This window comes from Tachysurus vachellii, chromosome 10 (assembly GCF_030014155.1).
Source record: "Tachysurus vachellii isolate PV-2020 chromosome 10, HZAU_Pvac_v1, whole genome shotgun sequence".
Taxonomy (NCBI): Eukaryota; Metazoa; Chordata; class Actinopteri; order Siluriformes; family Bagridae; genus Tachysurus; species Tachysurus vachellii.
Window position 1 is genome coordinate 5,023,214 of NC_083469.1, and position 70,339 is coordinate 5,093,552.

Genomic DNA, 70,339 nt, shown 5'->3' on the forward strand with positions numbered 1-70,339 from the left:
GACATTTAAAGCAATAAAACCGGGATTGTCTGCGTATGCCGATGAACCAGAAAAGGTAGGTTCACAAGCAGAAAAACCCTCGGGTGAGCTTGGACTTAACGATAATTAACAAATAATTTGTTAATTAACAACTAGTTCTGAATTAGGACTTCATACTGTACATTCTTACTGTACATTCCTAAACCTTACTTCATCTTCTTATGACACCATAATCAACCACCATAGAAATCCCTGCAAACAAGTGGTTACTATGGCAACAATCACGTTTGATTCATGCACAGTCTCGGAAGGGTTGTTATGGAAATTGAATAATGAACTAACTAATAAATGAATAAACTAAAGAACGAAGTAACAGCACACCGCTGTGACTGTTGTGTTGCAGTGTAAAGCAGGGCTGTTGGAGCTGCTGGAGGCGGCCAAGCAGACCGTGCCTCCTGCTCAGTGGTCCTACACCCCTCTGGCCCTTCGAGCCACTGCAGGACTCAGGCTGCTGCCGGGCGAGAAAGCAACACACCTCCTCGACAAGGTTGGATAGTCACTGCCATATTATATTATATTATATATAAAATATAATATGGCAGTGTCTATATATATATATATATATATATATATATATATATATATATATATATATATATATATCTATATATATATATTTCTATATATATTTATTATTATTATTATTATTATTATATTATTATTATTATTATTATTAAATATATATTATACTATTTAAGCAGAGCAGTGCTTAAAACCATGTAGAACTTCATCCTGAGTATTTTAGAAAGTCTTTTGGAACACACACACACACTGTTTCCATGTGACTAAAAACCTGACTGGCACCGTTTTACCAGTCTAACAGGAAGTTTGCTTAATTGACGCATGTTCATACTGGCGTGAAAAGCAGACTGTTCACTTTTTCTAACCGAGTTAAACAGAACACCTCAGAACACAACCTTAATATAGACGATGAGCTACAACGTCGATTTTAACTCTCCTGTAAACATGTACCGAATGTAGTGTCAGATTCTCATGACATATTTTCTAACAATTTTTTCTGTGTGCGTCTTAATGAGGTTGAGTTTGAAGTGAAGTAGCAGCGAAGATCCTGTTTAAGTCCACGTCCTGGTTTTTAATAACAACTGAAGCTCTTCTTGGCCAGTTACACAGAGGTCTGTGTACTCAGTTAATAACTGAAAGGGATTTGTTTGGTTTACCATCCCATAATAATCTAGGACTTAGACTAGAGCTCTGTTTGATTTTTTTTTTTTTTTTTTTATTTATTTATTTTTTACAGGTAGCATTAAGGCAGAAGTTACTTAAGGGTTAGGTTAACGGTTAATACACTCAACCCCCCAACCCCCCAGTTGTGAAAGTTATTTTTTTTATTTTATTTTATTTTTTTTTGTGTAAACTTTATAAACACAGCAGTTTTGTCAGCGTTTAACGTTTTGGCTATACTGTGTAACGGAGAACTGTAAATGTTGTACAACTGATATAATGAGAAAGTTAACCAAGATAACTGAAAAATAAAACTATGCTTAGCTGAGAAAAACTGAAGTAAGTAACCAAGGAATGTTTTTCTTAGCTTGTAGTTAGTTCCTTTCCCTATACCTTTGGTTTAGATAAAAAAAACGCTTATCCTCTCGAGCTGTAGGTTCTGTCGCTCAGCAGTACAATAATTCGGAATCATTTCCGAGTCCTGTCAGACCGTGGCTAAGGGAAAATCACACAAACTCCATAATATTCGTAATATTTTTTATAATAATAGTCCATCATTTTTAAAAATGGCAGCAGCTTTTCTGCAGATTTGGACCGAAACATGTACAAAGAAAGCCCTGTTCTCTGTGTGTGTGTGGAACATGAGCACAGCTGTTATAGAAAGACATTACATCTGTGTTTTACTGGTAGGTGTTTAGAAGAAAAACACACAAAAAATAATCTGAGACCTGACACTTTTGTCTAATTGATCAATTCGAATAGTAGTTGTTAAGCTGAGGTTCATTATTTTTATTAAATCTTTCATGATTTTATCGTATTGTGTGTATATATAGTATATATACACAAACCTTTTTATTTTATTTTGATTTATTTATTCCTTTTCTCCCCTCATTGTTTTTCATTTTTTTGTCTTATGCTTTTTTTTGTTTTCTTCTTTTATCTTCTGTATGTTGTCTTTTTTTATTCCTTTATCTCTTTTTTCCATCTTCTTTGTTGTCGTCTTTTTCCCCTGCCTTGTACTTTCTTCTCCCCTGTTCTTTTATTTTCATTACTTTTTGTGACGTTCTTCCTCTTTATTATCTGTTGAGTTTTTACTTTTTTTTTCCTCTTATACAGTAACTGCTATATTGCTTTCTCTCTCTCTCTCTCTCTCTCTCTCTCTCTCTCTCTCTCTCTCTCTCTCTCTCTCTCTCTCTCTCTCTCTCTCTCTTTCTCTTTCTCTTTCTCTTCTAGGTGAAAGAGGTGTTTGCTGCATCTTCATTTCTTTATCGCCCCGACAGCGTGTCCATCATGGATGGTACAGATGAAGGTGTGTATATGTGTCACATTTTTCCTCCAGCCACAGAAAATGATTGCGTGAAGGGTGACTGTGTATAAGTGAGTTTCTTCTTTATGACGGGGCTATAAAAACGTATCAAGATTTTACTTCCCAACACACCACGAGACTACACACTGCTGAACAGATCTATTGAGACACTGCAGAATATTTTGAATAATTTAGAAGAGTGGGCTACAACCTGACAGGAACGATGTTAAGACGCTACAAAATTGTAATTCGTTTGATTTTCTGTTCCGTGGCTTTCGTGTCGTATCCACCATCATCACACCATCTAGCATTTCACAGCCCAACAACAAAAAACAAGTTACAGATTGAAGTTTTGTTGTGTAACGTATCCAACGGCATCTAATGCATATATGATGCTTTAATCCAATCCTCTAAAGTAGTTCCTCTGAGCAGTAACGAGTGCAGTGCAGAGGATAATGTCCCCACTTAATCTGCACAAACGGATTATCTTCCATTAATTCACTCAGCATCAAATGTCATTTTCTTTCTTTTTTTAAACACTGGCACCCCTGTGTCTTCTCCATGTGTGTGTCTGTCTGTGTGTGTCTCTGTCTGTCTGTCTGTCTGTCTGTGTGCGCGTGTGTCTGTGTGCGCGTGTGTCTGTGTGCGCGTGTGTCTGTGTGCGCGTGTGTCTGTGTGCGCGTGTGTCTGTGTGCGCGTGTGTCTGTGTGCGCGTGTGTCTGTGTGCGCGTGTGTCTGTGTGCGCGTGTGTCTGTGTGCGCGTGTGTCTGTGTGCGCGTGTGTCTGTGTGCGCGTGTGTCTGTGTGCGCGTGTGTCTGTGTGCGCGTGTGTCTGTGTGCGCGTGTGTCTGTGTGCGCGTGTGTCTGTGTGCGCGTGTGTCTGTGTGCGCGTGTGTCTGTGTGCGCGTGTGTCTGTGTGCGCGTGTGTCTGTGTGCGCGTGTGTCTGTGTGCGCGTGTGTCTGTGTCTGTTTCTATGCGTGTCTGTCTGTCTATGCGTGTCTGTGTGTGTGTGTGTGTCTGTCTGTGCGTGTCTGTGTATGCGTCTCTGTGTGTGTGTCACTGTGTGTGTGTCACTGTGTGTGTGTCACTGTGTGTGTGTCACTGCGTGTGTGTCACTGCGTGTGTGTCACTGCGTGTGTGTCACTGCGTGTCACTGCGTGTCTCTGTGTGTCTCTGTGTGTCTCTGTGTGTCACTGTGTGTCACTGTGTGTCACTGTGTGTCACTGTGTGTCACTGTGTGTCACTGTGTGTCACTGTGTCACTGTGTGTCACTGTGTGTCACTGTGTGTCTCTATGTCTGTCTGAATGCAATGATGCAAAGAATGCAATGGTTATAAAGTTTCTATTATTAACAAACATCACATTTTATATTTTAATGCTTTATTGTAAAGATTTCATGTTTTGAGTTTATAGCAATGACGCTCAGTAAACCTAAATAAGTAAAACTATAAAATAAATATAACGTCAGATTTCACTAAATCATCTATTATCTATTTTTGATTTGTTAAACAACAAATTATTTTATTAGTTCATAAGTCTTAGATAATGTGGAGATGTTGTTTGCTGTACTAGTCCCTGTGTTACTGGCTGTTACCATAGCAACAGTAAGGCATTAGAAACAGGGTTCACTTTCCGACCAATCAGCTTAGAGAATTCGGTCTTGCTCTGGTGTAATAGTTTATATGAAAGTATTCAGTGAGACTCTGTAATTCTGTACAATGACACAAGCATATTGATGTGGTTTTCTCCATACAGGAGTCTCTGCTTGGATCACCATTAACTTTTTATTAGGTAAGAGACTGTGATTTTAACGTCGACCATCCATCATACGAGTCATTCACATTTACATGTTTACAATAGTTTTTTTGGGATATTTTTTCTGTCCGTCTGCACTGAAGATTTATTTATTTATTTTCTCGCCTGGTTTCTCTTTTTTCTTTATTTTCTCTGATTTTTCTGGCCTCTTCTTTTGTCTTCTTGTTTTCTCTTTTTTCTTTATTTTTTGTTACTTTTTGTCATTTTTTTTTATTTATCTTTTAACTTATTCCTCTTTTTATCTGTTGTGTTTTGACCTGCCATTGTGGTCTCACGCTCTCTCGCTCTCTCTCTCTCTCTCTCTCTCAGGTGGTCTTCATGGGCCTGAAGTTCCCACAGTGGGGATGCTGGACTTGGGAGGTGGCTCGACCCAGATCACTTTCTCGCCACAGGATGAGGTTAGACACACACAAACACACTGACACAGTAGTACACCACAGGGCGCGGACAGGCAGAGGGTGAGAGACGGGCGCGGACAGGCAGAGGGTGAGAGACGGGCGCGGACAGGCAGAGGGTGAGAGACGGGCGCGGACAGGCAGAGGGTGAGAGACAGAAATACAGAGTGTAAAGACAGACATACAGACTTCCTCGTCTTTTTTTCCCCACTACAGGGTCACAGCATGTATTGAGCATTAGATGAGCCTTAGCTGAATAACAGCTTTTGTCAAAAATTGGTTTCGTAGTTTATACATTTTGTGTGACTTTAATGTAATTCTTATGAAATGTTATTTTGATAATTTTCTTGTATCAGCAGGAAGTACGATAGAAGCAGTAGCTAGACACAATAAAACTAAACTCACACACCTCTTACACAACTTCTTATATCTTTGTGCATTTGTTTAATTTGTTTTATATTACATTCGTGTATTCATATGTTCTTATAATCTCTATCTTGTCACTGGAATTTCCCACATGGGATTAAAAATATATTATCTAGATTAAACTTGGCTGACTTTTTTGTTTTGAATTCCTCGCAGAAAACCATCCAGACCTCCCCTATCGATTTTGTGACATCGTTTCGGATGTTCACCACCAGCCATACTCTCTATTCACACAGGTAAGGTGGGCGGGGCCTGGAGCCGGGTGCGTGGTGCAGGTTTATTTTTCTTCTTTTTTTAAACTTTGCATGTAAGCTGTAGTGTTGCATAATAATATTAATAGCACCTGTCTTCTGTCTGCAAACATTTCAGCCTTAAAGTCTCAATATTAGACACCTGAAGAAGATATTTAGGATTTGAATTTAGGGAGTGGTAGAGAGAGAGTGAGACAGGGAATGGGAGAGAGGGAGAAAGGGGGGAGAGGGAGTGGGAGAGAGGGGTAGAGGGAGGGAAAAGTGTACGAGCTAGAGAGGGAGGGGGAGAGAGAGAGAAAGAGAGGGAGGAGTGACAAGTACAAGGACAGGTAGGGTAGAATGACAGAGGGAGGGGGACAGAGGGGGAGGGACAGAGGGAGAGAGAGAGAGAGAATCACATTTCTCACACTCACGATTAGATTGTAAGCACTAAAGCCCTTTAATTCAGAAAGTTTAAGCAGAACCTTAGATTGCTAGATTACTAGTTTAATTAATGCTCTCCAATTAACCCCAAGGATTGGGACATGGGACCGATGACTTTAGCTTCAACGTAATACACAAAATAATGTGTTCAGCTTTGTATACTGTTGTAAACATAATATCTGATAGTATTTTTCAAAATTTCTTTGCTGGACCTTTTGAGAAACTCGGCTCTGGTTAGATTAGTCAGTGACTAATCAGTGACTACATTAAAATACTTTAAATGAGAATATTTGCTCCTTCTGTCTCTCTCTTCAGCTACCTGGGACTTGGTTTGATGTCTGCCAGACTGGCTGTGTTGGGAGGGGTTGAAGGACAGCTTGGTATGTGCTCTTTCAATCTCTACTCATCTTTGGCATTTAAAGACCTCATCCTCTGCTCCAATAAATAAGCCATTATCAAATCTCTTAACACCAAAGATTAATTTCTTGGAGGCCAGCTGTTGCACCGATTTAGCACGAGCTCTGGTTCAACGCGATGCTGCAGTTCACCACTGGGATTAGCGCTTTAAACACTTGAAATTTTAATCTGATTTTTTTATTTGTTGTTATATAAGCCCATCCTGGCTCTAAAATGTGCTTTATTTTCTCTTAACTGTATGTGTTTCCACGTCACTGGATAGCACTAATGTCCACTTTGTCTATGTTGGAGAAAGACATTTATATATCTGGCCACAACTCATGATCAAATTTGAGCTATAAAGGAAAACTGTGTACAAGGCATGTAAGCATTTACTCTCCAAATGGTGATTGATGCTGTTATACCTTCTTCCAGTAGGGGGCGGTCAGGAGCTCGTGAGTCCGTGTCTGGCTCCGGACTATACTGGAGAGTGGGAGCATGCAGACGTCACCTACACTTTAAAGGGCCAGAAAGCAGGTATGCCATGGTGGCTCTGTCTCACTTCATGCCTGACACACTTTCCACAGGAGCCTGAATGAAATTCATCCTGCCTTTACTGTAATTACAATTTAACCCTATTGATCCAGTCTCAATACATACTTCACTTAATAATACAGCCCAGATTTTACTAGAGTTTACCTTTACTTACCTAGTGGCACCTAATCCCAAATTCATTCTACTTTACTCCAATATTGGACCTGTCCCACATCATGTGGACCCACTCCATTAGTAGCCCTGTCCCAAATCCAGCATTTTTAATTTATATAATCTCAATTTACCTTATGACAAAACCCCATTGGCCCAGTCTCTATTCATACTACCTCGCTTATTCAGTGACCTAGTCTCAATTCACACTACCTCTGATTCTGATTCAGTACACCAGTCCCACTTTACTCTACCTCTCTGATTCAGTACACCAGTCCCACTTTACTCTACCTCTCTGATTCAGTACACCAGTCCCACTTTACTCTACCTCGATGATTCAGTACACCAGTCCCACTTTACTCTACCTCTCTGATTCAGTACACCAGTCCCACTTTACTCTACCTCGATGATTCAGTACACCAGTCCCACTTTACTCTACCTCGATGATTCAGTACACCAGTCCCACTTTGCTCTACCTCGCTGATTCAGTACACCAGTCCCACTTTACTCTACCTCTCTGATTCTGTACACCAGTCCCACTTTACTCTACCTCGATGATTCAGTACACCAGTCCCACTTTACTCTACCTCGATGATTCAGTACACCAGTCCCACTTTACTCTACCTCGATGATTCAGTACACCAGTCCCACTTTACTCTACCTCGATGATTCAGTACACCAGTCCCACTTTGCTCTACCTCGCTGATTCAGTACACCAGTCCCACTTTGCTCTACCTCGCTGATTCAGTACACCAGTCCCACTTTACTCTACCTCGCTGATTCAGTACACCAGTCCCACTTTACTCTACCTCGCTGATTCAGTACACCAGTCCCACTTTACTCTACCTCGCTGATTCAGTACACCAGTCCCACTTTACTCTACCTCGCTGATTCAGTACACCAGTCCCACTTTACTCTACCTCGCTGATTCAGTACACCAGTCCCACTTTACTCTACCTCTCTGATTCAGTACACCAGTCCCACTTTACTCTACCTCTCTGATTCAGTACACCAGTCCCACTTTACTCTACCTCTCTGATTCAGTACACCAGTCCCACTTTACTCTACCTCTCTGATTCAGTACACCAGTCCCACTTTACTCTACCTCTCTGATTCAGTACACCAGTCCCACTTTACTCTACCTCGCTGATTCAGTACACCAGTCCCACTTTACTCTACCTCGCTGATTCAGTACACCAGTCCCACTTTACTCTACCTCGCTGATTCAGTACACCAGTCCCACTTTGCTCTATCTCATTGATTCAGTTCACTGCTTGCGTTTCAGGAGAGCCCATCTACGAGTCATGCTTGAGCAAAGTGGAGAAGATGATCTATAAACGAGTGCAGAGAGCAGACGAGGTGAAACACATGGAGTTCTATGCGTTCTCTTATTACTACGACCGTGCTGTGGACCTGGGACTCGTCGGTATGATGGCTTATATAATAATATAATATTATTTCTCACCTAGCCCTCTGTGTGCCATCATAAACACTGTGATTGTATCACATTTGTCTCTGACTCAGATGAGAAGAAAGGAGGCTCCCTAAGAGTAAGCAACTACATAGATGGGGCCAAAACAGGTAAGATAAACTGTTTACACTGTGAGTGTGTAATTGGATAGTTGGCTGTTTAGTGGTGCGCTCAGGAAAATAATGACTTCTTATACAATATTAATTTGCTTTTTTTATTTGGAAAGACATAGAATTCCTGCAAAGATGTCTGATTATATATTCTTTTAGCTTAAAGTAATGCTTATAGTCTGTAGTTCAGAACTACTCAGAAAGAAAAAAAATGTTTTGAATTCAGAATATGCCAAAAAGCCCCTGCACTTTTACCATAAAAATCCCAGAATTTATAAACATACAGTGCAGAAAAAAACATAAAAAACAACAACAGTAAATTGGTGCTGTATGGTATTCATTTGCATATCGGAACCTGATTGGCTTTTATATTTTATGATGTAACATGGAGGCATGGTGGTTTAGTGGTTAGCACGTTCGCCTCACACCTCCAGGGTTATGGGTTCGATTCCCGCCTCCACCTTGTGTGTGTGGAGTTTGCATGTTCTCCCCGTGCCTCGGGGGTTTCCTCCGGGTACTCTGGTTTCCTCCCCCGGTCCAAAGACATGCATGGTAGGTTGATTGGCATCTCTGGAAAATTGTCCGTAGTGTGTGAGTGCGTGAGTGAATGAGAGTGTGTGTGTGTGCCCTGCGATGGGTTGGCACTCCGTCCAGGGTGTATCCTGCCTTGATGCCCGATGACGCCTGAGATAGGCACAGGCTCCCCGTGACCCGAGAATAGTTTGGATAAGCGGTAGAAGATGAATGAGTGAATGAATGATGTAACATGTATTGTTTAGTTGAGTTTTATGTGTACGATTTACGATGTGCACAAGTGGCCTAGTCCCAATTCACTGTACCTTTCTGATTCAGTGGCCAGTGGTGTGATGTGTGCCTGAAAGGTAGAAGGTAAAGTGTGTGTTTATGGATGAACTCTTCATGTTCAATGTGCAGTGTGTAAAAACATGGAGGCTAATGCAGGAGAAAACCCTTTCCTCTGTCTGGACCTCACCTACATCTCGGTGCTGCTGCAGGAGCTCGGCTTCCCCCTGGACAAGGAGCTGAAGGTATACGCACATGCAAACACACGCACGCACGCACACACACACAAATACCCAAATACAGACAGACATATCAAGACATAGAGTGTGTGTGTGTGGCGTACTGAACCTGCTCAGTAGATGATGTTTTTCTGCCTCGTCATTCTTTTCCATTCATCTAAACATTAACATGTCTGTCTGTTTCAGCTGGCCAGGAAAATCAACGGCGTGGAGACGAGCTGGGCTTTAGGAGCCACGTTCTATTACATGGAATCTCTTCACAAACATTAACCAGGTCCAGCTTTCACGTTTGTGTGCAAAAGACTTCACTGACTTTTTTTTTCTTCCTTTTTTCTGGATAAAAATAATAAGGTACGGTAATAAGGTAAAAATCCTGATGACTCGAGAACGAATCGCGTGCCTGACGAGGGCAGCGCCGATGTAGGATCAGCTCGTTGCTTTCTGTTAAACTGTTCAGGATGATAAACCGCTAAAGGGAAAATCTGATCCCAAGATAAGCCGAGAAGACGAAGAACTAGTGTTGATCTAAACGCATCTCACATGGACCTAAATTTGTTATATTTAGACCTTTCTTTATTCTCTGCACTAATGCAGCTGCAAAGCTTTTCTCCACAAGCCACCACGACCCTGACCAGGATAATGTATAATTACTAGTGTCCTGAGCACTTGTTTTATGTCTGTGCACAAACGTAGCAGATGATTCACGTTTACAAAAGCCATCTTCATTATTAAATGCAATGAAATTCCATAAAAAGCATTATGAGAATCAGAGTAATGGTCTAAAATTGCATTCACACAGGCAAAAGGAAAAACGAATGAGTTTTTTTTATTTTTTTTTTATATAAAACGTTTGCATCTGAGCCACGATTCTGCTGACATTCATCATTTCTTCCTTTTTTTTTCGCAAATCAGTTGTGTGAAAAAGACAAATCTCTTGATAATCTTCAAATTAATTTGTCATTTATTCAGCCTGATTTCAAGCTTTAATCGTTCTTTTCATCTTGGATAATTGCGTACCGCTTCTAATTCTTCCTTCTTGAAATGAAAGCTTGAAATGTCGAGGAAGAGGTTTAATCATCTTTTGTTGGATTTATTAAAATGGAATAATATGGAATTCAAGCTATAACAATGTATCCTGTATATTTTCTCTAGTTTTAATGGGGTTTTTTTTTTTCCAGTGCTTGCTTCAGTCCTATAATAAATTTTTTGTTTTCTACACTACACCACAAAAATGGACAGAAAAGACGTTTCATGTTTTTAAAGAGTCACACAAGATAAAAAATACATTTTGATCGAATGTAACATGGTGACTTAAAGTAGGCTTTGTACACCTAGCGTGACTTTTGTTAAAAGCTGGACAAGGCATCTCCGGCCGGACCTTGTTCATGTCTGAGCCTGGATTTAAAACCTTTGGTTTTAATTAAACTATGTTGAACAAATAAGCCTGTTAAACAGTTCATCATGCTCTGGGCTAAGGTAAACATCTCTGCTGCGAAAATGCAACCTGATCCGTGGTTTTTGATCGGATTGCTTGCTACATTACCGATATGACCCGAGACATTAACTAGACTGTGCTGCTTAAAGGATCATATTTTGAAACAGACTCTCAGACTAACGTCAGATCTTTCGTGTGCATATAAACATAGTTACTGGTGAAAGTGCTTCAAATACCTATACAGTCAGAGACAAGGGAAAAGCTTAAAGTTTGGATGCAAGGAAGCTAATAAAAATGCATAGGATACACAATCCTTTTCTCTCACACACACACAACTTGGGACTACTACAGAAATGTGACTCAGTGAAACAGTTCTATTTGGTTTACTGGTAATTTGCTCTCTGGGAAAAAGGTGTTTCTGGATCTTGATTGTATTTGATCTTGATTTTTCTACAGAATGTGAGATGATATACCTCTTGTGTTGAATGTTATTGATTTAAACATGTACGAAATGTGCCGACCAGTGAAACATGAGCCGCTTTGCATTTGTACCATGACAAAGCAATGCCATAATGTACTATTGAGGTCTTTAATTATATATTTTTTTTAAATATAAAATTTGAAAAAACCTGAACTACCTGTTTGTTTGTTTTTTTTTCCTCACTGATTAACTATATATTGTGTGCAGATAGTGATGTTTATGTCCTTTTTTTTCCCTTGAGGTCCTCACTAGACTTTACAATTTCCTGAAGTGAAACCTCACAATTTTATTAAAACACTAGATATTGGGTTACAAAAAATTAAATATATTTTTTAAATAAAAGACTTAACTGTGACCGGGTGCTGTGGCTGGTGTAGAGTGGATATTTGGACACTAGAGGGAGGTGTTCAGTTAAAACGTTCTGAACCAAATCTCCACTTTACCACAAGACAAAACTCTATTTTACTTACATTTAAATTATATTTAAAGACTTGTATTTAAATGTTTGTTTTTGTCCAAAATAAACATGTCTGATGTGACTGAGGTGACAAAAAACTCCCTTAACCTTGAGAGGAACCAGACTCAAAAGTGAACCTCATCCTCATTTAGGTGACACTGGAGGGTGTGATTATAAACACCACAGGGTATTATTATGAATAATGTCCTTAGGAGGTTGTTGTCCTCAAACACTACATGGAGTTGGAATCTTCTCACTGAACGTCTGAAATCTTCAAGAGGTGGAAGACATCTGGAGCTGTTACAGTCTTTAGATGCCTCGGGACGGGCAGAACGAGAGAAGCAAGTGCAGAGGAAGTAAAGTAGCTGCTGTTCATAATATTAACCAACACTAGATGATAATGTAGATGTGCTCAGATGTACTGGAGCAGAAGGTTATGTATGATGTGTTATGTACGCCTGGCTGAAGAGATATGAATTAAGAAAATAAGTAAAAAAAAACTGGGGTTTCTGTAACTTCTAAACAGTGACTTGGCTAAAAAGGGAAGTCAATTAAATGAATAAATAGTGAACATACCATAGTATCCCTATAGAAATCATTTAAGGTACATGTTGGATCTAAGTAGCCAAAACTGTGGTACAAAAGCCTTCTAAAAAGGTTCCCAGGTAAGAGTTACACACTAACAATATAACAGATTATAAAGAACACATACATAACTCATTATTTGCTATTTTAATAACCAAATAGAAGCTCAACACAAAAGCATATAAAAGGACTCTATACACTTCATAGTATGTTACACTTCATTTGTGGGATTAAATCTCTGAATTTTGCTAAAAAATCTCCAAACTTTATTCTTTTAAAGTATTGTCATATTCTATTAAGAACATTCAATGATTTTACACAGCAACATCAACTATAGAATTATTAATGAATAGCAAAATCACAGAAGACAAAAATAGACGACATTTGTTCAAAAGGTATAAACTGTTCAGTACTGAATTTACTGAAAGGAAGGAAAAGGCCAACGAATTCAGAGAAAGGCATCACACCATTCGGCCAGACACTGTGAACAGGAGGACGCTTGCCTCGAATTTGCCCCGCTGGTGTCCTTAAGCCACTCGGAGAACAGTTCACAGTCCTTCCTCAGCAAAAGGAACTGACCCAACACTACAAATGCCTGAAACACAGAGGAGTGCCACTGATTAGTATCAAGTGTCCGAGGTTTAGCCCGTCTATTGGATTTATAAGTGAAGAGTTTGTTATTTAAAAGTGACGTGACATACGGCTAAGTACGGTGACCCATACTCAGAAATCGTTTTCTGCATTTAACCCATCCAAAGTGCACACACCGCAGCAGTGCACACACACAGCAGCAGTGCACACACACACACACCCGGAGTAGACTCTCTAACCATTAGGCCACGACTTCCCCAAGACATTCTTGAGGTCATCTCTCCTTAATGCTACCTAGAAACCTTAACCTTGCGAGATCATTCTTGTTCCTGTTATATGAGCCCTCATCATTCATCACAGTTCAGTGCCACTGGAGATGAATTTCATTCCCTAACTTGCATTCAACACGTTTTATGTTCTGGTTTTAAGTCACATTAAGCATAAGCTCATGAGTAAAGCAAATCTTTTAGATTGAGCTGTTCTAAAGATTTTTACAGCTTTGATGTTACATCTCTGTCGGGGTCCTTAAAAGGAGTGTCCCTGTAGGACGTTAGAAAGAATGCTGAAATATCCAAAGAACCTTTGAGGAAGCCACAGAGACAGGAACAAGAAAGGAGAAGACTAAAAGCCTACATCGTCTTTACCCAACACCGTTGTATGTCGAGTCATTTAACTCACTTTGTCAAAGCCCTGCTCTGCCAGCTTCTTCCCCAGGACGTCTCCGATGCCTGACAGAGCAGTGACCGGTTTATCCCCCATGGGTTCGGCCACGAAGTCCCTGTGCTTCTGAGAGGTGGTGGACATCCCTGGACCGTTCGCTGTACAAGTGCTGCTCTGACTGCTTTGTCTGCTCTCAGAAGATGAAGCAAAATTGAAGATCTATACTGAAAGCATCAAAGACACATCTGGGAGGAAAATAATACAAAGGATTGGTCACTTCAGACACAAATTTGGCTCATTTAGAAGGTATTTTATGGCACTTTGTGTGTTTACTTTAGATAGTGTGTACATTGAAGCTTCATCAACAGATCCCAAATTATCACTCACTGTTTAACCCAAGTGATAAATTAGTTATGGGATTAAAACATGGTATCAGACACCAGATGCGGTGCTGGTTCTACGTCCTATAGTTGACCAGATTGCACAGGATGTGGTGAGAATTCTGAGGATACAGTAAAATAAGAAAACCAAGCCCAAGTATCAGAAAATAAGATTTGATCACAGAAGCAAACCATGTAGTACAGAATGCATGCAGTGATTTGAATTAAAATTCTACATTTCTGATGAATAAACTTGCATCTCATTGCAACAGAAAACCAAACCATGACAACAGGAAACTAAAAAACAAACATCAACATGGCTATGAAATATAAGACGCTGTTTGCTGAGGGTTGTGTTTGGGACCATGTTTCAAGACTCTTTGCAACAATTTTGATGGTAAGACAAAGCAAAAAGCTCTCAGCTCCAAATATGTTTGATATTAAAACACCTAAACTTTTCAGTTCTTGCTCACCACATTCTACTGAATACAAACCAAGCTACATGAGCACAAACTCCCTGGACAAACACTCTCGTCCACACACGTAAAAACTCAAGTGTGAGCTAAATTATTTAACAGCAAAGAACTAATCATCAGTGTTACACGCACAACACAAGCAAACTGTAAATATTTATTAAAAAAAATATATATATATTTTTTTAAACTTACTTTTATAGCAAACTGTATGTGAGACTTAATTCCCATTTGCCTCAGAGTTTCAATCACTGCTCACCAGTTTACCTTCTAATAATAAGTCTCACCCTCATCCTCGTCCTCGTCCTCATCCTCACCTGCACAGGTGAATCAGATCAGGAGAAAGTCACGTGACTCATTTCTCTGCGCGTAAAAGTGAATCCTTATCAAACGGTGAAACCGGAAGCTAGTTTGTTTGTTTGTTTATTTATTTGTTATTATTATTATTATTATTATTATTAACTTGAAAAGGTCTTTAGTGTATGATTTATACAGAAATACCTGAGATGTGCTGAACACTATCATCATCCACACTGAACTGGGATTGTGTATTTATTTATTTATTTATTTAATGATTTTTTAATAAACAACCATAAATAAAGGGCCTGTTCCATGGGTATAAGTGACACTAATTAAATAAAGATTTGTTTAGGAGATTAAACTAGTTAATTAATGTTTTTGTAATTTTACCATTTTTTGTGTTTTGTAATTAAAAACCTAGATCTTTTTGGAACCAAGACAGATTTTTTTTTTTTTATGTTAGCATCAGATTAAAGTGAACTTTGTGGGATGATAAGAGATCTCTCTGTGCATCCTGGGGGCCGTTTCAGAAAGGAGGTTCAACCAACTCTGAGTTTAAACTTGAACTCTGAGTTGACAAACCCTGAGTTGGGAAACTCTGAGTTTTCGGTTACAGAACAGCTGAACAAAGTTAGTTTTATCAACTCTAAGTTGACCGACTCTGAGTTAAGCTCGTGCACTACAACTAAAAAAAGCCATTATCAATGGAGCGCAGATATAACGAGTCACCATGGCAACAGCGTCAGACAAAAGAAAAGTCTGCATATTTCTCGTCAGCAGAACCGGAAGTGCTTATGCAAGTGTATGGAGAATATGAACACGTATTTAAAAAAAAAAAGCAACACTGCTGTATAAAGCTATAGTGGATTTAACATCAAATTTTAAAAGGTGTATTTTAAAAATGTATTCTAATATATATATTTATAAAACTTATAAAGTTTTATAAATATATATATTATATATATAAAATATATAAAATTTGATGTTAAATCCACTGTTGTGTGTGTGTGTAGATATATATATATATATATATATATATATATATATATATATATATATATATATATATATATATATATATATCTTTAAAAGTTATATTTTTAATGTAAACTTCTCCCTCTGGTTACACACTTTGTTCAATTCAAGGATAATTCATGCAGTTGTATATTGTTTATTTCTTGTCTCCTTATTGTTCAAGTGGTTGATGTTGATTTGGGATTTAGAAAGTAATTAATAAGTAAATAGACCAAATTAGTAAGTAGACCAATACTTTCTAGAGATAGTAATTATTACATTAATCTAATTAGACTGGTTGAAGATGTAATTTGTAGTTAGTAATTAAGAACTATTCAGTAATTAAGAGTAAATTCCCAACTGTTATAATATCAGAGGTGAAACCGGAAGAACAGAATTTTATTTTATCAGGAAACAACACAAAAATTGTAAAAAAAATTACGATATATCTTTTTTGCTTTATTTTACAGCTTATTTTTTTAATCCTTCAGAAAGTATCTAAAACTAAAAGTGATTGAAAAGCAACAGCGTGTTTTATTCTCCGTTATTTTCCTTATTATAGCTGATGGAGTGATTGGCGTGTCGATTAGCCTATGAAAAAACAGCTCGTCTATCAAATCAGCGCTCGGCCACGGACGCTAAGCCCCGCCCATCACGATCGTTAGTTGACATTAGGGGCGTGTTTCGTGTTGCTCTGCTTCTCACTGCAGGGTGAAGTTCTCTCTCAGCTGGACTTCCTCTACATTGTTTCAGCGCTCCTGTCCTGTCCTATACATTGTTTCAGCGCTCCTGTCCTGTTCTGTCCTCTCCTCTCCTGTCCGCTCCTCTCCTGTCCTCTCCAACATGGCCAAGCCGTTGAGCGACCAAGAGAAGCGCAAGCAGATCAGCGTGCGCGGTATCGCGGGGCTTGGAGACGTGGCCGAGATCAAGAAGAGCTTCAACCGGCACCTGCACTTCACGCTGGTGAAGGACCGGAACGTGGCCACGCCGCGTGATTACTACTTCGCCCTGGCGCACACCGTGCGTGATCACCTGGTGGGCCGCTGGATCCGCACGCAGCAGCACTACTACGAGAAAGACCCCAAGGTGCGACAAAGTTTCTCTTCCTTCCTTTGCAGGAAGTCTAAAGTCTTTGAACTCTGTTCTTAATGCAGCAGGCCGGGTTTTTAAAGCGCATTAATACGCAACAATAGTTCGAAATGTCATTTGATCCCACTAGGGACATGTCTGTAGTGACAATGTGTCCATTATATAATATATAATAATAATAATAGTGACATGGTGATTTATTATTATTATTATTATTATTATTATTATTATTATCAGCATCAATACATTTTCCTCCAACAGTTCATAAGTGTCACCTTGAGCACCTTTTTTGTTTAAATGTGTTTTATTGTTGCACTAATTTAATCCTAGGTGTGTTTTATGACCTCCCATTAAAAACCAAAGGGTTCTCATGATGACAGACTGACTGACTTTGTTTGTTTATTTGCTTGTTTAGGGCTGTTTGTAGATTTTGTTTTCTTTTTAAATGCATAATTTCTTTTGCATATTACTCTTTAGTCTTACATTTAAAGAAAGTCCTCTGTACCGGTTAATGCTGCTGGGATGGTTCCTTCATTTGTTGTACACCTTTATGGGGGTATAGTGGGCTCGTTATTATCTTTTAGTTTTAGGGGGTTTATTCTGAGGGTATATAGATAGATGTCATAGATGGAAATCCTTCTTTCTCACAACTATTTGATTCTGCAACGAGTGAATGATGAGGTTGGGAAACTATGGGGACATTGGAGGTGATGGACAGGCCTACTGATTTTGCATACACATCTACTGCGTTGGATATTACACAACACATTTTTACGTAATCACACTGCACACACTTATGACTGTTGTACACTTGTTTTGTACAAAAACTACCACACAGTCCTCCTACGGATATCTACAAAAGTATTCATTCCCACTGAACTTTTTTACATTTTGACACATTACAACCACAAGCAAAAATGTATTTTATTAGGATTTTATGTGATAGACCAACACAAAGTGGCACATAATTGTGAAGTGGAAGGAAAATGATAAATGGTGTCAATTTTATTTACAAATAAATATCTGAAAAGTGTGGTGTGCGTTTGTATTCAGTAACACTGTGTCAATACTTTTGTATAACCACCTTTCGCTGCAATTACAGCTTCAAGTCTTTTGGGGTATGTCTCTACCAGCTTTGTACATCTATAGAGTGAAATTTTTGCCCATTTCTCTTTGTAAAATAGCTCAAGCTCAGGTCAGATTAGATGGCGAGCATCTGTGAACAGCGATTTTCAAGTCTAGCCAAAGATTCTCAGTTGGATTTAGGTCTGGACTTTGACTGGGCTGTTCTAACACATGCATATGCTTTGATCTAAACCACTCCATTGTAGCTCTGGCTGTATGTTTAGGGTCTTTGCAGGGATGGGGGACTCGAGTCATGACGACTTGACTCGAGTAAGACTTCATTCATTCATTTTCTACTGCTTTATCCGAACTATCTCGGGTCACGGGGAGCCTGTGCCTATCTCAGGCGTCATCGGGCATCAAGGCAGGATGCACCCTGGACGGAGTGCCAACCCATCACAGGGCACACACACACTCTCATTCACTCACGCAATCACACACTACGGACAATTTTCCAGAGATGCCAATCAACCTACCATGCATGTCTTTGGACCGGGGAAGGAAACCGGAGTACCTGGAGGAAACCCCCAAGGCACGGGGAGAACATGCAAACTCCACACACACAAGGTGGAGGCGGGAATCGAACCCCCAAGCCTGGAGGTGTGAGGCGAACGTGCTAACCACTAAGCCACCGTGCCGCCCTCGAGTAAGACTTAAGTCGCAAATTTGAGACTTGAGACTTGCTTGACAAATATTTAAAAAAAAAAAAACTCTACTTGACTTTGACTTGACATTCATGACTTGAGACTTACTTGTGACTTGCACGTGTGACTTACTCCCACCTCTGGGTCATTGTCTTGCTGGAAGGTGAACCTCCGCCCCAGTCTCAAGTCTTTTGCAGACTCTAACAGGTTTTCATCTAAGATTGCCCTGTATTTGGCTCCATCCAGTATCATGTATCATGTATCATGTATCAATATCAGTATCATGTCCACATCTGATCTTTCCCTGTCAGTAACTTCATGTCTGCTCTTGCTGATGGAAAAGGGAAGCAAAGTAAAGGATCTTGCATTTGATCTACTGGTCTTTTGCCACAACAACATAAGAGCTAATGTTTAAAAGAGGAAACAAACTGTTTCTCAATATATTTACAAAGGGAAGGTCAATATGAGTCAATGTTGTTACGCGAGCTCTCTCAGGATTTCGGTTATCAGTAACCATCAGAAATCTTTCACAAGTGGTGGCTGATATTAGAATGTAATGTTCACTGCTCATGTTATGTTTATCATAGTAAATCTTTTGGAAAAAACCCAAACATGTTCCTACTTGTACATTAATATGCTAGAAATTTCACTCCCTTCACATCCTGCAAGTGTTTCGTCATCAAACTTCTCACCATGTTCTTGTTCGATATCGATTTCGTCACACTGCCAATCCTACCCATTTCACCGTAACCCGATTCCTTCAGTTTGACTCCTGCACCGAGTCGTCACATGTCCTCCGTCTCACATCAGTTGTACAATGACTCAGCTCCGAAACTCTAGCGTGGTCGGGCTGGACCGAAGCCAGACACATAATCCATTCAGCTGAGCCAGGACAGTATAAACACATGGAGTGAGAAGACAACAGTGCCTGCCTTAAGCTCATGGTGACACAAACATTCTAAAGGTTTGTTTGGGATTTACGTGCCAAAAAAAGGGGGCGGGGCAAATAACAGGAACATGTTGTGACTACCAGTAAGAATGAGAGTTGGTTGTATGCTTGCTGTAAAATATTTCTGGGTGTTTTTGGTTGCAGATGGTTGTCTTTAAGTTTTTTTGACAAACATGTATAATACAGTGCTAGTAATTCTGCTAGAAATGTTTGAATAGCGAGGATTTTTATTGATTTTATTTTTAGTAATGCATGTTGTTTGTGGCTAAGTTGGTTGACACGTCTGATTTTGTTTTGAGCTGGATTTTTAAATCTGGTTAATATAGTCAGATGGGTGGCTTGACCTGATCTCTGTAGCTGTGTTGTTTGTACATCTTTAATGCACCACATCTGAGCTAGAGTGGAAAGCATGGCAGCTGGTGGTACGTCAGGACATTAGATCAACACGGATTTACTTTCTTTGTGTCTCGTAAAATCATCCAAACTCATAATTTTAATAAAGCTTTAAAGTCAAATTATTGTAGCTAACAGTGAATTCATGTACTGCAAGATTGTAGGCTAGTTAAGTGTGTTGTCCATTTCTAAGAGCTTATTTGTTTTTTTTAAACATAGCGATGTTTTTACATAGTTGACCAAAAGGCAGCAAGACATTGGCTAAGGTTTTAGCTATGAGTTGTGGCATTGTCTCGCATTCGAATTAAAATATTTTATTGAGGTCTTACTAGCATCTTAAATTTTAATCAACCGACTCTGAGTTTAAGGCTCCAGAAGTTTAGGCCCACAGATTTATGTGAGTGACATGTAGAGTTATGTAACAGTTATGTTTGTGCAGTCAGAAGATAGGTTTCTTTTCATAGATGTTAAACTTGCTAAAAAGCTGATAGCTGAGATCTTGTTGTTCTCCTGATTTGTCCATTCCTGCTATTTCATTGATAATTAAATGGTAAAGAAAACCAATTCCAAGCTCCAGCTCTTGCTTGTATTATATTTGTACTGATGGATGGCTGGAGCTGTTGTACTTCGTCACACTCTTGTTGCTTTAGTATTTACATATCAGTCTTATGCAAATAATCCACAATAATACACACATCTGTACGTCATGGTGCGACTTCCAAATTGCCGTCCAGGATCAGTTCTTGCATTGTAATACTTCTAGGGAAAAGCAGTGTATGCTTGTTTTTAATTAATGATCTGGAATGTAGTTGAGCTCTGAGGTGTGTTCAGATGTTGTAGTGCATTAGAAAAAGCTTCTTGTGTTTCTCCTGATACGAGTTGTGCTGTATGATGGGATGGGCAGTAGAGCGTGCGACCAGGCCTCAGTGGGTTATAGTGCATCCTGGACCCCCTTAAGGCTGTTTACAGAGCGTCATGTCCATGACGTTTGTGTCCAGATTCTTGTAAATGCACATTTCTCACCATTACTATTGATAATTCAGTCTTTTCTGAAACATACCTGCATTCAAAGGTGTGTGTGTGTGTCTGTCTGCGTGTGGTTTCAATATTTGAGGCTCATTTTGACTTCCCGTTTGAAGGAATTAACCTGAAAGTCAAAGTGCAGAGTCACTGCAAGGCCTGAGAACTTTATCAAGGAAGCCAGAAAGTAAACTGTTTCCTGGACCACAGCCAAGAGGCAGAGCTTTATTCGTGACTGGGTTCTCTGTGCTCCGACAGCTGTTGATTTTATTTTTCCGATGTTGTTTTCGGCTGCAGTTCAAATCCGCTTTTTTATTTCACTGCGCTAGGTTTAATTTATCGTTTCTATAGTAACAGCTTGATATGACATCAGGAATTGTACGGATCATGTGACTCTATTTTGCAGTTGCGTTGCGGTACGTAGGTTTCCGAACAGAATCGATAGTGTCGCATTTTAAAACAAAATCAGTTTGATCAATTTATTTTCACCACCCTAAACATGACACTGAACAAAACGAACTGTGATTGGTTGCTTTACATGTCAGTCAGATGCCATTTTTGGGTTGTCTTTAGCCAATACAAGCTCCTTCTGCTGTCTGTCTGATGCTCTGGCTACATGGGAAGAAAAGGGAACAAGGGATAATTTAACAAGCTGCAAGGTCATTTATTTTCTTTTTAACTTCAAGAAAGATATAAAAAGAGGTTGCTATTGAGGTTGTGAGGTTGTTCTTTACATTACAGCTGCTCTAGTGTGTGCAATAACGAACGCTGGTGGCTGTAGACGAGAGATCTGATGTGATAAGTGTGTACGCATTCTCTACTTTCACTAAAGGATCTGTTGCTATGTTTCAGGTTACACTTTTCTGTTACTTGCTAATTACTTGAATTACACATGTACGGTTTAATGTTTCTCCCGTTTCTGTCTCTCTCAGAGGATCCACTACCTCTCTCTGGAGTTCTACATGGGCAGAACCCTGCAGAACACGATGATTAACCTCGGCTTGCAGAACGCCTGTGATGAAGCCATTTACCAGGTGAATCCTACAGCCAGTGCAGAGAACATCACATCACACATCACACAATGAAAAGGAAATTTGAACTGGATGGCGATTTGAAACGAGCTCTTCACTCTTGTCTTGTGCTACAAGTTACTATCTCATCAATGTTTAGTGTGACCTGCTAACACAGTAGACCGTTATAAGTGAGAGCGAGAGAGAGTGTGAGTGTGAATAGTAAACACAGATCTTTTGTAGAACGTCAGTGAGTATTGTACACTGTCAGCTGTACTAATGGTGTGTATGCCGTCGTGGTGTTTGTGTGTGTTTTAGCTTGGATTGGACCTGGAAGAACTGGAAGAGATCGAGGAAGATGCTGGACTGGGGAATGGTGGATTGGGCCGGCTTGCAGGTACCAGATCACTTTCTTTCTTTCTCTCTTTCTCTCTTTCTTTCTTTCTCTCTCTCTCTCTTCTGCGCGCACACACTACTTTTTTCTGTTTTGCAATGAGGACTGTAATTTCCCTTTCTGCAAGAGTGGAGGTTTATAATGCAATTGTCTCTCTCTCTTTCTGTCTCTCTCTCGATGTCTGTTTCTGTTTTAATTTCTGCCCATCTATCTTTTTTCGGTCTGTCCCTGTTTTTCTTTCTTTCTTTCTTTCTTTCTTTCTTGCAGCTTGTTTTCTGGACTCTTTGGCGACTCTCGGTCTGGCAGCGTACGGTTACGGGATTCGGTACGAGTTTGGAATCTTCAACCAGAAAATCTCTAACGGTTGGCAGGTACGGCAGAAACGGTTTCCTCACCACTAGACCTTGATTAGGTAGAAAGTAAACTACATATTGAGGATCACTTGCCGTATTTTACCCATAAGTAACGTTTGCTTAGAAAACAAGCCGCAGTTTTTAGCTAGCTTATTCTCCTAGCTTGTGTGTCCAGTCAGTAATAACCAGCTGATATATAATGTGTTCTCCGGTTGTCTCTCAGGTGGAGGAGGCTGATGATTGGCTACGCTATGGTAACCCCTGGGAGAAGGCCCGTCCTGAGTACATGCTCCCAGTGCATTTTTATGGCCGGGTGGAGAACACAGAGGAGGGGCCTAAGTGGGTGGATACTCAGGTGAGCAAATTCTGATCTCACCAGTACTTCTGTTTTGATATTTTTTTTTTGTAGATGGAGGGAAAAACCTTCAAGAAAGGAAAACTAGGAACTTTTTTTAAAGTATGAAACACGTGCGCTGTGTCCAGTTATCAGTGAAAAGGTACTGAACGTAGCGCCCCTGGGCACTGAACGGACTGCCTCTGGTACTGAATCGAGCAGCTCAGCTTCCGTCACAGTACAATTTTGAGTGTCTGTGACTAGTATTAATTTTACCCACTTCCTGATTTCACTTTTAAAATTGACTTCAGAAAGAGGAAACATATCATTTGAAATGTTTCACAATATCGGGCATTATATTGTTGGTCCATCTTGACTCTGTTGTATTTAAACTCTATTGAAGTTCTTTTCTCTTGTTTATATGGCTTTAATCTCGGAGTTGTGTTGCAGGTGATCCTGGCGATGCCATACGACACGCCTGTCCCTGGCTACAAGAACAACACCGTTAACACCATGAGACTTTGGTCTGCTAAAGCACCTAATGACTTCAATCTTCAAGAATGTACGGTGTCTCTCTCTCTCTCACACACACACACACACACACACACACACACACACACACACACACACACACACACACACACACACACACACACACACACACACACACACGGTCATACAAGCACATTATTTTTAATTAAACTGCTAATAATTCATTCATTCATTCATCTTCTACCGCTTATCCGAACTACTCGGGTCACGGGGAGCCTGTGCCTATCTCAGGCGTCATTGGGCATCAAGGCAGGATACACCCTGGACGGAGTGCCAACCCATCGCAGGGCACACACACACTCTCATTCACTCACGCAATCACACACTAGGGACAATTTTCCAGAGATGCCAATCAACCTACCATGCATGTCTTTGGACCGGGGGAGGAAACCGGAGTACCTGGAGGAAACCCCCGAGGCACGGGGAGAACATGCAAACTCCACACACACAAGGTGGAGGCGGGAATCGAACCCCCAACCCTGGAGGTGTGAGGCGAACGTGCTAACCACTAAGCCACCATGCCCCCCTGCTAATAATTACTAAGGTTAATTATCATTTTAATAGCCTCTATTCTGGAAAATTTCTGATCTAAATTGTTTAAAACAGTCATTAAATAAATATGTAGGTGGTATTGATGTATATCTATCTATCTATAATAAATATATATGTATATATGTATATATGTATATATATATATATATATATATATATATATATATATATATATATACATATATACACAATCACATTTTAAAAAGATATGTGATTTATATAGCTATGAATATTTTGAGTCTTGATTTGACAGAAGACAGATTTGAGATTTATTTTTCTCATTAAACTGTCTGAATATTTGTGATTCATAGACATAGTTTCAGTGTTAATTATAATAATTTTCATAATTTTAGCTTTAGTTTAGCATAAAACCATTATCACAGAGCATAGTGCTCATATTTGGCATGCTATATTTGAAATGCAGGCACTTTTAAAATGATTTTTATTTATCAAGAAGAAATAAACATGAAAAACAATGAATAATGAATGGAAATACATGAAGTCGAAAATGTTCTCACATTTTGTGGCCAGAGACATCGAGATCTCTGTAGAATACTAACTGCCACTAGAAAAAAGGCTAATGAGGATCTGGCAACCTGCCAGTGTGTAACCCATTGAACAGTCCATTCAGGATTGTTGGGGCAGAGAATCTCTGGTTTAGCTGTGGTGAAATCGCAAGCGCATGATTCCTCTTTCAATTTCCTAGCAGTGAAGACACACTTTTTGTTTTACAGCTGTACTTATGTTAAATGCATATACATTTGAAGAGTGTTTGATGTGTGTTTTGATGATTTCACATGATGCGTCTCATCCAGATATTGCAGTGTTTGATTTTTGTGAGAAATTGGGAACTCCTGGAGGTTCTAAGATGATATGACTCAGAAGGGAACCTCATACTCATTTGGGTGACACTGGACTGAAAATAATGTAATTTTAATTGTAAATTGTACCCCCGGTTACTAATGAGCAAGGCCCTTAACCCCCGGTTACTAAAGAGCAAGGCCCTTAACCCCCGGTTACTAAAGAGCAAGGCCCTTAACCCCCGGTTACTAAAGAGCAAGGCCCTTAACCCCCGGTTACTAAAGAGCAAGGCCCTTAACCCCCGGTTACTAAAGAGCAAGGCCCTTAACCCCCGGTTACTAATGAGCAAGGCCCTTAACCCCCGGTTACTAATGAGCAAGGCCCTTAACCCCCGGTTACTAATGAGCAAGGCCCTTAACCCCCGGTTACTAATGAGCAAGGCCCTTAACCCCCGGTTACTACTGAGCAAGGCCCTTAACCCCCGGTTACTAATGAGCAAGGCCCTTAACCCCCGGTTACTAATGAGCAAGGCCCTTAACCCCCGGTTACTAATGAGCAAGGCCCTTAACCCCCGGTTACTAAAGAGCAAGGCCCTTAGCCCCTCGGTTACTAAAGAGCAAGGCCCTTAGCCCCTCGGTTACTAAAGAGCAAGGCCCTTAGCCCCTCGGTTACTAAAGAGCAAGGCCCTTAGCCCCTCGGTTACTAAAGAGCAAGGCCCTTAGCCCCTCGGTTACTAAAGAGCAAGGCCCTTAGCCCCTCGGTTACTAAAGAGCAAGGCCCTTAGCCCCTCGGTTACTAAAGAGCAAGGCCCTTAGCCCCTCGGTTACTAAAGAGCAAGGCCCTTAGCCCCTCGGTTACTAAAGAGCAAGGCCCTTAGCCCCTCGGTTACTAAAGAGCAAGGCCCTTAGCCCCTCGGTTACTAAAGAGCAAGGCCCTTAGCCCCTCGGTTACTAAAGAGCAAGGCCCTTAGCCCCTCGGTTACTAAAGAGCAAGGCCCTTAGCCCCTCGGTTACTAAAGAGCAAGGCCCTTAGCCCCTCGGTTACTAAAGAGCAAGGCCCTTAGCCCCTCGGTTACTAAAGAGCAAGGCCCTTAGCCCCTCGGTTACTAAAGAGCAAGGCCCTTAGCCCCTCGGTTACTAAAGAGCAAGGCCCTTAGCCCCTCGGTTACTAAAGAGCAAGGCCCTTAGCCCCTCGGTTACTAAAGAGCAAGGCCCTTAGCCCCTCGGTTACTAAAGAGCAAGGCCCTTAGCTACCTCGGTTACTAAAGAGCAAGGCCCTTAGCCCCTCGGTTACTAAAGAGCAAGGCCCTTAGCCCCTCGGTTACTAAAGAGCAAGGCCCTTAGCCCCTCGGTTACTAAAGAGCAAGGCCCTTAGCTACCTCGGTTACTAAAGAGCAAGGCCCTTAGCTACCTCGGTTACTAAAGAGCAAGGCCCTTAGCTACCTCGGTTACTAAAGAGCAAGGCCCTTAGCTACCTCGGTTACTAAAGAGCAAGGCCCTTAGCCCCTCGGTTACTAAAGAGCAAGGCCCTTAGCCCCTCGGTTACTAAAGAGCAAGGCCCTTAGCCCCTCGGTTACTAAAGAGCAAGGCCCTTAGCCCCTCAGTTACTAAAGAGCAAGGCCCTTAGCTACCTCGGTTACTAAAGAGCAAGGCCCTTAGCCCCTCGGTTACTAAAGAGCAAGGCCCTTAGCCCCTCGGTTACTAAAGAGCAAGGCCCTTAGCCCCTCGGTTACTAAAGAGCAAGGCCCTTAACCCTCGGTTACTAAAGAGCAAGGCCCTTAACCCTCGGTTACTAAAGAGCAAGGCCCTTAACCCTCGGTTACTAAAGAGCAAGGCTCTTAACCCCTCAGTTACTAAAGAGCAAGGCCCTTAACCCCTCAGTTACTAAAGAGCAAGGCCCATAACCCCCAGTTTCTCAGTTGTGTAAAATGAGATTAAAAAATATAAGTCGCTCTGGATAAGGGCTTCGGCCAAATACCGTAAATATGTAACCCACTGGTTTAACCAGTGCATGGTAGTAAAGATGTAGGACTTCTGATTGGAAGAACATGAGTTTACATCCTAGCACAACCAGACAGCCACTCCTCATTTTGTATAAATGAGATGAATGGAAGTCGCTCTGGATAAAGGCATCAACAAACACTGTAAATGTAATATAACACATTGAAAAAGCAGACTGAAAGTATGAACTCAGTCATGAACAGTGCTGTCGATGAAGAGAGACGGTACTGTGCTGAACCCCACAACAAGCCATAAATAGTTAACATCAAGATCAACCATCCAGAGCGAGAAGTAATGTTGAATAATCTCCTGAATAGCGTCATTTCCAATGTTTGTGTTCTCAAAGAACAACATGGACGAATTCAATACCAAACACGGTAATGAAATAAATCCAGTGCACCAAATACAAACCCATGCTTTTCCCTGTTTGCATGAACTCTCATTAGGCAAGGCAAGTTTATTTGTATAGCACATTTCATACACAGAGGTCATTCAAAGTGCTTTACATAAAAATTAGAAAACAGTTTATAAGAGAAAAAAATATATATATGTAAAAATAAGAGACACAATAAAATCATAACAATTTAAAAAAATTATGATTTGTTTTATCAAAATGTGATTTTGATAAAAACAGTTTAAAATATGTTAAAAAGAATAAAACAGGAGTAAAAGTGATTTGGATAAAAAGTGCAGTCAGTGTGAAGCAGCACATTTAGTAAATACAGAGTTAAACAGATGTGTTTTTGATCTTGATTTAAAAGTGTCTACTGTTGAAGCACATCTCTACTCTTCTGGAAGATGATTCCAGCTATAGGTGGCATAATAACTAAATGCTGACCCACCTTGTTTTGAGAACCCTTGTTATCTCTAACTGACTTGATCCTAATGATCCGAGTCGTCTGCTTGGTTTATATTCAATTAGCATATCTGTAATGTATTTCGGTCCTAAGCCATGAAGTGATTTATAAACGAGTAACAATACTTTAAAATCTATTCTAAATGTAACTGGAAGGCAGTGTAAGGACCTGAGGACTGGAGTGATGTGCTCAGATTGTTTGGTTCTGGTCAGAATTCTGGCAGCAGCGTTCTGTATGAGCTGCAGCTGTCTAATGGTCTTTTTGGGGATCCCAGTAAGGAGTCCATTGCAATAATCCACCCTGCTGGTGATGAAAGCATGAACAAGTTTCTCTAAGTCCTGTCTTGAGACAAAACATCTAATTCTGGCTATATTTCTGAGATGGTAGTAAGCTGATTTGCTTATTGCTTTCACATGACTACTGAAATTAAGGTCAGACTCTAAAATTACACCAAGATTTCTGACTTTATTTTGTGTCTTTAGACCCCTAGAGTCAAGGTGTGTGTTAACCTTTAGAGTTTCATCTTTATTTCCGAATACAATGACTTCGGTTTTGTCTTTGTTTAACTGGAGGAAGTTTTGACGCATCCAACTGTTAATTTCATCAATACACTTACATAGAGAGTCAATGGGGCTGTAGTCATTAGGGTACAGGGCTAAGTATATCTGGGTGTCCTCTGCATAGCTGTGGTAAGCCATTTGGTTCTTTTTCATTATTTGACCAATTGGGAGCATATACAAATTAAAGAGAAATTACTGACTATATTACTGACTATAAAGTACTGACTATAAAGATCAATGAGGATTAACACCAAACCTAAATAGAGAGATTTCTTAGGGTGTAATGTGAAGTTCTCTGATTCTCTTTTCTGTTGAAGCAGCACTTTGTATTAAAGGAAGTTTGAGGCCTGTCCAGTTGTGTGTAGTTATGGGAGTGTTTTCACATGTACAGTACACTGTGCCCAAATCTGTGTGTATGGAGATATGGGGCAGGACGCCTCAGGGGATGTCATCAAAACACGCATTCAGCCAATGGTCTCGTCCATGCACGTGTGGAACATGAGTATAGCTCACATAGAAAGTCATTTACTTTGTAGAATGTTTTACTGGTAGCAGTTTAAAAGACTGATCCTGTGCTCACAAGGTTTGCAAATGCAAGCAGTTTTACTCAGGAAAAAAAATGCATCACAAATTTTGAAGAAAGTTTAAGCAAAATTAAGCATTCTTATGGACACAACAATCACAAAAGAAAAACCTCCACAAAACCCTGGATGGACTGGTGACAAGATACAGTCAGAGGCCCATTGGGTCACATTGCATCCCATGCTCAGGATCAAACTGGAGATCTGCGAGTTACCAGTGTGTTTCCTATGGCTTCTCTTTTCATTCAAAACCTTTAGGAAGTGCTTAAGGCATTGGTCTAGTGATCAGAAAGGTTGTGAGTTTGAATCCCAGATCCACTAAGCTGCCACTGCTGGGCACTTGAGCACCTTAAGGCTCAATTGCTCAGCTTAATAAACATGATAAATATCATAAATATAAATGTAGAAATACTGTATCTCCTGTTGTCCAGTGTGAGGGTGATGTAAACCGTATCTGACGTTTCATCTGGGATGAGTTCGCACACTGTTCTTGGGATCATCTCTGGATCCAACCTCAGAATAGAACAGCTGCTTAAGATGAATGAATGATTATGATTAGATAAATATTGCTTTTTATACAGATTTTACTTAACTAATCACAGTTTTTCCATTTCATCATTTTTCCATTTCCAAACTAGAGCAGAAACACAAGAAAATACAGTCAAGATATAAAGAAAAGATGAACTTTTTAAATCATGGTTTTAGTTTATTTCAAAAGATTCATGTTAACTAGTGATTAGTGATTAAAGGTCCTGGTTTATAGAGCTGGATATTGTAGCTGCAGCTGATGACTAATCACAGAAGACTGTTTTTGCTAATAGGATCGTCTAAATCTTGAGATGTGTTTTTTTTTTTGTTTTTTTTTTTACTTTATTTTCCTGTAGTTAATGTTGGAGACTATATCCAGGCTGTGTTGGACCGGAACCTGGCGGAGAACATCTCTCGAGTACTTTATCCCAATGACAATGTAAGTTTACCTGGGAGTGATGAATGGACACCCTGATACAGGAGTGTTAATTTATCTCTCACTTTACCCCATTTCAGTAAAAAGCCACTGAGAACTAAGGAAAAGTAGTGCATGAGCGCTGTGAGTGCTGTGAGCGAGTGTATTTGCACGTCTTCACTAGCAGGTTGCATAGATATGCCCTAATAAGGACATGAGGTTTCAGTGTGGTAACTCGCCTTTAACCACAGTAGAGACTTCTGCTTATCTTAAACTCAGCTTTACTTGTTGTGTTTAGTATTTTGTTGATGTTTTGTATTTAGTGTTCGTGTTTGTGTGTTTTTATTTTTATTATTTTTTTGGTTAATTTTTTATTTATTTATTTTTGTTTATTCTCCACCAGTGAGTCGTTCGCCTGTCTGTGTGTCCGCCTGCCTGCCTGTCTGTGTGCCCCTTGTCTGTCTGTGTGCGTGCGCATGTGTGGTGCCTGTCTGCGTGCCGCCTGTCTGCATGGGTTTGTGGATAAATCCTTTTAAAAGCCAGACATGTCAGAAAAGCACCATAAATGAGGCTCTGTACCGAAATTATAGCATATTTAAAACTATTTTGGACGTGTGTGTGTGTGTGTGTGTGTGTGTGTGTGTTAGTTTTTTGAGGGTAAGGAGCTCCGTCTTAAGCAGGAGTATTTTGTGGTGGCAGCCACTCTACAGGACATCATCCGACGCTATAAATCCTCCAAATTTGGCAGCAGGGACCAAGTGCGCACTTCCATGGTAAACTTTCCAGAAAAGGTAAAGCAAACTAAAGCTGTATTTTTATTTATTTATTTATTTTAAGTATAATGGAATAATTGAACCATTTCACAGGCACCTTCGAGAAGTCTTAACTTGCACCCTGGCTGTGTGAATGATCTTTGTATTTTCTTTATTTAATGCCTCCATTTACATTTTCTTGCCTTGACATTAGGTCCATCTCCAACCAGAACACCCTTTTAGCTTTCTCCTTTATGGTAAAAGGCAGCTCTTGAGGCACAACAGAGGCAGTAGGATGTTTTTGTTGGAGTTTTCCTTACAGACAGAAGAGAGCTTTTAAAAATTAAAAACTGCTTCTTTAAACCCTTCATTCCAAAAAGGATCCAAACTCACAACCTATTAGTTTTGCTACCTGCTAACTAGTCAATCCCAGTTAGCTAACTGGCTAATAACATATCTACATATCGAAGCAAAGCCACACCCACATCTGTATCTATGCTCCTCTGGCCACGCCCACTCAGAGTTGCATTCATTTCTTTATATGGGCTTAATGTCGTGCATACATTTGCATATTTAAACTGAAAGCCACAACTTTTTATAAATTTTGATTTAAAATGGCTAAATCTCTAATCATTTTGGTTTTCCTACAAATAAATGGAAAGAACTTTTCAGAAGTATCGCGCTCTCTCTCTCTCTCTCTCTCTCTCTCTGTCTCTCTGTCTCTCTGTCTCTCTCTCTCTGTCTCTCTCTTTTAAGGTAGCAATCCAGTTGAATGACACACACCCTGCTCTGGCCATTCCTGAGCTTATGAGGATCCTCCTGGATGTGGAGAAACTGTCCTGGGACAAGGTGAAGTTACAGAACACTGTGCTTATGAGGCACTGATGAGAAATTTTGAGCAAGTCATATGCTGTTATTAACGTACGTGTGTGTGTGTGTGTGTGTAGGCATGGGAGATCACCACCAAGACGTGTGCGTACACGAACCATACGGTGCTTCCAGAAGCTCTGGAGCGCTGGCCTGTCTATATGTTTGAGAAACTTCTTCCCAGACACCTGCAGATCATCTATGAGATCAACCAGCGTCACCTCCATGTTAGTATGCGCGCACACACACACGCGCGCGCGCACACACACACTCAGGCTGGGGTTACACACAGTAGATTAGAAAGGTTTAGAAATACTTCACAATGTAACAGGAAATGTCCTCTTTCTTAAAAAAGTGTGAAGTAAACTGTTTCTCCACCTCTTGCTCATCTGTTCATCTTGTGGTCTGTCTTTTTATCAGTCTGTCGTCCTTCCACAGACTCTGTCTATCCATTAGTTTAAATTTTCTTTGTCTGCTTGCTGATTTCACGATCTCTCATTTTGTTCATCAGTTTGTGTTCTGTGTCCATATATTGCTGCCTATGTATCAACCTTTCTATTTGTTCATCAGCCTCTTTGCCTGTCTGTCTACCTGTCTATCTGCCAGTCAGTCTACTCTTTCTGACTGTCTCTCTGCCCATCCGTGTGTCTCTTTATTTAACTGTCTGTGTTCATTTGTCTGTCTATTCATCAGTCTGCATCTCAGCCTGACTGTCTGTCCATCTATCCCTTTTCCTATGCGTATCCTCTTCTCTCCCTTATCTGTCTATAAGTCTCTTTTTGTATTTCCCTTTCCAATCTGCATGTCCATCCATCCGAATCCCTGTGCGTCACCATGTCTGTCCATATCACAGTTTTTCTGTGCGTACCTCTGCCTCTGTCTATCCATCAAACTATCAGTCCACCTGTCGTTCCATCCAATTGCTTGTCTATTTGTCTGTCAGCATTTCTGGCCATGTATGGACAAATGGATGAACGGACATCTGTCTTCCTGTCTATCTGCCAGTTAGTCCACTTACTTGTTTCCCTATTAGACTGTTTGTCCGTCCTGTTCGTCTGTTTGTTTTCTTATTTTGCTCTCTGTCTCTCTTCATTCTGTCTGTCTCTTTGTTACTTCCTTAGTCCCCCTTCTCTAAATCTGTCTGTCTGTGTGTCCTTTCTTTTGTCTGTCTGTCTGTCTTTGAATTTTGCTTCACCTTCTATCTCTTTGTGAATCCACGGCCATCTGTCTGTCTGTCCGGCCGTCTGTCTGTTCTTGATGACATTATGTTGTGGAATGAATTTAAAATCTCTGACAGAAAACAGCAGCCCTGTATCCAGGAGACACGGATCGTCTCCGCAGGATGTCTCTAATCGAGGAGGGCGATCCTAAGAGAATAAACATGGCTCATCTGTGTGTGGTGGGATCGCACGCCGTCAACGGAGTCGCTCGCATCCACTCTGAAATCGTCAAAACCACAGTGTGAGTGTGGAAGAAAATGAACTTCATCTTTAATCTGGTGTTGAAGTAGGTACATGGCTGAGTGCTAAATCTGAAGTTTTTATTTTTCTCTGCAGTTTTAAAGACTTCTGCGACATCGAGCCGAAGAAGTTTCAGAACAAGACGAACGGCATCACCCCCCGGCGCTGGCTCCTGCTCTGTAACCCCGGCCTGGCTGAGGTCATCGCTGAGGTAAAACTCACTCACGGCTTTTAACTGCATCTTATGTGCTTTTCACCGCGCAAAAGATTGCTGAGGTCTGAATCAGTGTCTTTGTTCTCTGAGCTTCCTGCAACTTTGGTCAGGTTTCATACGTTTGATGTTCAGGTTTTATCTCAGAATCACTTCTTGATATCTAACCCTGGTGCATTCTCATCTTACACCATGGAGAACTCAGTGCAAGTGTTTTGGTGCTGTTATGCGCAGTTTATCATGGAAACTACATTTTTTACTCCGTCAGGCTTTTAAACCCACTTTTGTCAAATATTGTGGAATTCGGCTAAAGCCGAATCTGTTTGTGCTGTGACTTGAGTTTTTATTATATGAAACAGTGTAAAAATAAAGGTGTCTGTGTGTCTGTAGAAAATCGGCGAGAACTTCCTGAAGGACCTGTACCAGCTGAAGAAGCTGCTGGACTTCATCGATAACGACGTGTTCATCAGAGATGTGGCTAAAGTCAAACAGGTCAGTGGATCTATATAGTGTGATTTAAAAAAGAGGTGAGGAGCTGTTTTTTTGATGTGTGTGTGTATGTGTGTAGGAGAACAAGCAGAAGTTGGCGGCGTATCTGGAGAAGACATACAAGGTTCAGATCAATCCAGAGTCCATCTTTGACATCCAGGTGAAGAGGATCCATGAGTACAAGCGGCAACTGCTCAACTGCCTGCACATCATCACATACTATAACCGTAAACACACACACACACACACACTGTAACTCTCTGTATATCCAGTACAGTTTGACAAGCTTCTACAGGGAATTAATTAAAAAAAATTTCAAGTGTTTGAAAAAAATAATGGAGACATGAAATATTTTCGAAATGTAACAGTAAATTCCAGATACTTTCACTTTTGCAATCTTTCTATTCAAAGCTTTTCTCTAGTCCATTTAATTAAATTAAAAAAATCCAGCAAGAAAAATGTACCATTATAAATATGTAGTGTGTATTTAATTAAAAACCCAGTGCTAATTTATTTCTTTCGTCTTTTACAGGAATCAGAAAAGACCCGAGCAAGAGGTTTGTGCCCAGAACAATCATGATCGGAGGCAAGGTGATTCCTCAGAGCTTATGAAAGAAATTCTGTTTATATCATGAACTGAACTTTAAGAAAGACTGATCTTACTTCTTTACACCATCGTCTATATTTGTCTATATTTATTTCTTTGTGATTTGAGGTTATTTTAATTCTTATTAACCGTTCTTGCCATGAAGATAGCCTCAGTAGCTGACATGGCAGTAAATTATAGCAACTAACTAATTAACTAATCTTTACACCATCATGGGGAAGTCGAAACGTGTGTGTAGATTTCAACATTGTAACCACAAGGTGATTAAATCAGAGCTGCTGCTTGTTTTTAACTCTCTATCTGCCTCTGTTCTGCCCCCTGCAGGCAGCACCCGGGTACCACATGGCTAAAATGATCATTAAGCTGATCACCTCGGTGGCAGACGTGGTCAATAACGACCCGGTGGTGGGAGACCGGCTGAAGGTGATCTTCCTGGAGAACTACAGAGTCTCACTGGCTGAGAAAGGTGATCTAGTGATGGAATTCTACATCTATACATATATAGTTATCTATCATTTACTATGAGATCGCAGCTGGAAAGAGTCTTTCTGTCGTCAGTCTTTAATAAGACGAAAAGCAAAAAAACACGACTTAAACAAAACAAGAGCTTTCAGGCAAAAATGACTCCTCATTTTTATTTCTATGTTTATACTGCACCATTTTATATGAACCGTGAACAGTCAGGTCTTAAAGCTGATGTGTACGATGGAGGAAAAATGGGCAATGCTGCAGAATCTTAGTGACTGATAAGGTGTGTGTGTGTGAGGTATTATTCGAGAGGTGTGTGTGTGTGTGTGTGTGTGTGTGTGTGTATATATGTGTATATATATGTGTGTGTATATATATATATGTATATGTGGGTGTGTGTGTACGTGTACATGTGTGTGTATAGATAGATAGATAAAATATCATTTTTATTAAATCAATACAATATTTTTAGAATATTGGATATTTATGATATAATATTTTTTGCTGCTATCCCTCCAACATGATCCTGAGTATTGGATGAATGCCATCTGTTTACTTTTACTTGTACAGACTGGGATTAAAATAAAAGTGGATATGTCGTGTTTGTTTCCTCTTTTAATCACGTACATCACTGACATTGTGATGATGTTTGTGCTTCAGTGATCCCAGCAGCAGACCTTTCCGAGCAGATCTCCACCGCCGGCACAGAAGCTTCCGGAACAGGCAACATGAAGTTCATGCTGAACGGCGCCCTCACCATCGGCACCATGGACGGCGCTAACGTGGAGATGGCAGAGGAGGCGGGCGAGGAGAACCTCTTCATCTTCGGCATGAGGGTGGAGGACGTGGAGGCTCTGGACCGCAAAGGGTAAATGTCTCTAAGATCTATAGGATATTGAGCATGTATACTTACATCAGGTTCATGTTCAGATCAGTCATCTAATGTTCTTCACCCTGTACCTGAGACTTTGGTTGTCTCTTTTATTTACTCAAGCTTATTCTATGTACAATGTCTAAATTAGCATAAAAATTAAACTATATAAAAAAAGAATAAATATCTGAACAATGAAGTGATACAAAAATATTTTAACTTGCATAGACTTTTAGTTCGTAATTTCAGGTGTGTATTAATGCGTGGCTTTTGATTTTCTGTCTGTTTCTATCTTTGTTTCTGTGTCTAACTTTGTCAATCTGTCCGTCTCTATTTGTTTGTGTAGCTATAATGCTCGTGAGTACTATGACCGCTTGCCGGAGCTCAGACAAGTTATGGATCAGATCAGCACCGGACACTTCAGCCCCAAAGAGCCAGATATGTTCAAGGATGTTGTCAACATGTTGATGAATCATGACAGGTACATTTTCTGACTGTGTGTCTGACTGACTGTGTGTGTGTCTGACTGACTGTGTGTGTGTGTGTGTCTGACTGACTGTGTGTGTGTGTGTGTGTCTGACTGACTGTGTGTGTGTGTGTGTCTGACTGACTGTGTGTGTGTGTGTGTGTCTGACTGAGTGTGTGTGTGTGTGTGTCTGACTGAGTGTGTGTGTGTGTGTGTCTGACTGACTGTGTGTGTGTGTGTGTGTGTGTCTGACTGACTGTGTGTGTGTGTGTGTGTGTGTGTGTGTCTGACTGACTGTGTGTGTGTGTGTGTTTGCATGTTCCTTATATCGAAATGTTAAAGTACTGTAGAACTGCTCGGAAACTCTTATCTCTATAACTCTACTTTTCTACATGTACAAAGATCTGAGGATTGCTGTATTATGTTCTATACTTTTCCTCCCAAAATTTGGTTTCTTTCAAACCAAGAAAAATACACTGGATTGATTAATTTATTTTTTTGTCTCAGGTTCAAGGTATTTGCAGATTATGAGGCTTATATTAGCTCTCAGGGGAAGGTCAACGACCTCTACAAGGTGAGTGGAGAAGTTTAATACACACACACCACAGAATTGTCATGCTTTTTGATTGGCTACTGATCACAAAAATGGTCTATGATTGGCTACAGATTAGAACATTTTCATTAACATTTATGGCTTATGTTGGGTGTCATTTTCCAGAGCGACATACAAAAGTGCTTTGAAGTCTTTTAGGGAAAGAAGGAACCATGTAACTAAAGAACTCATGTTCATACTACATTTTTTTTAATCACTTCCTTGTCATCTTTCAATATTTAGAACCCTAAAGAATGGACCAAGAAGGTGATCAGAAACATCGCCAGCTCTGGAAAATTCTCCAGTGATCGCACCATTTCAGAGTACGCCAGTGAGATCTGGGGGGTGGAGCCTACAGATCTGAAGATCCCACCACCCAATGAGCCTCGAGACTGAAGCGGGGCTTCATTCTTTTATTGTGATTGGTTCTGTTTGGTCACAGGGCTGTGATTGACAGATTGAGGATCTGCCTGTTTTCCATAGCCAATAGACCCAGTGTGTATTTGTCTTCACTGATGTTCTCCTTCCCTTCTTTAATACTGTCTGTGTGTAACATTTCAAAACCCACAGCCTTTTGTGCCTGGAAGCTTGAAAGGACATTGTGTGTTTTTGAAAATATAGATGCTTTAACACACACAAGTTAAGACTAAAAGTTTTTCTGAGAGAAAACTGTCCTTTTTTGCACCTACTGTATGCAATTTTACAAAATACTCAAGGAATAAATGGATTAAACTGTGACTTAGCAACTGCAAATAGATCATATTTAGCTCTGCTAGCAATTATCCCACTCTGTATATTTAGCAATTAGCACTTTAGCACTTAGCATATCTTGACTCTTACATTTAGGAGATCTTTAAGCACAGTTAGCAATTAGATGCTAGCTTATGTATTGTGATTAGCATAGATGCTGTCATTAGTGCTGCACCATACACATATTTTTTTAAATAATTGAGCTCTGTACAATTGCTTAGCAAATGGAGACCTCAGAAAATTGCTAGCAAATGTTTTTGCATTAACACCTTTTGTAACTGCAGACTTGCAAGGTTGTGTACACAGTTCTTTATAAAACTTTGTGTCCACCATACAGTAAATCCAGTGGAACATTTAGAAGATTAACAGTTTTACTTTAATAATCAGGGAAGTGTTTGTACGTCTAGATTTGTTGTGTCTGTAAACGAGACTTTTGTAATCATATTCTGCATCCTTTGAATAATATTTGATTAGTGTCTTATTGGATTTCTGTGTGCTCTACCAGATTGTGCTTTAATACCCTTTCCATGATTTACTTATGAAAATTTTGACACTTATGTTTAAAGAATAAATATGTTTAAAAGACAAATGTATGTTGTGTGAGTGAATTATGTGCTGGTTCACAAGGATAAACCAGGAACACTGGAGTTAGTTGGGCTTTAAAAGAAGTAGATACACTGCTACTTTTCTTACTGATGAATCTGGTGTTGAGGGACTAGGTGAAGTTCTCTGCCTGGTGAACCCCATGGAATTTGGTGCTCTTGACCATCTCCACAGAGGATTTTTTTTTTTTTTATAGCGGTCACTCTGTGCTCTCCTGAACTCAACAAACATCTCTTTATTTTTGTCAACATTCAGAAACAGGTTGTTGGCTCTACACCAGATTCCACCAGTTGTTCTTGCTGATGAGATCCACCACAGTTGTCATTAGCAAACTTAATGATGTGGTTTGAGCTGTTCATTGCTACACAGTCCTCTCAAAGCACTTCATCATGATGAGTGAGTTTGCGACGGGAAGATAGACCTTTAGGCAGGACACTAGATTTTACCAGCACATGGACGATGGTCATGGTCTTGGTACATCCAAACAACAGCGCTGCTCAGGGAAATATTAAAGATGTCTGAAGACATCCGCTAGCTGTTTTGTACAGTCCCTGAGCACTCAGCCATGAATGCCATGAACGTTGTATGGACCCGCTGAATTCCGTGGGTTAACTTTGCATAGAGTTCTCTTCACATCGGCCGTGGTTAGACAGAGCACCTGGTTGTTGGGAGGAGGGACACAGGAAATTCCTTTCATTCCATCTAAGGTCACATTTTCAAATTGGAAATTAATGGGACATTTACAAATAGATTTTTGCAAAAATACATTTATTTTTCCATGTTTTCCCCCTTAACTTAAACACAGCTAAAAATGTTTTTTGTTGTCTGATCTTTAAAGTAAGAGTTTCTTGTTTCCCACCAAGTCTCTCATTCTTGTATTTGTCTGCAAAAATTAGAAAATTGTAAAAACCTCCATAATATAGGAAAATACAGTTTTATTTACATTTAAAATAATTTAATTTTAAATAAATCTTATAGTGGGGGCACGGTGGCTTAGTGGTTAGCACGTTCGCCTCACACCTCCAGGGTCGGGGTTCGATTCCCGCCTCCGCCTTGTGTGTGTGGAGTTTGCATGTTCTCCCCGTGTCTCGGGGGTTTCCTCCGGGTACTCCGGTTTCTTTCCTTCGGTCCAAAGACATGCATGGTAGGTTGATTGGCATCTCTGGAAAATTGTCCCTAGTGTGTGATTGCGTGAGTGAATGAGAGTGTGTGTGTGTGTGCCCTGCGATGGGTTGGCACTCCGTCCAGGGTGTATCCTGCCTTGATGCCCGATGACGCCTGAGATAGGCACAGGCTCCCCGTGACCCGAGGTAGTTCGGATAAGCGGTAGAAGATGAATGAATGAATGAATGAAATCTTATAGTCCAGGACTCCGTAAAATGGTGGGATGTCATCTCTCTCATGCTAAACATGGTAGCGCTAGAGGGGGAAAAGAAACAATTTGGCTTTTTTTTTTCATAGGTTTCTTTTCTTTTTTCCTTTTTTTTTTTTAAAGTGTCATTGATTCACACACAAATCTAGTTGAGTAATGTTTAGAAGTGATTCAGATTAATATCAGTTTTGTGAAAGACATTTTACTGCTGATTATGAAAGAGTCTGTGTAAAATTGGATGTTTGTTAGCAGTGAAATTAAGGAACTAATATAAATGACCATGGCTTCTGTAGTAGAGTCCAACCGCCTTAGCACGCTTGCAGGGAAGTTCAGCATTAGAGCAGGCATTCTGTGGAGCTCTTTGTTTCCTCCCATATCTTGACTTTACTGCTGATGGGCATTGGGTTAAAGCAGGAGACACTGTAAAGAAGGGCACAAATGTAATCCAAAAGAGATCAAATACAGAAATGAACTGGAGATTATTTGGTGCTTTTTTACACTTGGCCCAAAACGTGACTCTCTGCCCAGAAACCAATTCTAGACTCAAAATTTGAGTTAATACAGACAAATTCCATTTTAAACATGAATCAGCTTCGTGAAATGTGAAATAGCTTCTAAACACAATGATAGACATGTCAGGGTTTGTTGAAGTGAGTCACAGATCAGGTCTGTGACCAGGTATTATCAGAGGCAGTGTTTCAGAGAGGCACCAAATGTTTCCTCTTTCACATGAGAAAGCACAAACACATCTATATGCAGGTCACACAGGGCATTTAGGACACTGAGAAACTTTTAGAACTAGAAAATTTTTATTAAAATACTTACCTTTGGCTGAGAGAACCGGTGCAGGACCTTGGCGTCTCTTCTTTCTGTAAATGAAATATTAGATATCTCAGACTCTCCAGTTATATATATTCAGGTTAATTGGTTTACTCCTATGTTTTTTTTATGTGAATATAACAGGAATCAGGAAAACTGGGGAATCTTCTCTCAAGGATTAAAGATCTAGTAGACGTTTAACCTTCAAACGTTTGCATTGCGGTTGCTCAGCATCAGATGAGGGTTTCCTTTTCTGTCTCAGCCTCAAACCATATTCTAGTGTAACGACTTCCAGTTTCTCTGGAGCAGAAGATTCTGTAAAGTATTGCATAAATGCAATATTGAGAATGCACTACAGACAATGTTGGGTGTTGTTACTATGGGCCCAAATGACTATGAGAGGTAGTTCCTCAGAGAGGCAGGAAATGTTTAATAATTAGTGCTTATTCCTCCACTGTTATAAGTAAGCACAGAGATCAGTGGAGTGAAGAAATAAAAATGAGGATTGTGACTTTTACCTCCGGTGATGAGACAGACTGATGTGGATGATACTAATAATGAAGAAAGTAAAAACTCATTGCCTGCTGTGAACTGTGTCAGTATGTTGTAATTTTTCACAATTAGATTGTTATAAATGCTAGTTGAGGCGTCTTTCAGTGAAAACATAAAATCTTTAAATGCAGTATTTTTTTCTTCACTTTACAATGTTAGATTAAGATGGGTTTAAAACTTGCAGCCATTTCAATGCCTCAAAGATATTTAGTTCAAATTCACGTGAAGGATTTTCTCACACTGCAAAGAGGAAGAGGAAGTCTGTACAAATTGTAATAACTCATTTTTAACTTCAGAAAATAAACACCAACAAAATGTTCATTACCTTAAATGACTTTTTATTGTTCTTTAACAAAGATCACATCTTCCTTAAAAAATGCAACATCAAGATTAACAATCAGAGAAATTAAAACTCATGAGATTCTATTTTATTACAATGGTTACAGTAGAAACATCAAAATAGTTTAATAGTTTCACAATTTCTAGAAGTTACACTCTAAATTAAAATACGTTAAAATAAGTCATGAATATTTTTCAGTATTGCTTCATCTTCATCCTACTGATCTTCATCCTTTTCTTCTTTCTCCATCTTGTTCAACTCTTTTTTCAATTCACTTACTTCCTCCTTTGCTTCCATGCAGCATTCCTCTATGGTTTTAGGACCTTTGTACCCTGAGAGATCTATTATCTCATCAAGTTCACAGGCCTCGAGAGCTTCTCTAAGTCGTTCTTTGGGGATTTTCAGGGCTTTAGGATTTGGTAGGTGAAAGACTAAACTAACCTGATCCCAGACATAAAACACATGGTTATACAGACCTTGTGCTTCTCCTGAAACAAATTGATAGCAGTGGGTTTCACAAATGGCTTGTGCTTTCCAGATGATCTTCCCATCCTGATAACGAACCCACTCACTCGCTTCAAGAAGTGGATATTCTCCAAAACGCTCGTTATCCTCAGGACTGTGAATCAGCACAGTGTACACAATCTCCTGTTTGTAGGTGATGGTCTCATACACCCTGAGAACCGGCTTTTCTCCTCCACAGTTCTGTTCTTTGTACCACTTCATCAGATCAGTGAGGGGAAAAGTGAAGCGATAATTGCCGTAGCGGGATTTCTCTAGTTCAAAGAGAGGTGATGTGGTGAACTTCTCTAGGAACGGCTTCTGTTCCTTCAGCTCTAGTGCTCCTTTTAGAAAATTAGTCTCCATGTAGCCTGTCTCTGCTGCTCTTATCTCCTCTTCTTTAATTTTTAAGTCCCACCAAGAGAACTCACTATTAGGAGGTCTGAACTGCTCAGACTTCGTTATCCCCCTGAATCCTGTCTCTGCAGTAACATGGGCTACATCTGAAACCCAAAATACAACTGGAGTTGGGTAAGGTGGGATCTTCTTCACTAAGTACTTCATCATGGGATCCTCAGGGATCACTATCTGCATTTGCTTTCTCAGTCTCTCTAAACTCACATGCTGCCCTGTGATGAAGTTCTCATCTTTTCCACGTGAATTCTTTCGTTGTTGGATGTTAATCTACAAAGATATACAACATTCACTGTAAAAACTACTTCTTTCTGTGAGTTTACATAGTTAATGTTAACAGTACATGCTATTTAGTGTACATGAGCATTCTATACTGTATATGTGATGTATATTAAATAGCTTATATATTGTTATATATCCATGGTTATTTTTATGTTTGTATTTTAGTTTCATACCTCTTCAGGTTGCTCTGGATTCGCATTTGCCATATTGAACGTGGATCAGACGGTCGGGTGAAATGAATGATGACTCATCCTTCAGCCACTGTCTTTATATCATTTGCTTTGTCTCCTCCCATATTTCAAAGACATTTTAGATATTGTATCACTTGCTAGGTATTGTTAGATAGATACAGGTGTAAAACAAAGCTAGCTATTTTTTCCAATTTAATTATTTCTATTGATTTGAGCTTCTGACAGATTTTATACTCAAGGTTATTCTGAGATTTCCGTGATTAGGGCTGAATTGTATTATTTTTTCTACTTGTTGAGCAAACTTCCTTCCAGAAGTCAAGTCTCTCAAAGTCATTGAAACTCTCAACCCTCTGTGGAATAGGCCAGCACCTTAACCGCTTCCACTTCCCCCCTTTACAGCGCCTGCACATATGCACCCTAACTTGCACTCACTATTTCCTGTTATCTCTGTAAATTAACAACACATCAGTTATTTTCTGCTTACAAATTTAGCAAACTTGTCTTTTGCAAGTGTGTAAGAGCATTTAAAACTAGGAAAAGCAGTACATGGAGAAAAAAAGTCAAAAAATACATTAATTTATCCTACTGTACTGTACTAATGTACTGTCCTAGCATGTACTAAGAAACTATAGTCTATTACTTACCTAATACGCATTCAAATCTAAGGACATTTTAGATTCCTCAATTCATAGAATATGCACGGCTTGAAAATCAGAATCCTAAGAAAGACAAACAACGAGAACTTAACAAGTAACACACAGAAAATACCAGGGCTGAAGTTGACTCCATGTACCTCTTGCTGTGAGGTGTCAGTTTTAACCACTAAGCCTGTACACCATTGCAAGCACTAATACAAGTGATAATTAAGTAGAACATTGCTATAGTGTTGACATGCATACATAATACACATGCAGACAGTAATAAAGACCATCTAAAGTTCAAGGTTGAACACAGCTCTGGCTTAGGGCCAGCCTGTACAAATCCTTGGACCTGACTGGCCTATGCAGAACAATAAAGACAAACAGTTGTGCGATAGACTGACTCACTCCATGCAGTTAATGAAAAGCCAGAAGACAGATGCTTTAACTTGCATGGCAGTGTTGACAAGTTTTGAAGACACAGGCAAGAGTGGCATCTCCAATCCCTTTACCCCACCCCCCAGAAAAAAAAAAAAAGAAAAAGAGAAGACTTTGTTTCACCAGGATCACTGGCCACATTTTAACCAAATACTTTATACTATATACTATACTATATACTAAATACTATATGTGTTCAATTTCCATTTATTAATTTGTGTGTGAGGGAGAGAGAGAGAGAGAGAGAGAGAGAGAGAGAGAGAGAGAGAGAGAGAGAGAGAGAGATTATGACCGGTGTTGTTTATAGTGTTTGTTGCCTTTTTTGGACTCCTTTATCATTTGTGAGATGATATTGCAAGCTTGTTCTGTTTGAAAGGAATGTATACCTAAAAGAATGCAACTGGTCACAGACCACAGGGTTACCGGTTTGGGGAAAGAGGAATGGAAAGGAATGTTGGTTTTAAAGTCAATAAGAATGCCGTATTGGTGAAAGGCTTGGAAATGAATAAAAGTTTGTCTTAAATTATATTGTGTGTGCATTCTAGTCTAGACAGGCTCAGTGCATGTTATACTCTGTGTGCATCATAGAACAAATGCAAGCTTACACTTAAAGAGTGTTTCTTGGTTTGTTATAATCTTTGCATTTTAATTACTTTTACTTATTTTAATACTGTTTGATTATTTGAAGGAGATTTTATTTGTAATTTTCTTTTATTTTACTTTACATATATTACACACATTTATCTGTATTACATTACTTTTAATAAAAATAAGGCCTCCCATTGTGAGGACCCTGTAAAGACAAAAAGGTCTAAGTCTGAATCCTTCATTTGAAGATTCAAACAATAGATTAGGTAGAAGAACTTGAAGAGGATCCTTTGTTAGAAGGCTGAGGGACTTTGAAGGACACCTGCGTTCAAGGTAAGACCAACTCTGACAGTTGAGCTTGTGTTTTCAACACTAACCCGTGCAAACTAGGACACATTACTTAGTGGGATTGTGGAAGGGTTTGATACGCAATCCGAAAACACGTCACTAAGGGACACGTATGTCAGTATAAATTACTTCACTTAAAATGTTTAAATAATCTAATTAAAAAGATTAGGAAATTAGGCAACGTAGCCAAAGTGACTGATTTAATAAGTGATTATTCCTCCTGTGGTGGCAGTTTTGATCTATGTATAAAAAACAAAGTCAGAAACAGAGTTGGTGGTAATTTTGCTGCAGCAAATTCGTCTTCCATACAGTGCAGAGTGCCAAGTCTACACAGTGAAGAGGCAAAGTTTAGTGATTCAGCTCTCCATTTAAAACCCTAGGTGTGTGCTTGTGTAGCCTGGTATGTGTGTATTGGTATGTGTGTGCTCAGTCACCTCAGTCACCTCAGTAAGGAACATTAGGATGTTTACAGGCCCTTAAAAAAAATGTCATTTCCTTCTTTGCTTCCTCCACCATGTCTCATGTCTGTAACCTCTGTTTTTTTTTTTTTTTTTTCATTTTTAACTCTCTCAACAAACAGTCAATCGTCAGACAAAAGCCTTTCCTCTCTCCTCTTTTTTCAGTTTGATTTTACCTGCGCAGATCCCTACGCTGTGCTCGTCAGCATGCAGCGGCAGCTTTCCTCAAAGCTAGCTCAAAGTAGTTTAACATGATTAAAGCTTACGCGATGCCATCAAGGTTCCCAGTCAGAACCAACGTTGGCCAGAATCCAAACCTAAATTCTGCCTACTGTTGAGGCAAATTGTCTAAAGATGGAAAGATCAAGTATATAAAAAAATCGAAATCTCACTACTTAGCTCAGAATCCCTTCGCTGGGTCAGTCTCGTGATTGTCCAGATCTCTCACCACCAAAAGTCAATTGTGTGGTTTGACGAAGTAACCACCTGGTCCGGACCAGACCGATCATGGATCAACCTCGAGACTGGCACACAGACGAGGGATATCTCGGTGGAACCTCCAAGATTGTGGCGGCAACTTTGATCTACAGTATATATAAAAAAAAACACATTCAGAGACAGAGTTGGTGGTAAAAGCAAAGAAGTAAAAATGATATTCATTTTGCTGCAGCAAAAGGCGTCTTCCATACAGTGCAGAGTGCCAAGTCTACACAGTGAAGAGGCAAAGTTAATGCCCCTTTTCCACCGAGGCAGTTTGAGTGCTGGTTCGGGGCCAGAGCCTAATTTAGAACCAGTTCTTTCTTTTTCGACAGCCAAAGCACCGGCTCTGAACCAGGAAAAGTGGTTCTTAAGTAGCACCAAAACGTTGCTGGTCTAGACTTAAGAACCGCTTGTGTCAGGGGCTGTGGGCGGGGCTACTGTTAGCGCGTTTGATAATGTACCTTAAGTATACTAATGTTTAATACACTTTTACTTTACCGCGATATGATACATTATCAGCACACATGATAGTAAGTAGCTACATGCTAAGGCTAACTTTTTTCTGTGTTAATGATAAAATAACGTTATGTACTTTCTCGATTACAATCTCCGTTTATACAGATTACATGGAGCTGCACGTACACGTTGGATTCGCCGCGTTTGGATGTTAATGTAGGTTCACAAAGCCATGAGCATTAACAGTAAAGCAACATCCGCCATTGTTGATGTTGTGTTTGTGTTTGCCGCTGCTGCGCTAACGTTGCTGTGTAACGTGACACGTATACAGTGACGTCAGACTCGGCTCTGTGACGGCTCTCTAGCCGGTGGAAAGGCAAACCGGTTCTTAGAAGGTTCGCCAGTGGAACCAACTTTGAACCAGCACCCGGTTCTTTTTGGTGGAAAAGGGGACCAAGTGATTCAGCTCTCCCTTTTATACCCTAGGTGTGTGCCTATGAGAATGTTTATGGCAGGAACATTTGTTGCAGGAACGTTTATGGTAGGGACATATCCTCCTGTTCTCTCTCTCCCTAGTCTGACAAACAGAATTCACCGTGAAAAAGCACATAACACTCATGATTTTTAAAATTTCCACTACACTCCACTGTTATAAGTAAGCACAGAGATCACTGAAGTGAAGAAATAAAAATGAGGATTGTGACTTTTACCTCCGGTGATGAGACAGAGACTGATGTGGATGATACTAATAATGAAGAAAGTAAAAACTCATTGCCTGCTGTGAACTGTGTCAGTATGTTGTAATTTTTCACAATTAAATTGTGTTATAAATGCTAGTTGAAAACATTATTAAATCGTTAAATGCAGGATTTTTTTCTTCACTTTACAATGTTATACTTGTTTACTTACTTATTACAATGTAAAACTTGCAGCCATTTCAATGCCTCAAAGATATTTAGTTCAAATTCACGTGAAGGATTTTCTCACACTGAGGAAGAGGAAGAGGAAGTCTGTCCAAATTGTAATAACTCATTTTGAACTTTACAATATAAACACCAATAAAATGTTCATTACCTTAACCTCTTGAGACTCGAATGTCCTCATATGAGGACATAACATTTTCTCACAACTTCATTGTCTATATATATTTATTGTACAAACCTTATATGAGGATTGTTCGGTATAATTCTTCTGCGAAGCTGCTTCCTTGAATACACTGATTAAATTTATAGTTATCAGCTATGAATTAAGAGAAACAGTCAGTAGAAATTGTAATGTACACAACAGTAGCATACGGGTCTCAGGAGGTTAAATGACTTTTTATTGTTCTTTAACAAAGATCACATCTTCCTTAAAAAATGTAAGATTACATCAAGATTAACAATCAGAGAAATTAAAACTCATGAGATTCTATTTTTTAAGAATTACAATGGTTACAGTAGAAACATCAAAATAGTTTAATAGTTTCACAATTTCTAGAAGTTACACTCTAAATTAAAATACGTTAAAATAAGTCATCAGTATTTTTCAGTTTTGCTTCATCTTCATCCTCATCCTCTTGATCTTCATCCTTTTCTTCTTTCTCCATCTTGTTCAACCCTCTTTTCAATTGCATCACTTCCTCCTTTGCTTCCATGTAGCATTCCTCTTTGTTTTTTGGACCTTTGTACCCTGAGAGATCTATTATCTCATCAAGTTCACAGGCCTCGAGAGCTTCTATAAGTCGTTCTGTGGGGATTTTCAGGGCTTTAGCTTTTGGTAGGTGAAAGACTAAACTAACCTGATCCCAGACATAAAATTCATGAGTATCCAGCATTTGCACTTCTCCTGAAACAAAGTCATACCAGTGGGTTCCACAAATGGCTTGTGCTTTCCAGATGATCTTCCCATCCTGATAACGAACCCACTCACTCGCTTCAAGAAGTGGATATTCTCCAAAACGCTCGTTATCCTCAGGACTGTGAATCAGCACAGTGTACACAATCTCCTGTCTGTAGGTGATGGTCTCGTACACCCTGAGAACCGGCTCTTCTCCTCGACAGTTCTGTTCTTTGTACCACTTCATCAGATCAGTGAGCGGAAACGTGAAGCGATAATTGCCGTAGCGGGATTTCTCTAGTTGAAAGAGAGGTGATGTGGTGAACTTCTCTAGGAACGGCTTCTGTTCCTTCAGCTCTAGTGCTTGTTTTAGAAAATTAGTCTTCATGTAGCCTGTCTCTGCTGCTCTTATCTCCTCTTCTTTAATTTTTAAGTACCACCATGAGAACTCACTATTAGGAGGTCTGAACTGCTCAGACTCCATTATCCCCCTGAATCCTGTCTCTGCAGTAACATGGGCTACATCTGAAACCCAAAATTCAACTGGAGTTGGGTAAGGTGGGATCTCCCTCATTAAGTACTTCACCATCTGCATTCGCTCTCTCAGTCTCTCTAAACTCACATGCTGCCCTGTGATGAAGTTCTCCCATATTCCACGTGGATTCTTTCTTTGTTGGATGTTAATCTACAAAGATATACAACATTCACTGTAAAAATTACTTATGTACACATAAATCTCTCTCTCTCTCTCTCTCTCTCTCTCTCTCTCTCTCTCTCTCTCTCTGTGAGTTTACATAGTTAATGTTATTATAATGTTAATTTCTTTTCCACGTGAATTCTTTCGTTGTTGGATGTTAATCTACAAAGATATACAACATTCAGTGTAATAACTACTTCTTTCTGTGAGTTTACATAGTTAATGTTATTAACAGTACATGCTATTTAGTGTACATGAGCATTCTATATTGTATATGTGATGTATATTAAATAGCTTATATATTGTTATATATACATGGTTATTTTTATGTTTGTATTTTAGTTTCATACCTCTTCAGGTTGCTCTGGATTCGCACTTGCCATTTTGAACATGGATCAGACGGCCAGGTGAAATGAATGATGACTCATCCTTCCGCCGCTGTCTTTATATCCTTTGCTTTGTCTCCTCCCATATTTCAAAGACATTTTAGATATTATATCACGTGCCACTTCCCCCTTTTACAGCACCTGCACATATACACCCTAACTTGCACTCACTGTTTCCCCGATCACTATTTTCTCACAGTATATTTGTTTTTTGTTTTTTTTCAAATACAGAAATGAACTGGAGATTACTAAGTGCTTTTTCACACTTGGCCCAAAACGTGACTCTCTGCCCAGAAACCAATTCTAGACTTGTCTTGGTGAAAGAAATCCAAATTTGATTTAATACAGACAAATTCCTTTTTAAACATGAATCAGCTTCGTGAAATGTGAAGTAGTTTCTAAACATGATAGACATGTCAATGTTTGTTGAAGTGAGTCACAGAGCAGCATTTTTAAAAGGACCAGGTATTATCATATTAACAGGTATTAGGCAGTGTTTCAGAGAGGCACCAAATGTTTCCTCTTTCACATGAGAAAGCACAAACACATCTATATGCAGATCACAGAGGATATTAATGACACTGAGAAAGTTTTAGAACTAGCTAATTTTTATTAAAATATTTACCTTCGGCTGAGAGAACCGGTGCAGGACCTTGGCGTCTCTTCTTTCTGTAAATGAAATATTAGATATCTCAGACTCTCCAGTTATATATATTCAGGGTAATTGGTTTACTTCTATGTTTTTATTTTTAATGTGAATATAACAGGAATCAGGAAAACTGCGGAATCTTCTCTCAAGGATTAAAGATCTAGTAGACGTTTAACCTTCAAACGTTTGCATTGCGGTTGCTCAGCATCAGATGAGGGTTTCCTTTTCTGTCTCAGCCTCAAACCATATTCTAGTGTAACAACTTCCAGTTTCTCTGGAGCAGAAGATTCTGTAAAGTATTGCATAAATGCAATATTGAGAATGCACTACAGACAACGTTGGGTGTTGTTACTGTATAATATTCTCTATATTCTCTAAAATGAATACGCAGCACACGTTCCTGTATAACTCACATGGCAAACGCCATTTTATTATTTTTCCCTCCTCGTGCTCTCGTGCCTCATGTGTGATGAATTCCCTTGGGTTAGGGCCAGTCTGTACAAATCCTTGGACCTGACTGGCCTATGCAGAACAATAAAGACAATAAACAGTTGTGCGATAGACTGACTCACTCCATGCAGTTGAAGCCAGAAGATGTTTTAACTTGCATGGCAGTTTTGGCAAATTAGTTCTGCTCTGGACTGAGGTGTAACCTTAAAGAAATAGGTTGTGTAACATTGCGACTCAATAAAGTGTACTGTCATGTGTGCACTCATGCCCACATACAGTAGCTGTTTTGTAGCAGTGGCTGTAGGAGATTTTTGTTGATTGTTCCATCTCCATTACTTTCAGTGGTAATTTTGGTTCTTATGCAGGTAATGGTACTGAAAAATATGTATATTTGGCCACTTACTAATGTTTAAAGAACTACTTCTGAACACTGGGTCTACACTGCATATGGCTCAATGTGATGGAGTTGTGAACAGACTGAGAGACAGATGGACTGATAGATTGTTAGACCTACATACAGTAGGAATGGAATGACCAACTGTTGTCCCTCTCAGTAGTCCTTAAAAACTTAAGTGTTGAAATATGTGTGTTTATTATTGTTTACACATTATTAATATTTTATGCAAGCACTGTGATTAAAACACCATTTGATCAATTAATTAAATATAAAAGCCTACAAATAAAACTAAACATGCACATTTCCAGCTACTGGTTGCTATATTTGCAGGGCTCTCGAGTGTCATGCACTGAGCGTGACAGTCACTCATTTGGGTCATTTGTCACGCTCTCCCGCCACACAGTGTATTTGTCACACAGAAAAATTTACTATTTATATATTCATATATTTAATATGCCGCAGCGCCCAAAATGTATCTGTCTGCACCGCTGTCTCTATGGAACTGGGCAGGAATCAATTGCGTCTCCCCTGGAGTTCTTAGTGGAGCCTGACACTTATCAGCCAATCAAAAAAAAGAGGCTACACAATAGCCAATCAGAAAATAGCACTATTGTATATGGGTAAGATTTAACGCAACAACCAATGAAAAAAAGCAGATCCTGGAATTGTTCAGCATCATCCTTGCTCACCCACGGAGAAATCCACTGGAGCTGCGAGCATCACTTTGAGCACAGAGTTAGTCATGATCTCCTGTTGTAATGTTACAGCAAATTCACAACTTGTTTGACACAAACAATGGCATTGTGACTGCTGTTTCCCAGATAATCAGCATCAGTTTTTCATGAGTGTCTGTAACTTAGCCAACAGTTTTACAGCCTGTTCACTGACAACACCTGCTCAGACCAAGTAGTCTAGGCCAGTGGTTCTCAAACTGGGGGCCCTGAGATGGTGCCAGGGGGATGTCACTCTTGCCTTCAAAACTTGAGAGCCCTGTATTAGTAACATCTTGGAGGGAGACCGATTGTGTATAAAATTCACAAGCGTATATCTGCATCTTATCATATGCGAGGTAAAGGAGAAGCGGTGTGTGGTTTTTGCCATTGCAGCAATCTATCTGTGGTGAAAGCGCAAACTTTGATTAGCTTAGCTTAGCTTATGGCACCAAGTACGTATATTACGGTTTTTGTTTGGTATTTAGTAGTTTATACAAATTAAAAATTTTTAGTTTTGCTTTATCTTCATCCCCTTGATATTGGTCATTTTCTTTTTTTTTTCATCTTTTCCATTCACGGACTTTCTCCTTTTTTCCCAAGAAGCTTTTTTTTATACATCGAGAGATCAAACTCATCAAGTTTATACACTGAGAGATCTATCTCATCAAGAGATCTATCTCATCAAGAGCTCTCCTTCAGTAAACTCAGATACAGGGGAGGCTGATAGCCACTGACCATAATTAAGACCAAGCTCTCTGGTCCTCTCTGGTAGCAGGAGCCGGTCAGGGGATGTTTCAGTTTGCTCTCTACACAATCCACCTACTGGGAGTAAACTAGAAGATCAGAGCATGTTGAAGGAAACCCATGTCAATACAAGGAGAACGTGAAATTCCACTTCAGGAAAACACGTGTTAATAAACTCAGTGTACAGTCATCAGTGAGTGGCAGTATAACGTCTTAATGTACAGTAGATCTATCTCATCATGTTCTTTGTACCACTGCATTAGATCAGTGAGGGGGAAAGTGAAGTGACGATTGCCGTAGCGGGATTCCTCTAGCTTGAAGAAAGGTGAACTTCTCAGTTCCCCTTGAATCCCCTGTCTCATCAGTAACATGGAATATTGGGTGGTTTGCCCTGTTTTATATACCCTGACATGAAAATGCCTCTGTTCTGCTCTCTTTTATGCTACTGGGGAGACCCCGATATTCTTATATACATTCACATAACTGAGCAGTTGAGTGTTAAGGGCCAAGCAGTGGCAATTAGGTGGACCTGGGATTCAAAGACGCAACCCTTTCAAAGATGCAAGCATGTCTGTGGGTGTGATTTATTGCCAACTGTCCCAAAAATTTGCTAAGATGCTAAAAAATCCTGTTGTCATCAGATGTAATTATAGTGTTTCAATAATACATCATGTGATGTGCCCTCATGATGATGACTGTACACTGTATTTATTAACACGTGTCTTCCTGAAGTGGACGTTCTCATGTTCTCCTTTTATTCACACGGGTTTGCTTCCACATACTCTAATCTTCCAGTTTACTCCCAGTAGGTGGATTGTGTAGAGAGGAATCCGATCTACAGATGAGCCACAACTGTATCTGAATCTACTGAAGGAGAGCTCTTATGTTCAGTCTTGAGTCAAGCTTGTTACAAGAAGAAAAAGAAATAAGGCAATAATATATATTTATGTATGTCATCCCAATTTTAAACACGCTAAACATAACTGACCAAAAATAAAAGGGTGAAGCAAAATTCTCTTTACTGTAAAACAAGCATTTTTATTCATGATCTAAAACAATTTTTAAACAGTTCTCCTATCTATTAACATATATTACATATATTTAAAAAAGGCAACATTTCATATCAAATACATTAAAAACCACATGTTTAAATAGTTAATTTTGGAAAAAAAATATGTTAAAAACATTAATTAGATATCTATAATGAGATATTGATATTGAAGATATTGTGATAATTTGTGATATTTTATTAATTTTTAAAATTAGATATGAATATTTAACATTGTAGCATCACCAATTCTATAAAAATACGAAGTCATCAACCTCCTTAGTGGTATTTTGTCATTTCTATTCATTAACACACTTTTGTTTGATCTTCATTCTCTTTCTTATTTAACTGCTGCTTCAAATGATTAACAATTATGGGTTTATTTGTTTTATTAAAATTATTTAATAATTTATTGGTTTATTTGTATTCTTTTTCAACTCACTCACATTCATCTTTGCTATCAAGAAGCGCTCCTTTTTGCTTTTTTGGCTTTGGCATCCCGAAAGATCTATTTTGTCAAGTTTACAGGCCTTCGAGAGCTCCTATAAGCCGTTCTGTGGGGATTTTCAGGGCCTTAGGTTTTGGTAGGTGAAAGACTAAACTAACCTGATCCCAGACATAAAACAGATGAGTATTCAGCCTTTTTACTTCTCCTGACATGAATTGATACCAATGGGTTTCACAAATGGCTTGTGCTTTCCAGATGATCTTCCCATCCTGATAACGAACCCACTCACTCGCTTCAAGAAGCGGATATTCACCAAAACGCTCATTATCCTCAGGATTGTGAATCAGCACAGTGTACACAACCTGTTGTCTGAAGGTGATGGTCTCGTACATCCTGAGAACCGGCTCTTCTCCTCCACAGTTCTGTTCTTTGTACCACTGCATCAGATCAGTGAGCGGAAACGTAAAGCGATAATTGCCGTAGCGGGATTTTTTTAGTTTGAAGAGAGGTGATGTGGTGAACTTCTCCAGAAACGGCTCCTGTTCATTCAGCTCTAGTGCCGTGTTTGAGAAGTTCTTCTTCACATATCGCTTCTCTGCTGCTCTTATCTCCTCTTTTTGAATTTTTAAATCCCACCATGAGAACTCACTCTTAGGATTTCTGAACTGCTCAGACTTCAGTATCCCCCTGAATCCTGTCTCCTCGGTAACATGGGCTACATATGAAACACAAAATTTAACTGGACTTGGGTAGGGTGGGATATTCTTCACTAAGTACTTCATCATGGGATGCTGAGGAGTCACCACTTTCTTTGTCAGTCTGCATAAACTCAAGTGATGTCCTGTGATGAAGCGCTTCATTTTCAATGTGAATTCTCGCTCTATAGAAATATAACAAAAATGTACACTGTATACATATTAATAGCTAAATTATTCAATGCAGATGCTTCATAAGCTCAAACTTATGTAAATTCATGTTATAAAGCATATAAAAAGCTAAACTTTTTACCTTTTCAGGATTCGGGATGTAGATCAACTAACTGGTGCAATCCGCTTACCGATGAGTGTTCTGACCAACACTTCCTTAATATCGTGCCTTTTGCCACCCATATGAAGGCATACTGTGTAAGTGACGCTTAGAGGACAGTGACAAGATGTGTATTTGACAAGTCCTGTCTTTATTAAAGAAGTCCTGTATTTATTAAAGCTATATCATTATATATATTTAATTCACAATGCTAGAATTTACCACTTTAGCAAACATCAATTTCAGTGCAGGAAAGACTGTGGATTTTAAAACTGCATATATGTTTATTAGATGTGTTCAAATGTGCATGTGAAGGTTTATTTCAGGCCATACGTTCAATCCAGATTAATGGTTAATTAAACAATATTTAATATAAATATGTTGCCTTGTCTCTTTCAGCCTGCTTTAACACACACAGGAAACATTGTAAATACGGAGCAGATTTCTTAAGCCTGAGTTGTGTTGTGTGTTATTTCCTGTGTACAAGGAAACAGCCCTACCCTCGCCACTCTGTGGTTTTGGCAAAGTTAAAAAAAAAGGAGAAGGAGTGCGGTTAATACTCCATCCCTCATCTGATTTTAACACGATAGCATGAGATTGAGTTATGAATCAGAGACTTAATGTCACAGACATTTAAATATATAAATATATTAAACATTATGAACTTTTATATCAATTCATCGCCTCACCAATAAAGGATTAGAGTGAATTTGACAAGGTCCAAATTATAATGACTAAACGATTGGGTCAGAGCATCTCCAACACTGCAGCAGTTGTCGGTCTGCAGTGGTCAGTATCTATCAAAAATGATACACAATATTGTCATAATGTTATGCCTGATCTGTGTGTATGAATATAAATGTTTCTTCTTCTTCTTTCGGCTTTTCCCTTCAGGGGTCGCCACAGCGAATCATCTCTCTCCACCTATCCCTATCTGCTGCATCCTCAACACTTGCACCCAGTAGCTTTATATCCTCATTAATTACATCCATATACCTCCTCTTTGCCTCCTGCCTGGCAGCTACATGTCCCTCATTCTCCTACCAATATACTCACTCTCCCTCCTCTGAACATGTCCCAACCATCTTAATCTTGCCTCCCTAACTTTGTCCCCCAAACGTCCAACATGAGCTGTCCCTCTGATGTACTCGTTCCTAATCCTGTCCAATCTTGTCACTCCCAAAGAGAACCTCAACATCTTCAGCTCAGCTACCTTTAGCTCTGACTCCTGTCTCTTCTTCAGTGACACTGTCTCTAAACCATACAGCACGGCCGGTCTCACCACTGTCCTGTACACCTTCCCCTTGATTCTTGCTGATATTTTCCTATCACACAGAACTCCTGACACCTTTCTCCACCCACTCCAACCTGCCTGCACTCGCTTCTTTACCTCTTTCCCACTCTCTCCATTACTCTGGACTGTTGACCCCAAGTACTTAAACTCCTGAACCTTCTTCACCCCTTCACCCTGTAACCTTACTGTTCCACTTCCCTCCCTTTCATTCACACACATGTACTCAGTCTTACTACGACTGACTTTCATTCCTCTTCTCTCCAGCGCAAACCTCCACCTCTCCAGGTTTTCCTCCACCTGCTCCCTGCTCTCACTACTGATCACAATGTCATCTGCAAACATCATCGTCCACGGAGACTCCTGTCTGACCTCCTCTGACAACTGGTCCATCACTATAGCAAACAGGAAGGGACTCAGAGCCGATCCCTGATGCAGTCCCACCTCCACTGTGAACTCCTCTGTCTGACCTACAGCACACCTCATCACTGTCCTACAAAGAACAGAACTGTGGAGGAGAAGAGCCGGTTCTCAGGGTGCACGAGACCATCACCCACCCAGTGGGTTTGTTATCAGGATGGGAAGATCATCTGGAAAGCACAAGCCATTTGTGAAACCCACCGGTATCAGTTTGTTTCAGGAGACGTACAAAGGCTGAATACTCATCTGTTTGAGATGTCAGTTGAGACAATGTCAATTGTAAAAAGGGCTATACAAATAAACATGAATTGAATTGAAGTGAATTTCACTTGCCAAAACCTAAGGCCCTGAAAATTCCCAGAAAATAACAGGAGAACTAGGAGAACATGTAACATGACTAATGTCAATACTAGGAGAACATGTAACATGACTAATGTCAATACTAGGAGAACCTGTAACATGACTAATGTCAATACTAGGAGAACATGTGACATTCCACTTCTGGAAAACACTTGTTAATAAACTCAGTGTACAGTCATCAGTGAGTGGCAGTATAATGTCTTAATCACTTCATCGTCATCATCATGACATCACGATGTATTTTTGAAACCCTATAATTTTATCTGAGGGCAAAATGATTTTTTTTAGTATCACAATTTGATTGCATTATTAAAATTTTACTAAGGTCATAAAATAAAAAGTAAAATTATTTTTAAAAAATCTACATTTCTATATAATTCTTTTTAGAATTATTTAATTTATAAATATTTTTAGAATTATAGGCAAGGTAAGGGTTTTTACAATTTATTAATTTTGCTATATTGCTATACAATTATTGTCTATTTATTTTTCACTTCAGTTTGTGTATTATTATGAAAGTTAACAGTAATTATGGAATCTAACTTTCTGTGCTCTGCTACTGAGTCTTTAACTGCTGTCCTTTTCTCCTTACACAACCCCTTGGTAAAGGATTATTATGCTACTGCTAGTTGTGTGTGTGTGTGTGACTATATTTACATAATACATGCTAGGACTGTACATGGTAGGATACAGTCAAGTATTTCCTAACTTTTTTCTGCATGTTCTGCTTTTCTTAGTTTCAAATGCTCTCACAGAGTTGCTAAAAAAAGAGTTTCTGTCAGGACTCTGCCTGGACTTTGGCCATGTGCCTTTTGTTTATGTTTCATGTTCACGTGTCTGCCCCGCCCTTGTCTTTTCCGCCCCGCCTCTGCACACCTGTCCCTTATGTTTAATGATTATTTGTATTATTTAATTGAGCCGCGTTGCCTCGTGCAGCGCGGAATCCTATTGTCTCCTGTTCTTGTCTTCATGTCTGTGGCCTGTTTCGTGTTTCTTTAATTTATTAAATCCCTGTTTTTGTTAAGCTGTCCTGCGTTTGGGTCCGTTTTTATCCCGCGTAGCTGACAGTTTCGATGTAAAAGTATATATATATATATATATATATATATATATATATATATATATATATATATATATATATATATATATATATATATAACTAATAAGATTTACTTTTAAATAACGAAGAAAAATAATAAATTGTTAGTATGGTGGGGGCACAGTGGCTTAGTGGTTAGCACGTTCGCCTCACACCTCCGGGGTTGGGGGTTCGATTCCCGCCTTCGCCTTGTGTGTGTGGTGTTTGCATGTTCTCCCCGTGCCTCGGGGGTTTCCTCCGGGTACTCCGGTTTCCTCCCCGGTCCAAAGACATGCATGGTAGGTTGATTGGCATCTCTGGAAAAATTGTCCATAGTGTGTGATTGCGTGAGTGAATGTGTGTGTGTGTGTGTGTGTGCCCTGTGATGGGTTGGTAGTGATTTTGAAATAGTGGTGCTGTAAAAGGGGAAGTGGGAGCTCAGTGGTTAAGGTGTTGCTTTAGTGCTCGAAGGGTTGAGAGTTTGAATGATGTCTTGATGTTTTGAAGGAAGTTTGCCCAACCACTAGAAAGAAATAATATTTACTATTCAGCCCCAAAAGGAAAAATCTCAGAATAATGTGTGTAAAATCCAACAGATTTCCAGAAGCTCACATCAATGGAAATAATTTAATTGGAAATGGAAAAATGTGAGGCGTCACTGTCACAGACAGGTCTTGTAGTTCATAATCGACTGGATGCCCTGCCACATACGCCGAGTGTTTCTGCTGTCCTGTTTCGGCCGTGGATTCTCTGGGCGTGCACGCTCTTTGCCTCTCTGATGGCTCGGGACGGTTTGGCCCTTGCTGTTCTTAATTCTTGTCCCCTGCTTTGAAGTTTAAGTCTGTAGACTTCAGCAACACATGGACCTTTGCAGTCATCCACAGCTGCTGGTTGGAGCGTGTGGTAGTGTTGTAGTATACTCGAGATCGGTCTTGGTCTCGAGACCACTTTTTAAAGGTCTTGGTCTCGTCTCGGAATCGACCGCATTTTCACTCGGTCTCGGACGAAGAGGATTTCATTTCAAGTCCGGTCAAGACCAAAACTGAGGGCATATCACGAAATTATTTGTTAACATCATTACTGTGATTGGACAATAAACTTCCGACCAAGAGCTTGACTTGTATCTAATTTTAAACGTTTTTAGTTTTTACTCCCCTCCCCTTCCCACCAACCCCCACATCGCATCACACTCCACACGTGAAAGCGGGAGACAGGAGAGCAAGCTGTGCCGTCACCGTGACCGTGGCTGTCGGAGAGATGTCAGCCAAATCTTCTGTTATACAATTTGGCTACCTAAACCACAAAGAGTTCATCTGTAAAAATGCATCCAAAAGAAAACATACAGCAGTGTGTAAGTTCTGCAACGCAACGCTTTCTGAGACGGCTGGGACCACGTCAAACTTCTATCGATATTTGGAAAGGAAGCATAAAGAAACGTCAGCTAAGTGCAAGTAATGCTGGCAAATTTTGCTGTACTAAAACTCAAGTTCACCCCTCCCTCCCCATAGTGCTGGTCGATATTAACCAAAAACATAAGTCAAATCACATGTGAGATATATTTGTTAAAACAAACTGATCATAAATAAAATGCAAAAACAGGGTTTCCTTCCATGTTGCACAATAAAGCTACACAATAACGTTACCAACATGTAAATTAAAAATATATAATAATTATTATATAATAATTTGCCTACTAAGCAAGACTTAATGCTTGGATCTGTATGATACATATTCCCTCTCCTGTTATTCACATTCATTTAAGACAAAATGGACTGTCTAGAATAGATTAATATTTCATGGAGATTAACATTTTTACGGAACTTTGAGTTTTAAAATGTGCGCGAGCAGAAGGAGGTGGGGATTATGAGCTTTACTGGGACCAACCACCTGGGGGCGATCGAGGCGTTTTAGCTTCAGTTTTTAACAGGCGTGTGGTAGGCTTGCTGTCCACAAACAAACTTAATTGAAAAAATAGTGTTATTAAATTATATCAATGTACACTATATTTCTTTACTTTATGTCATCTATAAGATATATCGTGATATATAGATTTGTCACCCATCCCTACCTCAGGCTCACCAAAAGAGACTTGGCTAATAGAAGTTTAATCACCTTAAAGATGATGTTATTTTTAGTCTTATGGTAAGAAAATAAACTGGTTTGACCATATAATACCATTTCAATTATATCCTTGGGTAACTTGTGTAAAAAAATAGTTTCCATAATGCCTTTGCTGTGCATGTATTGTGTTGTGTGTTTTATATGTGATATGATTTAACAATTTTATTCGGTTTTGATACTTTTTTATTTTTAAGATTACTCTTTTAATGTGATTATTGTTCATATCACCAAATATCTTACCAGTTCCTCCCTGAATTTTTAGGTTCTTGGAGTACAAGGCAGGGCAACAGACAGATGTCACACAGCCAACTATAGCATCATCGTGTACACAGAAAGTGCAGGTGTACAGCCTACATTCACCAAGACAACAAGCCATCAGTAAAGCCATTATCCAATATTTGATAATTGGGTGTTGTCTGCCTCTGTCACTTGTGGAAAATGGACATTTTAAACACTTTCTTGAGATTATGGACAATAAGTACACACCAATCTCTAGAAGAACAATTTCTGAGAAACAGATACCAGTGTTGGTAAAGACTGTCAAGGAAACTGTTTTAAAGAAGCTGGAGTCATCTGTTTCTTTAACAACTGATCTCTGGTCTGATCGTAGGCTGCGCTCCTTTGGAGTGACTGCCCATGTGTGCAACAAATTGAAGGATTCAGATTCCTATGCACTTGAATCGTACTTGCTGGACTGTAGGCATTTTACAGGCAGACATAGTGAGGAGCGAATTGCTTCTGCCTTTGAGGAGATCACAGAGGAATATGGTATACGTCAGAAGATAAGTTATATCATCACAGACAATGCTGCTAATATGAAATGCACTTTCAAAGTTCACATGCCACAACAACAGTCTGATGACAGTGAGAGTGAGGAGGAGAATCTAGATGATGAACACTTGTGGGAGGACATGAATTTAGTGGAAGACACAGAATTACCATGGTCATCAGGTGAACGTCTTTCCTGCTTTGCCCACTCTCTGCAGTTAGTTGTGAATGACAGCATGAAGGAGGTAAGGGCCATTTCCCGCACCATAGCCAAAACATCACGGTTCACAATGCTGTTACATAGCAGCTCACAATTTAAAGAAAAGTTTGAGGCTATGTTTGACTCTAATAAGACCATTCCAGCAGCAAACACCACTCACTGGAACAGCACGTTCAAACAAGTACAGGCCCTCACAGCTCTGGACCACAAATCTCTAAATGAAATGTGCAGTAAGGACTATGAGAATGTGACGTTTAGTGCTCATGAGTGGAACCAGCTGAAGGAACTGAGTGCGGTTCTTGCTCCATTCTCTAAGGCAACAGACCAGACAGAAGGGGATAAATCAGTTACCATCACCATGGTGGTTCCAACTGTCCTGGACTTGAATACACACCTCCTCAAGATGGAGGATACCAGAATGCAGTGCCGGCCATTAGTTAAGACCCTCGTCAGTCTCTGGTGAAAAGATTCTCTATAATTTCTTACCAAATCAAACATGGCCAAAGAGAGTGGAAGAGAGGAACCTTTTAGCCACAATGTGTACTTCTTAGCTACCATGCTGGATCCACAGTTTGGCTTAAGTTTGGTGGATCTGGATGTTAACAATGGGGGAAATGCAACATCAGTGAAGAAACTCCGAGATGAACTGAAGAAGACACTAACAGGTTAATATACAGTAAATTCTTATGCAGTGAAAACAATAGTCTTGTAATTTGCAAATCTTAAAATGTCATACATTTTTTAAATAGTAGTTCTTGAAAGGCCTTAAAATTTAATTCATGGGGTTTTAATTTTTAACAGTTTATTTTTGTCATAAAACAAACTGATTAATTGCCTATCATGGTCACCTGTAGCGATAAATCCAAGAAAAGTCTAGTACTTGCCTATGTACTTAAGTAAAAAAGTAAGGCAACAGTTAGATGTATTACAGTAGAACTATATCTGACCTAAATAAATATACTGGTCATACTCGAATAATTTTAGTAACTTCTTACTAAATCTGACTAATCTTACTAACCTGCCATATTCCTACCTAAAACTGACCTCTGAGTCTGCACTGGAACAAAGACCCTGTACTTAAGTTTATATTAACACACAATGCTCATTTAAATAAGAAAAAAAAGACTTGTCTAAAAATCATTCTTAAATTATTTTTAAATTTGTCTTAAAAGTATAAATGTAACTCTCTGATATGTGCAGACATTCTATCTCTTTACATCTAACCAATTTATTATGTTTTTGCTTCTCAGACACTTTGATCTCAGAGGTGGAGAAAATAAGCAGTGAAGGAGAAGCAACTCACTCAGAGGCCATGAATGTGGATCCACCCAGTGATTCGCCACCAGTCAAATTCCCGCGCCTTCTGTCCCTCTACAAGGCTCACAAGAAGCGCAGCTCAACAAGCCAGGATTCAAGTATTGAAACACAGATAAGCAAATACTTTGATGCGATCCATGATACAGATACTGACACTGATAATGCACTCTCCTTCTGGGCCAAAAACCATGACAGATACCCTCAACTCCACAATGTGGCCATGAAGGTGCTGTCGGTCCCTGCCTCCTCTGCACCAGTGGAGAGGGTTTTTAGTAGAGGGGGCATTATAATGAGACCCCATCATGCACGTTTGGGTCACAAAATGTTGCAATCTCTAATTTTTCTTAAATGTACCCAAATGCTACTTTAAACAAATTTCCCATTGATATTTGATTTTTTTTTTCTCGTTAACTAGAGCTTTATGTTTATCCTTGGTGGCAAGCTTGTTAGGAGTGTTTTGCCACTGCAGTTCATTCAGGTTTGGCATATAATGTCATCAATGTTTAAGGTTTTCCCAATTACAATTTTTGTAATTTTATGGCTGAAACACCTACATTGTGTTAGGTGGATGGCAAACCATGGAAAAGGAGTTCTGAATAAATGGTTAAGTTAATTTCAGCTCTTAAGTGTTTGTTCGCATTTATTTGCTTAATAGAAGAAAAAGATAAATTCCCACATATCTGCAATGCCTTTTGATTATTTTATCAAAACTTCTCTCTTACACACCCACACACATGAGAGAAGTGCCAATCGTATGCATATTCCACATTTTATCATAAGTGTGTCATGCATTGTGGGGACTTGCACTGGTCTTGGTCTTGACTCGGTCTCGGCCTGTCTTGGTCTTGGTCTTGACTTGGTCTCGACCCTTCAAAGTCTTGGTCTTGTCTTGGTCTCGGTTTAGATGGTCTTGACTACAACACTAGCGTGTGGTGATGTTCTTGGAGACGGTCACGTCATCAATGCACTTGCGATGTAGCTGGTCACTGATGTCCTGTATTCCTCCGAGTGGACAGAATCGCCGTTGGTTACAGCCTCCCTGGAGATGTTCCAGTTACGGTGTGTAAGGAGGAAACCTTTGCTCTCTAAGAAAAACATGAAGGCCAGATTGAAGTTTGCCAAAGAGAACAGACAAAGACCTCTTAAAAATAACACTTCATGATTTTACATTTCTCTGATTGGTAATCTTTATGTTAACTTTTTTTAAGGAAGCTGTAATTTATTTCTGTTCTAAAGGAGACCAGTAATTCCATGTATTTGTTTCCGTTACAAAAACCTTAAAGGGATAGTTGACCCCAAAATGAAAATTCTGTCATTATCTACTCACCCTCAGTTTGTTCCAAACCTGTATACATTTATTTGTTCTGCTAAACACAAAGGAAGATGATTGGAAGGATATCAGTAACCAAGCAGGGATGAGGTCTGTTTAGTTACTGATATTCTTCCAACTATAAATGGTAGTAAATAATGACAGAATTTTCATTTTGGTGTAAACTCTCTCTACAGTGGTCAGACATATTTATTACTTTTGTTTTTAAAAGTTACAATTACCTTTGTTATTTATTACTTTGTTATTTGTTCTATTTAATACACTTTATTTTCTGTTTATTATACAGTAACTGTAAAGCAAACAAATTATTGTGATTGTTAAAGTAACTGTTCAACTGTAAAGACGATCTTGTCAATCTTAATTAGTTCCTGGATTGGAATAACAATAGGGAAATAAACCGTGATGATTTTTTTCATTATTGTTTGAATGTACATGTGACTTTTTTTTACAGCACAAATTTCCGAAACCCCAAAGCAAACAGTCTGTTCACCTCCGGGATCTTTTCTATCTCAGAGATCTTCATGCTCATCTCCCAACACCTCCCCTCCTAGTGTGAACTGGGTGGACAGCTTTGAAGTCCCATGGAATAAGTTTCCTGAGGAATTAATGCAGGCACTTGAGAGACAGAAAAGACCAATTCGTAGGATGTCGTGGCCTAATGGTTAGAGAGTTTGACTCCTAACCCTAAGGTTGTGTGTTCAAGTCTCAGGCCGGCCACGACTGAGGTGTCCTTGAGCAAGTCACCAACTGCTCCCCGGGTATCCTGCAGTCCAGGATACATACAGCTGCATTGATTGTGAAGTTCGATTTATGCCCCTCAGTGAAGCTGCTGATTCAGCAGTTTAAAAAAGAGAAGATGAGGAGTCTGTCACAAACAACTGACTGGAATGAAGAGGAAGTGAAAGTTCTCATGAAGTCTACATACTACAGTCAATGAAAAGATGATGACAAAGGAACAGACATGAAAATCCTCACTGTTCCAGGTGTGTGTTCACTGCTGTGTGTGTTCACTGCTGCGTGTGTGTTCACTGCTGCGTGTGTGTTCACTGCTGCGTGTGTGTTCACTGCTGCTTGTGTGTTCACTGCTGCGTGTGTGTTCACTGCTGCGTGCGTGCACTTTGGATGGGTTAAATGCAGAGAACGTATTCTGAGTATGGGTCACCGTACTTAGCTGTATGTCACGTCACTTGATGACTGGCCATTTTTGTTTCAGGAAAGTGGAATGGAAGTGCACTTTAAAGACCTCACAGGAATAGCACTTAAAGAGACCTTCCTGAACAGCATTGATGGAAAAGGAAATAGGCTGTTGAACTTCATGAGGAATGTTTGTGCAAACAAGAACAAGCATGTCTTACAGGCTATCACAAAATTACAAGTTTTGAGAGGACAGACAAATGGTTGCTCTGAGGATGTGAAAGACATGATTCTTCTACTTCTCTCCTATTTTGATGAATAAGAGGAGCTCCTTCATCATTATGTAGAAGAGACAAGCCTCGCAAAAAGGATGTAGATTCAGAAAACCTGCCTGTGATGCCTTGCATTATTGTGTGTGGTAAGTATAAGTTTTTACATATTTTCCACAACACAGACTAAAAAAACTCAGTTTACAAAAATAGTCCAGTTCAAAAGTTTAGATACCCTAGATGCTAAATACTGGACGATATTACATAGATCATGAGCATTTCTGTGTTTTGTGATTATTGTGGGGGTCTTGTTTAATCTGAAACTTAAAACTTATCAAAATTAACCCAGTTCTTACACTTTATTTGCTTTTTGACATGTTCTGCATATTTAGCCCAGTTGGGGAGCCAGAGGGGTGCCCCTGACATCTGATCGGCCACCCCAGGTGCCACCCCAAATTTTTATTTGATAGCACTGGAAGTTTGATGCTGATTGACATCTCATTTCACCTATCAAAAGAAGTGAAATGAGATTATGAGAGATATATTCTACGTCTAATGAGCAATTATAGGATTCATACATGCTCCTTGTTAGGGTAATTTGTGTCATAGTCTGTGGACCCCTAAAGTTGCCTTGGCCACCCCCTGGCCACCCCATCAGTTCTGCCACTGATTTCTACCCCTTTCTACCACTGACTGTATAATTTTGAGATTTGTCCTTAAATAATGTGGACATTTGAGAGACTCCGGTAATAGTTGTGTATGAGTCTTATAATTGTCATTAGTGTTAAACAGTGTTGTATAAAGTACTAGAAAGCAATACTTGAAAAAAAGTACAAGTATCGTACTAGAAAAAGACTTTGGTAGAAGTGAAAGTCACCTTTAAGACTTTTACTTGAGTAATATTCTAAAAGGTGACTTTCACTTCTACCAAAGTAGAAGTTTTGGTCAAGACAAAGACCAAATCAATAAATGTTATTTTTATTTAGTATTGATATTGGATTAATATTTTGTTTGTGCTATCAACTCTGGTAATAAGAATAGTGGTTGCTTTTGGTTGCCGCTGTTATAGATAAATGCCTCCAGTTCTGACTGCGCGTGCACACTGCGCGTGTCTGTGCTTCTCCATAGAGCGTGTGGACGTGCAGCGATTCGTGCGGACGTGCGTAATGCTATCTAGGAGCAGTGATTCGCCAAACCTCCCTTACTGCAGTCGCACACATTTCTTCTGATTTTATTTTGTAGTAACGAGTAACGAAGATGTTTATTGGAAATATAACGGAGTAAAAGTTTACATTTTATCTAGAAAATGTAGTGGAGTAAAAGTGAAAGTTGACGTAAATTTAAATAGCGAAGTAAAGTACAGATACGTGAAATTTTTACTTAAGTACAGTAACGAAGTATTTTTACATCGTTACATTACAACACTGGTGTTAAAAGATGAGGGTCATGGTCAGATATTTGGATGCTGGAAATTCAAAGCATGTTCAGAACGTAGTGGATTTTGTTTAATGTCTCAAATTAAATGAGACTAATGAACAACAAAACAGAATGTTCATCTATTACGTAACATTAGACAGAATTAAGCATTTGGGGTATCTAAACCTTTGAACTAGGTTATTTTATTAAATGGAGTTAGTAATTTGTGTTGTAGAATGTGTAGAAATCATTCATTCATTCATTTTCATTCATTTTCAACCGCTTATCCAAACTACCTCGGGTCACGGGGTGCCTGTGCATCTCAGGCATCATCGGGCATCGGGCATCGAGGCAGGATACACCCTGGACGGAGTGCCAACCCATCGCAGGGCACACACACACTATCATTCACTCACGCAATCACACACTACGGACAATTTTCCAGAAATGCCAATCAACCTACCATGCATGTCTTTGGACCGGGGGAGGAAACCGGAGTACCCGGAGGAAACCCCCGAGGCACGGGGAGAACATGCAAACTCCACACACACAAGGTGGAGGCGGGAATCGAACCCCCAACCCTGGAGGTGTGAGGCGAACATGCTAACCACTAAGCCACCGTGCCTCTCTGTGTAGAAATCTATTATGTTACCACCGGTCTTTGAGATCCCCACCCGGAACCGCTTCGCCCCCCTTCGTGAGACGGACCGCGACACTGTGATCATCGGAGACTCCATCGTCCGCCACGTCCGTGCTACTGTGGCTAAAGGTAAGGCTCGCACTCACTGCTTACCTGGTGCCCGTGTTCTTGATGTCGCTGCACAGGTACCTAGGGTCGTGAGCAGAAACACTGGAGCTGTGGTTCTTCATGCCGGCTCGAACGACACCAGTCTGAGGCAGTCGGAGATCCTGAAGAGAGACTTCAAGACCCTGGTGGAGACGGTTCGCAGCACAGCGCCCACGGCGAGGATCATCGTGTCCGGACCACTTCCAACGTACCAGCGAGGAATTGAAAGGTTCAGTAGACTTCTTGCTTTTAATGACTGGCTTCAGTCATGGTGTCAGGCTCAGAATCTAATCCTTATTGATAATTGGAATGTTTTCTGGGAGCGTCCTAGGCTGTTCCGCGCTGACGGCCTGCACCCCAGCAGAGTTGGAGCGGAGATCCTCTCGGACCACATCTCCAGGGCGCTGCACACCTTCTGACTGGTAAACTATGCCTTACATTTAAATTTCAATAGCCATCCTTCACCTCAACACATCGATACAAATGCACACATACCTCTCCCCATAGAAACTGTGTCTGTTCCCCGAGCAGTGAGATTAAAAAGTAATTATAAGACGTTCTCAAAATAATCTTACTGTAATTAGACCAGAAAAATGCCAAAGAAACAAACAAAAACAGTTCCTAAAATTTGGGCTTCTGAACATTAGATCACTTGCACCCAAAGCACTTATCGTAAATGAAATAATCTCAGACAATAGCCTTACTGCATTCTGCCTCACAGAAACCTGGATTAAACCAAATGACTACATCGGTCTAAATGAGTCTACACCATCAGGTTATATCTATAAGCACAAGCCTCGTCAGACTGGTCGTGGAGGTGGTGTCGCCACTATCTTTAATGATTGCCTTACTGTTACCCAGAGAACACAGTATAGATTTAAGTCTTTTGAAGTGCTTGTCCTTAATGTTACACTATCGCACACGAAAAAATCCCTGATGTCTCTTGCGCTAGCGACCGTGTATAGACCCCCAGGGCCCTACACCGATTTTCTTAGAGAATTCACAGATTTTCTTTCTGACCTATTGGTTAACTTCGATAAAGCATTAATTGTAGGAGATTTTAACATTCATGTTGACGACACAAACGATGCATTAGGACTCACATTCATGGACTTACTAAACTCACTTGGGCTTAAACAAAACGTCACTAGAGCAACTCACCGTCGTAATCATACACTAGATTTAATAATATCACACAGAATAGATGTCACTGATATAGATATCACTCCTCAAAGTGATGATATCACAGACCATTATCTCATAATGTACACACTACCTGTAGAACAGGCTAACTGTGTCTCACCACGTTATCGACTCGGTAGAACTATTATTCCGACCACTAAAGACAGATTCACAAATAACCTGCCTGATCTGTCTGGACTTCTTACTGCACCCTTAAACACAGACGATCTAGATGAAATTACTAACAGCATAGGCGCTATATTCACTAGCACATTAGACACTGTTGACCCAATCAGATTACAGAAGGTTAGAGATAACACGCTTGCACCGTGGTATAATAGTCATACTCACACCCTCAAGAGAGAGACCCGTAACCTCGAGCGAAAGTGGAGAAAAACTAAATTAGAGGTTTTTAGAATTGCGTATAAGGAAAGTATGTCCAACTATAGACAGGCTCTAAAAGCTGCCATGGCTGAGCACCTGAGCAAACTCATAGAAAATAACCAGAACAATCCCAGGTTTTTATTTAGCACAGTGGCTAGATTAACAAAACACCAGAAATCTGAACACACTATACCATCACAGTTCAGTAGTGACGATTTTACAAGATTCTTCACTGATAAAATCGAAAGTATCAGAAATAAAATAGGTGACGCTCAACATATGAGAGCAACTAGCGTCCCGGTCTCACCTAAGGTTCTAAACGCACAACTACATTGCTTTACAAGTACAGGACAGGAAGAGTTAGTTAAACTTATTACTACAGCTAAATCAACAACTTGTTCACTAGACCCCATTCCAACTAAACTACTGAAAGAAGTGTTAAATAAAGCTGGTGAGCCTCTTCTTAATATTATTAACTCCTCGCTATCTTTAGGTTTCTTCCCTAAGTCTTTCAAGTTGGCAGTTATTAGGCCACTCATTAAGAAACCTAATTTAGATCCTAATGGACTTTCAAATTACAGACCGATTTCACACCTTCCGTTTATGTCTAAAATACTAGAAAAGTTTGTGTCTGTTCAACTGAGCTCCTTCTTACAGGAGAACAATATCCTCGAAGAGTTTCAGTCTGGTTTCAGGCCCCATCATAGCACAGAAACTGCTCTTGTTAAAGTTACAAATGACTTGTTCTTAGCTTCGGACAAAGACTGTATGTCACTATTAGTTCTGCTTGACCTTAGTGCTGCATTCGACACTATAGATCACAACATTCTCCTAGATCGCTTACAAAATTACACAGGTATTCATGGACAGGTTTTAAGTTGGTTTAGATCCTACCTTTCTGATCGATACCATTTTGTAGAATTAAATGGTGAATCCTCCAGTTTATTACCAGTTAATTATGGGGTCCCTCAAGGATCAGTTCTAGGACCTCTGCTTTTCTCGATATACATGCTTTCATTAGGGAACATTATCAGAAGACATGGGATTAGCTTCCATTGCTATGCCGACGACACACAGTTATACATCTCATCAAAACCAGATGAAATAACTAAATTGTACAAATGAACTCAATGCCTTACAGAGATAAAAGACTGGATGAGCTGCAATTTTCTGTTGTTAAACTCTGATAAGACAGAAATACTACTTATAGGCCCAAAAACCAGTAGACAGAAACTCTCACAACTTAATTTCCAATTAGAGGGATGTACTGTTACTAGTAGCTCGACAGTGAACGACCTGGGCGTTATATTAGACAGTAACTTGTCTTTTGAAAATCATATCGCCCAAACCACAAAAACAGCCTTCTTCCACCTTAGAAATATTGTCAAGCTGAGAAACATCCTGTCTATATCTGATGCTGAGAAGCTAGTTCATGCTTTCATGACCTCTAGACTGGACTATTGTAATGCATTACTAGGCGGTTGTCCTGCATCTTTAATAAATAGGCTACAGTTAGTCCAAAATGCAGCTGCCAGAGTTCTCACTAGGACAAGAAAGTATGACCATATAACCCCAATTTTATCATCTCTACACTGGCTACCTGTTAAGTTTAGAATTGATTACAAACTGCTGCTACTTACGTACAAGGCTCTTAATGGTTTAGCTCCCATGTATCTAACTAGTCTTCTAACACGTTTAAATCCTTCATGCTCTCTGAGATCACAAAACTCAGGACTTCTGGTAGTCCCCAGAATATCTAAGCCTACTAAAGGTGGTAGAGC

At 39.7% G+C, this 70,339-nt stretch overlaps 7 protein-coding genes across 11 annotated transcripts in view; 3 read left to right on the forward strand and 4 right to left on the reverse strand.

Moving 5' to 3' along the window:
* Window positions 1-11,628, forward strand: part of entpd6 (ectonucleoside triphosphate diphosphohydrolase 6) — a 13,855-nt gene extending 2,227 nt beyond the window's left edge. Inside the window, exons 3-14 of one of the 4 annotated variants that reach the window (XM_060879142.1) lie at window positions 1-55; window positions 383-526; window positions 2,455-2,530; window positions 4,283-4,318; window positions 4,652-4,740; window positions 5,320-5,399; window positions 6,153-6,217; window positions 6,669-6,770; window positions 8,224-8,364; window positions 8,463-8,519; window positions 9,453-9,565; window positions 9,746-11,628. The exon at window positions 1-55 is cut by the window's left edge and continues 22 nt beyond it. In XM_060879142.1, the coding sequence (XP_060735125.1) occupies window positions 1-55; window positions 383-526; window positions 2,455-2,530; window positions 4,283-4,318; window positions 4,652-4,740; window positions 5,320-5,399; window positions 6,153-6,217; window positions 6,669-6,770; window positions 8,224-8,364; window positions 8,463-8,519; window positions 9,453-9,565; window positions 9,746-9,829 (1,042 nt within the window). In that variant the 3' untranslated portion in view covers window positions 9,830-11,628. Of the gene's footprint in view, window positions 56-382; window positions 527-765; window positions 1,173-1,887; window positions 1,908-2,454; window positions 2,531-4,282; window positions 4,319-4,651; window positions 4,741-5,319; window positions 5,400-6,152; window positions 6,218-6,668; window positions 6,771-8,223; window positions 8,365-8,462; window positions 8,520-9,452; window positions 9,566-9,745 lie in introns of those variants that run through there. The other 3 variants (XM_060879143.1, XM_060879145.1, XM_060879144.1) reach the window with 3 other exon arrangements.
* Window positions 11,629-12,649: 1,021 nt separating this feature from the next.
* On the reverse strand, window positions 12,650-19,621 carry LOC132851992 (barrier-to-autointegration factor-like protein). Of its 2 annotated transcripts, none has more exons than XM_060878980.1 (3): window positions 19,486-19,621; window positions 13,787-14,013; window positions 12,650-13,112 (listed from the first exon to the last, which is right to left on the reverse strand). In XM_060878980.1, exons 2-3 carry the CDS (start codon window positions 13,910-13,912, stop codon window positions 12,966-12,968), a joined length of 273 nt encoding a protein of 90 aa, XP_060734963.1. In that variant the 5' UTR covers window positions 13,913-14,013; window positions 19,486-19,621; the 3' UTR covers window positions 12,650-12,965. The 2 variants fall into 2 exon arrangements, with proteins under 2 accessions (XP_060734963.1, XP_060734964.1); XM_060878981.1 differs by lacking the exon at window positions 19,486-19,621 and adding an exon at window positions 14,817-14,949.
* Window positions 16,650-38,214, forward strand: pygb (phosphorylase, glycogen; brain). The gene is made up of 20 exons (XM_060878979.1): window positions 16,650-17,021; window positions 22,088-22,189; window positions 22,484-22,562; window positions 22,827-22,930; window positions 23,136-23,267; window positions 23,697-23,808; window positions 30,034-30,116; window positions 30,740-30,883; window positions 31,601-31,693; window positions 31,792-31,938; window positions 33,009-33,172; window positions 33,268-33,382; window positions 33,773-33,874; window positions 33,951-34,098; window positions 34,404-34,462; window positions 34,803-34,944; window positions 35,607-35,814; window positions 36,164-36,298; window positions 36,791-36,857; window positions 37,119-38,214. The coding sequence occupies exons 1-20, from the start codon at window positions 16,779-16,781 to the stop codon at window positions 37,269-37,271; spliced, it is 2,532 nt and encodes an 843-aa protein (XP_060734962.1). The 5' UTR covers window positions 16,650-16,778; the 3' UTR covers window positions 37,272-38,214.
* A 3,253-nt stretch (window positions 38,215-41,467) lies between these two features.
* Window positions 41,468-42,755, reverse strand: LOC132852249 (uncharacterized). The gene is made up of 2 exons (XM_060879329.1): window positions 42,682-42,755; window positions 41,468-42,496 (listed from the first exon to the last, which is right to left on the reverse strand). The coding sequence occupies exons 1-2, from the start codon at window positions 42,712-42,714 to the stop codon at window positions 41,528-41,530; spliced, it is 1,002 nt and encodes a 333-aa protein (XP_060735312.1). The 5' UTR covers window positions 42,715-42,755; the 3' UTR covers window positions 41,468-41,527.
* Window positions 42,756-47,405: 4,650 nt separating this feature from the next.
* Window positions 47,406-49,028, reverse strand: LOC132852221 (uncharacterized). The gene is made up of 2 exons (XM_060879301.1): window positions 48,971-49,028; window positions 47,406-48,608 (listed from the first exon to the last, which is right to left on the reverse strand). The coding sequence occupies exons 1-2, from the start codon at window positions 49,010-49,012 to the stop codon at window positions 47,610-47,612; spliced, it is 1,041 nt and encodes a 346-aa protein (XP_060735284.1). The 5' UTR covers window positions 49,013-49,028; the 3' UTR covers window positions 47,406-47,609.
* Window positions 49,029-53,529: 4,501 nt separating this feature from the next.
* LOC132852461 (uncharacterized) lies at window positions 53,530-54,555 on the reverse strand. Its single transcript, XM_060879683.1, has 2 exons — window positions 54,464-54,555; window positions 53,530-54,335 (listed from the first exon to the last, which is right to left on the reverse strand). Exon 2 carries the CDS (start codon window positions 54,313-54,315, stop codon window positions 53,530-53,532), a length of 786 nt encoding a protein of 261 aa, XP_060735666.1. The 5' UTR covers window positions 54,316-54,335; window positions 54,464-54,555.
* Window positions 54,556-60,218: 5,663 nt separating this feature from the next.
* On the forward strand, window positions 60,219-62,426 carry LOC132852462 (uncharacterized). Its single transcript, XM_060879685.1, has 2 exons — window positions 60,219-60,702; window positions 61,990-62,426. Exons 1-2 carry the CDS (start codon window positions 60,219-60,221, stop codon window positions 62,424-62,426), a joined length of 921 nt encoding a protein of 306 aa, XP_060735668.1.
* The last annotated feature ends 7,913 nt before the right edge of the window (window positions 62,427-70,339 follow it).

What these genes read in the sequence shown, in the direction of transcription:
- LOC132851992 (XM_060878980.1), bottom strand. Translation starts at nt 13,912, where the DNA reads ATGTCCACCACCTCTCAGAAGCACAGGGACTTCGTGGCCGAACCCATG. An exon ending in CAGAGCAGGGCTTTGACAAA is followed by an intron (nt 13,113 to 13,786) that starts GTGAGTTAAATG and finishes TCTGTGTTTCAG; the next exon opens with GCATTTGTAGTGTTGGGTCA.
- LOC132852461 (XM_060879683.1), bottom strand. Translation starts at nt 54,315, where the DNA reads ATGAAGCGCTTCATCACAGGACATCACTTGAGTTTATGCAGACTGACA.
- LOC132852221 (XM_060879301.1), bottom strand. Translation starts at nt 49,012, where the DNA reads ATGTTCAAAATGGCAAGTGCGAATCCAGAGCAACCTGAAGAG. An exon ending in ATCCAGAGCAACCTGAAGAG is followed by an intron (nt 48,609 to 48,970) that starts GTATGAAACTAA and finishes ATATCTTTGTAG; the next exon opens with ATTAACATCCAACAAAGAAA.
- pygb (XM_060878979.1), top strand. Translation starts at nt 16,779, where the DNA reads ATGGCCAAGCCGTTGAGCGACCAAGAGAAGCGCAAGCAGATCAGCGTG. An exon ending in TCAACCAGCGTCACCTCCAT is followed by an intron (nt 31,939 to 33,008) that starts GTTAGTATGCGC and finishes AATCTCTGACAG; the next exon opens with AAAACAGCAGCCCTGTATCC. An exon ending in ATGTGGCTAAAGTCAAACAG is followed by an intron (nt 33,875 to 33,950) that starts GTCAGTGGATCT and finishes GTATGTGTGTAG; the next exon opens with GAGAACAAGCAGAAGTTGGC.
- LOC132852462 (XM_060879685.1), top strand. Translation starts at nt 60,219, where the DNA reads ATGGACAATAAGTACACACCAATCTCTAGAAGAACAATTTCTGAGAAA. An exon ending in AGAATTACCATGGTCATCAG is followed by an intron (nt 60,703 to 61,989) that starts GTGAACGTCTTT and finishes TTTGCTTCTCAG; the next exon opens with ACACTTTGATCTCAGAGGTG.
- LOC132852249 (XM_060879329.1), bottom strand. Translation starts at nt 42,714, where the DNA reads ATGGCAAATGCGAATCCAGAGCAACCTGAAGAG. An exon ending in ATCCAGAGCAACCTGAAGAG is followed by an intron (nt 42,497 to 42,681) that starts GTATGAAACTAA and finishes ATATCTTTGTAG; the next exon opens with ATTAACATCCAACAACGAAA.